The following is a 68,762-nucleotide window of genomic DNA, read 5'->3' on the forward strand; positions in this document are numbered from 1 at the left end:
AATTTTGAATGGACACAACTCTTCTATATGCATAGGCATTTAAAGGTGGGTTTGTTGTGAAATGTATATTTATTATTATATTATGATGAGGCATGAGTGGACACACCCCTTCCATATGTTTAGGCATTTAAGGACAAATTTACTAAACACAGACAAGATAAGTAAAGAGAAGAATCCAAGAATCATGTGTTGTGTTTCTTTTTTTTGTGTTTTTTTTTTTTTTTATCATCGACTGTCCGAGCTTATTTATGTACACCTCAACTAATCTCTTGATACTCTGAAATTGTCATCCGGGTAAAAACTCTTGTGGTCACCCCTATTAGTGCATGGGGGATTCGAATTCAGAAGTTTATAGAATTTGTTTACTCTTTTACCATCAAATCACCCCATAGTGGGGTACATGTGTTGTGTTTGGTATATTCATCGTTGTGTTTGGTATATTCATCATAAGCAAAGCTCACGTTCACACATAGAAGATGAAAATCTCGTATGATAATTATTCAGAAAATATGGCTTTTGTTTAGTACAAATAAATTAACCTTGTAATTATCTACTACTGGATTGGATTTTAGTTATATTTTAGTATGATAAGAAAATGCGGGTGCTGTCAAACTCCAGCGTATAGTTCAAGAGCATCATCACTGATGTTTTCGACAAAGTAGGAGAAGAAATCTGAAAACTTGAATGGTTGGTAGAGAAGAGGATGGTCATCGTCAACAAGTTCATCCGGAACTTGGATGGTTGCTCCTTCCTTTGGCATTGCAAACAGCCCGAATGAGTATCTCTCCCTGTTCTCACTTAACATCACCTTGTGTTTTGCTGCAATAAATCTTGCATTGCTCCAAGCCTAGCCACACCCACACCGTTAATGTTTTAATCAATCAAAATATATAATTTCATAATAATGTTCAAGTTTATTAACATGGACGTCTGCTCTTGCCTTAAGTCCGTCGCCGGCCATAACGACGAAAGCACCGTCGGGAATGATGAGGGTAATCCATTGTCCTTGAGTGTTAAGAAGCTCGAGGCCCTGCACTTCATTCTGACATAGAATAGTGAGAGTGTCTTTGTCGGTGTGAGGGACAAGACCCATGGCTGACTCATTGCTTGGAGGAACTTTGTACTTCATGATACGAAGGACGCTAGTGCTGTCCTCTACGTGAGAAATGTAGAGCTTTCCCATCCCAACGCTCTCGAAAATCATTTTCATGATAGTATTATTCATCTCTACCAACTTTGAGCTCATGGACTTGAGAGTCTCGCTATCATAACCAATTAAACAAGAAATAAAATTATGCAGATTGCCAATTCTAATTATAAGCTTCTATATATAGTGAATGAGAAAGAACGGAAGATTCATGCTATATCAAAGACTCTTATTTTAATTTTTTATATACTGAGAACTCCATGCTGCCAGGACATGTGCAGTTTGGATTATACCATTCATTTAATTCTAAAGTTAGCCGGTTCCATCTAAAACTCTATGTATGATAGTACCTTTTCTGGTTATTTTTATTTATGAGCTGGTCTGCAAGCAGGGGGAAATGTGGGAAACAAAAGGCTGGATAATAATTAAAGCCTCGTGGCATGAGAAAGTACCTTAGGAAGAAGATGAAATAATGAAAACTTTACGAAAATTATATCAAATATATATATATATATGAAGAATACAACAAATATGATAAGCATATAGATTGTTAGTTCTGCATTATTATAGAATGTCTATGTCATTATAAAAAAAAAAAAGGAATTATATATATATAATATGAAGAATACAACAAATATGATAAGCATAGATAGTTCTGCATTATTATAGAATATCTATGTCATTATAAAATGAAATAAAAAAGGAAATCCCCGTACGTGTATATCATTTGGCGATTACATACAAGAAAAACAAAGAAAATAAAGGGATAAATATCTGGAAGGAAACAGATTTTGTGATAAAGAAAACAGTTACTTTTAGCTTTGATTGCTTTAAGTTTGTGAGAATATATATGGTTGCAATAAATGGCTTGATACTAGACAATAAGGAAGTTAAAAGAAGAAGAATTCACCAGAAACTTGGGTTCCCCTCCGGCCACATGAGGTGGGTAAACTCTTGAGCCATTTTATCCCCAGCTTCGTTATCTAACCCAAAGGATTCATGCAAAGGAATAATTTTGCTCTTGCCCAAGTAGCTGCGGTAAGGCCTAGGATCCACGTACTTCTTCTTGGTCTCTTCTGGGAGATCAAATAAACTCATCATCCCCATGAACATATCTTCACGGAGTCCTTTGGAGATCTTGTCATAGAACGCAATAAAGCAACCATGGTTCTCCAAGGCCTCTCTAACTTCTGTACACAAAACTTTATATCTTTCTCCATCCAAGTCTAGAGCTTCACCAGACAGATTAATAGATGGTATTATTTGAGCTTCACTCCCCATCTTATTCTTTCCCTCTCTCCTGGTACAATTTTAGCTCTCCGGAGTTTCGTCAATTTATAGAATTAATCAAGAGAGCTAGCCCAGAATGTCCAAAATGTCGGTTTCACTTTGCAACAACTTATGTATTTATATATATACACACATTAATTAAAAAGCAGATTGAAACTCCGTTGAGGGATTAAGGGCCATTAATTATTAACTCGGTATTTCTGTTTTTGGGATCTTGACAGGCTTAATTTTTACCAGAAAGCGACGTCCTCAATCAGCTCCAAGATTAATTTATTAGCAGGCGCTCTGTCGATAAAAATCTTTAGTGTTCAGAAGTCTCAAAATAGTAATAGTAACGCAAGCTAAGGGCATTGATATCTCTCTGACAGAGTAGTTACAAAACGCTTTAGCCATCAATGCTCTTCGACCAGGCAAAGCTATTCCTTTTTTAAGGAATCTGAACAGAAACGTACCACAATAATAAAGAATGAGTTCTGTAATTACTTTCCTTGGGTCTGTTTGAAGGACTTAAACGAGACGCCAGGCTGCATATATGTTATATTCCAGCCCATCTGTTAAGGACACAAAACTATCTCCCCATAGATTTGAGACCCTTTACATTATGTCAAATATCTGTTTGAGTACCAAACATTGACTGCACAACATTAATGAATAAAATGGACATCTCATATAGATAAACCCAGTTAGATTTGTTGATCCTAGGCAAGTATAGTTTCTTTGTCAGATTGAGAAAGATTATGATCACAGTGGATGAATCTGTGCAGCATCAGTTTGCATTATAAGCACAAATTTAATTCAAGATGGGACATGCACCAACACTTGTTTAGATCGAAATGGCAAAGTCGGCAAGTCACAGGGTATAATTATTTATGCTGTACAACTCAATCCTTTTTAAGGGCTACTACACACAATTAATTGGTTCCTCAGTCGGTTCAACCACCATGTGATTATGATCCTCCCTACATTAATAATTATAGGCGATAGAACAAATTTTACTATTCACAATTGTTGAATATGGTAAATAGTTCTCTTAACTTTGATGGATTATAGTGAAAACCCAAAGATGTGAGAATAAAGAGAAGAGTAAGCTATCGATACTATTCATCTATGTATTTCTGCAGTTTTTTTGTACTCAATGAAATTATTCTATTTGAATGTTAGACGTAGTTCTTTGATAAGAGAAAAAACCAAGATAAATCATTGTGTTTTGTTATTATTTTATGATTTTCTTGTTTGGCTTTCAGATTCAACCACAATGAAAAACAAATAGATATTGCAAAGGAAATACATGCATGTATCTAAAATATGGATCGAAGCCGCAACTTCATCCACAATTTGGTTATGTAAACCAAAACTTTCTACACTTCAATGCTGAAGGGGAAGAAATATAAAAGGATTGAACGAAGCTTGTTACTGTGTATATGGTTTCTAAAAGATAAGACAGATTAATGCAGCTTGCAATTTACTTGATGACAGTCATTTCAAAGCATGGGTAACTTTGGTGGTCCAAGAAACAAAACGATTTGCTGTACAGAGTCTATATTACCCAGTTGATCTTTTGTCAGCATAATTAAGAAAGCATTTCTTATCAATCAGTTTTCAGATGTAAGTCCAAGAAAAGAACCCAACAATGCTTAGCTATCATATTGTCAATTATGTGGACCAAGAGTTTTTTGCAAAGATCAATATCACAAGTTGGCATTCTTGCTTTGTTAGTGTATCTGATTTATAATTCACGGGCACAAACTCAAGAGTTTTTGCGAGGAAAATATCATTTATAGGGTGGGGATAAGGATAACCCAATATTTAGACCTTTCCCCTCCCTAAACACTCTTAAAGTTGCCCAACAAACTAAACACGCAGACTCTTCAATAACAGTACAGAAAAATAAATAACTAAACGAACCAAAATAAAAAAGGGAAGAGATATCAGTGAAAATTTTGTGGTGGGAGAGGAAAAGATGTGTTTGAAATGCGATCTATTGACAAATGGGAAGGATATAGACATTTGAAAGTTAGGACAAATTCAGAAATGGAGGTACCTTCCTACTTGGCGACAGGTTAACTGGAGTCCAGACTCCAGAGGCCCAGCTGAAAGATTTCTCTGGAGAGGACATTCTTTGTTTGGAGTGATTTAGGAATATCATGATTTGATGGGAAACAAATTCATTGACCTATCAAATTGTATATCCATCTACATAAGCTTAGAAGGTCTTCAATTTCCGTTTGATGATAAAGTCTTCCATGTAGGATCCAGAATGGTCAACTGAAAATTGTCGAATGAACAGAATAACGAGGATAGTTTGCTCGTTCTGGAAACAATTATGCAGGGGCAATACGATTGTTATTTAAATGCTTCATCATCTTCAAATATTTACATCTTGGTTCATCAAATGGTGTGATTCGGATTTGGGTTAAATTCACAAGCATTCAGAGCACAGCTTCAGTTGTACTTGTATTAACCAAAATTTGTTTGGCAGCAGTAACTTCAGAAATAGAACATATTAAAAGCCAAAAGGAAAAAAAAAACCACAAACGTACATATTAAAATTCTTGGAACAAAGAAAAAAGATTCAGTGAATCAGAGGGAACTGACAGCACTTTCTGTCATTTGTATGCTAAAAACCACCAATTCTAGCTGTGTCTGGATAAAAAAAGGGAATACCAAACTTGACCTAGGCCTCAAAATCATTCACAGATGAGATGAATATCTCCAAGCAACCATATTGAAAAGCTAAAGGAACATGTTATTCCTTATAAGGAGTACAAAATATTACAAACAGGTAGTCCATATCTTCTGTCCAAGTATATAGTAAAATAACAGCAATACAACAGACGAGGTTAGTTGCTAGGGTTACAAGGAGCTGTCATCTGGTAGAGAACACAAAATGGGATCAGCCAACCAAATCAGGCACAACTACAAACATTTTGATTAAAAGTAACTAGTATTACATGAGAGGTTACTTGGATCACATCACTTCCACAACTTCACAAACTTGTCATGACTGGCTGAAGCTACTAATCCTGTTGCAGTTGATACAGCCAAGGCAGCAATCAGTCCTTCATGAGCTGAGAGTGTCATAGTCTTGTTCTCACTCATGTTCCAAAGTTCCAAAGACTGCAACAAATGTGCACAGTAGAATGTCAGAAAATATTCTTAAACCATCAATTATGATCATCAAATATCAATTTTCCATATATGACGATGATGCAACACACCAATGATTAAGTCCATGCACTACTTAAAAAAAAGCATTGAGAACTATTTGACAATCATACAGATTTATTTTGCCAACTTCCATAGCTAACTATAAACCCAAAACCGAGCTAAACAATTAATACAAGAAAAGTTACCTGGTAACAGCCAATCACCAGCAAGGAAGGATACGTAGGATGGAAGACGCAGGAGTGGAATTTGTTGCCATTACAACTCAACTCATGAACACAATCCCCTTCACTCCCTGACCCAAGTGTCCAGACTCTTACAGAGTCCTCGCTGACAGATGCTAGAAACTCACCAGAAGGATCCCAGCATACAGAATGGATTGGTTTAGTATGTCCCTATAATTACAAATCCACAATCAGCCATGCTCCCTTTCATATCATATTTGCACATACATTTTCTCTTAATTCACAACAAAATGATACAAACTTGATGCCACTTCTTTCAGTTATTTAAATTTACATGATTTTCTTTTCATTTTATTTTAAAAGAATCCATACAAAAAGGTTGTTGATACATTAGCTAGTACCCACTTTTTTGGTGCGAGAATTGTTTGTATATCCAGGACTCAATAAGGTTAGTACATTTCTAATCTAATGCAGCATTCACTTCAAATTTCAACTGACCAGTAATGAAAGCCGACAGGCTTGTGTTTCCACATCTAGGATAGATACAACATTCTCTGCAGCTGCAGCAAGATATCTTCCAAGATGAGGTTGAAATCTCATCTGAGCCGTACCACCCTAAAACCATACAAAAGTATTAATATTGACGAGACAAAGAACCACCTAAATACCACCCAAATCCAACTTATTTCAGTGTAATCATCAACCAATAGCAAACAAGATTCTACCTTGAAAACTCTCGCACAGCTACCATTGTTAATACTCCAGTACCGTATTTCACCATCCCCATCACAAGAGCAGATGAGATCCTCTTTATTGGGGTGGAAGTCCAGTGACATAACAGAAGCAGAATGCCCCATAAAAGTGCGAAGTGAATAGCCAGGCTGCAGAGAACATCATATACAAAGGCACAAAATAATTAATGAGTAAGCAACACTAACAAATTTGAAAACCAAAACGAGAAGACTAAAAGTAACATAAATACATATGCTCGACTTTTAATATGCTAGAAAACAAAACTATTCCAACTCCTGAATTACTTAATAAAAGTTAATATCAACAAAGACAAGCCTCCACATTCATATTTATAGCAATAACCTACATGGCATCTCACATCATAACCAAATTTAGTACAGATACATTTTTCAAAATATTATAAACAATAAAATGCAAAAATAACAAAATACATGCCCATAAATGAAAAAATTGACAAGTCAAGACAAATTAATTAGTTCACTAACATTGTCAGCATCCCAAACTCTAACGGTTTTGTCAAATGAAGATGTTGCAAGACGCGGCATGCTGGGACTGAAACGAACATCAGTAATCAGAGAAGAATGCTCTTCAAGGTTTGTTTTCAACTTTAAAGTATCAGTGTACCACAAGACAGCCTGCAAAACCAGCATTCAAGCATATCAGCATTCTCTTTTTTTCCTTTCTTCCTTTTTTTTTTTTTTAATAATTCTTTGGGGAGGGTTAACTTTATCAAGCAACCTAAGCCACATCTTTCTTTGATAGGTACAGCAGCCAAATATTTTTAAAATTAATTAGGTAAGTTAATTATTTGATATTAAGAAGCATTGATTCTCCCAGCAACATTTATTGCTCATACTATTCATTCACCCTTTTTTTAATTATTAGAGTAAATAACTTCATCATCTTGAAACTGACCTTCTTGTCATGGCCACCAGTAGCAAGCAGCTTGCCATCAGAAGAGAAGTGACAACAGACAACTTTGCTTGCGCTAGCTCTAACAGAATTTACTTCCTTAAATGAGAACCCTGAAGCCAAAAAGCATATGCTGCATGCTTAGTGTGAATCATAAGAAAAAATAGGCCAACCATGACAAAGAAATTTTCCATGTTAATTATTTTTCACTAGCATTATGATACTTACAGAGTCCTACATGATGTTAACACACATTATCAACAGACAAACTTAAAGGATTACAATATCAATGACTGTTTTCATATATTATAAATAATAAACAGAACATATATTAAAAAATCACAAATCGCTCAAAGGAATTATTTCAGGAGAACACAAATTTATTGTACGGAAGAAGCAACCACTTGAAACAGATAGCCTCAAAAAAGAGGATACAAAAGCAGAAAAGCCAATGAGGAAAAAGATCGCCAGGGAGGCATCTGGCTTGAGTACAAAAGAAAACCAGCCATGAGAAAAGTAAATGCAAGAAAAAGAAAATAACAATTAACATGGAAATCCACAAAAATTGTGAGCATTGGAATAACCACATATAAACAGTTGAGCTTTATTCAATAACTCCATCCCGCAAGAACTTGAGAAAAAGCAAACAACAAAACTGGTGACGGCAAGCTTCTGGAAGATTCCTCACAAACTATAACCAGTGCAAAAGGCATGCATTCACACACCTTGGCTGACATCCATACCACGGCCACCAGGATCTCTGGGGTCTTGATCATCGTGGGATAAAAAAGACTCAACATTATCATCAAGGGAACCATCCTCCACAAAACGGTCCACATCAGCCTGCAATTCAAGATCTTTATCATCCCACTGCCAAAATGGAATGCCAATGAGAATTATGCAATGAATCTGAAGGCCTTAAACCTCTAGAACAAGATAGGAAGTGCACTCACCAATTGGTTTGATGGTGATGTAAGTGTACCAGTACCTTCGGTGCCAAACATCATCAAAGGCTTTGAAGAACCACCATTATGTGGCAAAGCAGGCATTGAAATCACATCTCCAGGGGTGTGGGTTGACGGTGTTGAAGGTGCTGAACTTGGGGAGGGTCCTGCTGTATTAGCAGTCCCAGAGCTATTGGCAGGACCTGAAGATGATACCGGCTGTTTTCTCTTTCTCCCAGTCTGGTTTTTTGAAACCTTAAAATGCATTAAGAGAAGCCACGTTAGAAACCTGACCAAAGTTCTTAAAAGGCTCGGCAATGCTCACATATCACTCACTCCCTCTGAGTTTCTGATATATAACGAACTGACCCTTTTATTGACAATGGAAAAAACTGTTGTGAGGTATCAAATAATCCATCATTACCTAATATCTTTTCCAATTATTTGGTAGTTGAAACAGAATTTAAAATCTGACATACGTACTTATTAACATTCAAGGCCAGAAGAAAAAGATTTCACAAACTACTTGCAATCTCAAGGAATGGGGATAATAGAGTTTTAGATCAACATACACAAGAAATTACAGGGACGCTTTGTATTAGGCTCAGAAGAAAAATAATAGTGCATCAAGTTGCATATGTTTGCCAATCCTCAAAGAGAGAGGATGGGGGTAAATTACCCATAACACCATAATCATTAGTATTTGAAACCACAAAAAGCACGTGAAAGTAGCTGTACATAAACTTAAACGGAAAGTTAATAACATAAAAGTTGAATACATATAATTCAATAATGCACCAATAATATCTCAATAATCGGAAGCCAATTATTCAACTGGTCATACTTATAAAATCCCAAAAAGAATATAACTTTGCCGCCAACTGTGACTATAATAAATAACTTTTTTTTTAATGCAATGAACTTTAAGAAATTAAAGAAACTGAATAATTTGGCAATTATTAAGGGCACTCTAGATAAACAGATGACTAGACGTAAATACATTGGTAAAGCTAAGCTGGCTAACTGAAGAAACTANGTTGAATACATATAATTCAATAATGCACCAATAATATCTCAATAATCGGAAGCCAATTATTCAACTGGTCATACTTATAAAATCCCAAAAAGAATATAACTTTGCCGCCAACTGTGACTATAATAAATAACTTTTTTTTTAATGCAATGAACTTTAAGAAATTAAAGAAACTGAATAATTTGGCAATTATTAAGGGCACTCTAGATAAACAGATGACTAGACGTAAATACATTGGTAAAGCTAAGCTGGCTAACTGAAGAAAATACTACACTAATTCTTAATACAATTTAATAATTGTTGGAATAAGAAATGACAGACCTGATCATTTCCTCGATAGGAGTTTGAAATGCTACCATCAACAGTCACACTGCCAGTGGTCCCCATTTTATCTTGCTGATGAAGATTGTGATTAGAACTCTGTGATTGTTGATTTGAAAGAGCATGCTGCTGTGGATTACTGTTCTGTTGCTGTTGTTGTTGTTGTTGTTGCTGCTGCTGCTGTAACTGAGCCAATTTTAACTACACATAAACAAAACCCATTTGAATAAATTTGAAGGGACAAAATGGCATCTGAGGAAACATAATGCTACAAGATTAAGACCTTCATTAGCATATCAGTATCTCCACGAGGAAGAAGAGGGCCACCAGTTTGTAAAGGTGATCCAACATTTGGAACCACATCACCAACAGAATTTGAAAGACCCTCCTTTCCAAGGCCCATATTACGATTGTTCAAAATCATTCTGAGTCTTCTACTTTCATCACTAGCAGATGGTGATGTCAGACTTTGTTGTGCAAGCATAAGTTGTTGCTGGTGTTGTGGTGTCAACATCTGAAGTTGATGAAAAGGCTGAGGAGCCTGTATAAAGGGTTTTTGCTGCTGAAGAAGCCCAGAGCGTAGTTGTTCCAGACCCTAACAAAGGAGGTAAAATGTAAAAACTGACAATGAAAAATAAAAGCTACAATTTAACGCTGAGTATTTAAAAGCAGAAAATATTTTAGACCAAGAAAGAAAAATATATGAGTTTCTTAGGAAGACGAAAAATATGCTCCATCATAGAAATCTTACCGTGAGTGGCCATCCTTTTAAAGTTAAATTGTTACCACCTTGATTTGATCCTGAAACAAATATAAAGTTTCATGTTAGCCACAAGGATAGCTACAAAATTACAATTACCATAACAACACTATTAGTTAATTCCCAAAATCCTGCAAAAATGAAAGAAATGCAATAAAAGAACGATTGGTGATTTGAAGTCAAACTGTACTAAAAATATGATATCATAATCCAAAAGATTGATGGACGTTAATTAGAACATCGAACAGAGAAAGGGCTGAAGCAAAGCGTACCAGGAATGCCTATTAATGATCCTTCCGGACCTGCTGCTCTAGGATTCAATACTGGATTAATCTCACTCTTTATGTCCTAAATTCAGATAGAATTCAGAAAAGGGCATAAAAGAATAGCAAAAGAAAATAAGATTATTCGTATGCAAATAACTCACTTGTGTGGACCCTGGAAGTTGTTGATTCCGTGCTTGAACTTGTGGAGACATACCACCCGCTGTACCATGCAAAACTTGCCTGAAATCAAATAATATATTCTCTATGAGTTTAATGTCAGAGACAGAATAAATGTTCAGATGCTACACTAAATCCCTCAACAGTTATGCAGTTCATTAGGACATCACAGGGATAAATGTTTTTCCAACTTTGATCTACAGCCTTTGACCATCAAAATCAAATTTAGGATGATATCATTGCAACATAAAAAGAGGTTTACCACCCCAAATTCCTGCAACTGTATAAGGCATAATTTCTCTACTTCATACATCTTTCCTCTGATTTCAAGTACGAAATTCAAGTAAAAAAGTAAATCTTAATAGAGAAGCACCCTGAAGGCTGGCCAGTAGCCGCAGCTGACTTCAATATGGAAGCATGATTTGGATCCAGAAGCTGACCCATATTCTCACCAAATCTTTGCTGAAAAAGATTTCCCAAACGATCAACCACTATGCAAAATAAAAAGGCACAAAATGCATATAAAGGGAAAAAAATTTATAAGGGTGTGCCACCTTCATAGCAGCATCATCCAAAGAATCCCTTTGCAGTGGCAGTTTTAATCTTTCCTCATACATCTTTGTAGCCAAGGCATTTGCCGTTCCAGGGTTCTGTCGCATTAGAGGGTCATTTCCTACAAGCCCATTAGTAGTACCATTTAGGAGGTGGGCTCCATCCCTTCGCTGCGGCTGCTGTTGCGGCTGTTGCTGCTGAGGTTGCTGAGGCTGCTGCTGTTGCTGTTGCTGCTGTTGTTGTTGCTGTTGTTGCTGTTGCTGCTGTTGCTGCGCATGTCTCTGCAATAGGAGCTGTTGCATCTGCAATTGTTGTTGTTGCTGTTGCTGTTGCTGTTGTTGTTGTGGATGCTGTGGTTGTTGGGGTTGCTGTTGCTGTTGCTGATGTTGTTGTTGTTGTTGCTGCTGCTCTCGTGCCTTAATCAATTGTGTCTGCAATTCAATATTCCATAAGCTTCCATGAGATCCTTCAGATTATTTTATACATAAGAACTTCAAAAAAAAACCCTTCTTAGAAGTAGCTCCACAGGTTAGCCTTTAAAATATTTAAAGGTCAAAGGGGCTCTTATACCATCCAGTCCCCAGAAATGAACAAGTCAATTTTCCATGATGATAAGAAGCCCTAACATGAGCAAAATTAACCTCCTAGCGGTAGCCATCTATAAGAAGCAGGTATGATACAAGCATCCCAGTCAAAGTGTACATGGCCTTCAATACAAAGCTGAAGGCTCCAAAATCCCCAAGACAGGAGCTAGGTTATGCATAACAAGAACAAAAGATACAAATATTAAGTGGCTGCTCAAGGTTCCTCAAACATTTCTAAGGACAATCTGTTCAAAGGACTTCTAAAAATAAAAGATTAAAAAGCTAGACAAGGTCAGATGATGAGAACTCTTTCAACTGCTGCTTCATCATCAACTCATCTATTGACCCTGGGAACATACATGCCATAAAAGCAGGGAAAAGTGAGGAATTCTAACAAAAGGCCATAACTGAAGTAGTAAAAATGCAAAACCATATATGATTAGAAGTGTTAATCAAGGCTTCAAAGATTATTAATAGCCCCTCATGAATTGTTAATATTCTAGTCCAAGAGTATTCAAGACATGCATGCAGACACACTTCCAATTCACATATTAATACTATAGGATTATAGATAATTTATCAAACAAGAGTAGGGAAGAACCAAACGAGACTTTTTTCTCTGCTTGGTGAGAATTTTTCTGACACTTTCGTCATCAGTAGAGTAAATGCTGAGTTTTACTATTGTAAAAAAGAAAATATAGAACTTTGCACACTACAAAATCATGAATCTTTAGAAACACCTCAACCAGATTACTAATTTTAAAATTGTATGCGCTAAATAGCAAATTTTCAGGCAATTCAGAGGCATGAATAAAATTATAAAGAGCAAAGCCCAGAAAATAGCAATAAACAAGTTAGACTTACATCAGATATACATAGAAAACGAAGCAACAGTAGAATTAGAAAGCGACAATGCTGGTTGACAATATGACTAGGATATGACTACAAAACTACAGAGTTGGCAAGTATTTAGCCCACTATACAAATTACACAAACTTAAGATGATGATAAAGGAAAACTAGAAGCGGCAAAAGCATTCCAAAATAAACTCTAGCTTCGGGAATATTGCGCTTCCAACAAAAACTCAAATATAATTGAAACCAGTTAGTTGGAACAAACCTCGATGTAAGAGGCAGCAACCTCTGAATGCTTCTCATTAGTCCTAGCAATAAATATATCCCAAAAAACAGACCACCATTCAAAGAGAAAACCACCAGGCGCATCAATGGCTGAAAATCCATGCATAATGAACATGTCAATAAAATTACAAAAAATAAATAAATAAGAGGAAACAGGAGGGAAAGAGGCACTAGAACTAAAAGGGGCTTTTTCATTCTCTTAAGTTGTAATTTCTGCTTAATTTACCGACAGGATCAGAGGATACTTTCCCTTCAGCTTGAAAAGCCTGAGCAGAAGTCTTTAAATCCCTCTTCACTAAATAATCATGAATATACACATCTAACCTGTTGTTTCAAAATACAGCCAACATATTGCATTAGTGAACGAGTCATTACATTTGACGAAAATTTAATAAATATACCTCATAAAAAAGAATAAAATATAACTCAAAAATTTAAAATTTTATTTTAAAATAAAAATATTTTGATACAACAGTTTTTTATAAAAACAAATGAAAAGAAAAAAATAAAAAACGCATTTTGAGCTAGTGATATTCTCACAATAAATCTTAGAACCCCAAATGCTACCCAAAAAAACAAAAAACAAAAAAAAAAAGATCAGCAACATGGCCAGTAAATATCACCTAATTGAAGCCCCAAAAAGAATAAAACAAACTGGTAAACCCTAAAATAAACATGTCACGAAAAAGCTCCAAAGAACAGAACTTGAATCCAGAAATGATAAAAAGAAGCAAAAGCTCACATACCCAAAACCCAAATCAATAATTAAAAAAAAAACAATTTCAGACCCAAAAAAAGACTGAAACCCATATGAAAAAATGACAAATGAATAACTAAGTAGAAAAAAATACTCACATTTTATCCGCTTCCCAGTTGTTTTGAGACATATTGAATCAACCACACTTAACAAAAACAGTTAAAACAGTAATGTTAGATTCTAAGATACTGACTTTTGCAGCCTCTAAATTACAAGCCAGAAAAAAGCAGAAAAGAAAACAACTTTATCTTAATAGAAACAAAGAGAAGAAGAAGAAGAAGAGTGGTGGTCTTAGAGAGAGAAGAATCTATGTGAAGGAATAGAAGAAACAGAGCTCTCTAATTTTAGTAAATGAAATATTAACTGTAATAAATACAGAAAGAGAAAGATTTATTAGAGTCATACCTGCAAATCAAAAAAACGTATATTTGTTTGAGAGCTTTTTATGATTTCTTTTTAATTTTTTATTTTTCTGCAGCTTTGTTTTGGTGGATTGAGTTGCCGTTGCAGATATCACAATGGCTTTTCTGCGTTTAACTTACCGAAAAAGCCCTTCCCTTTGTCAAATTTTCAATCTTAGGACTGTCAACAAAGTACAACTTTATTTTCAGACTGATTAAATGACCTTGCGAGTGCTGAAAAATTACACTAATTAACCGTCTTTGTTGAGGGAAGATGAGGGAGTGATTTGTAAAATCAGCTAAACAGCAAACACTTATTGTCTTTCTTAATATAGGACTTCTACTTTCTTTATTTTCCAATGAGGGCTTTTAATTTGTAATAATTATATTTTTACCGCCTTTATATTCTTTATGTTACATTCATGACCTTCCCATAGCCTAACAAGTTATTATAATAATCACATTTGGTAATGGGTGGGTAGCCCAAGCTTGATTATCAACTTTCCTTTTTAAGAACACCTTTTTGTTATCTTGAGGAATCAGAAAACCTTATTCTCAAATATTCTATACTCTACCTTCTAATCAATATGAAACAATTTTTCTTCCCAAATATTCTATACTCTACCACTAATTAATGGGTAAATATAATTTTTATAAATCGACTATATGTTCTCGTATATAAAAATTTCGCTATTGATATTAATATTTTTTTTTTGGGTGAATATATTAATATTATTTGATTATTTTGTTGGTAAAATAGTATTTAATAATTAAAAATTAAAAAATATCATGATTTTGATGTAAAATAAAAATATTTAAATTTAGTTTGAAATTGCTTGCATGCCCTTTCATTATTTTGTTGTTTATATGTGGTCAAATCACCAAAAAAATGTAGGTTCATCATTTTGTCTTAAAGTACCAAAATGAAAATATAAAATAAAACGAAACGCTGCGTTTGCCGTATTGATGATTAAATATCTAAAATGACAAAAATTAAATCAGCAATTTAAAATAAACCACGATCAATAATAGTTAATTAATATTGTCAAAGCATAATATGACGAGATGAGTCAACTCGGTTCCATGAATTGTTTAGTTAATGAGTGGGTAGTTAGGTCTTTTAACGGACACTGAAACGTGTTGGGTCAATTCCAGAGAGTTCTTCATTCTCTAAAACTCAACGGTCTCAATTTCGGACCAATGGTTAATTACACTTTTTCAGTTTGATACTTTTATTGAAATAAAACAAAACACCACTGTCTGGACAATTTTACCCCTACCTTCTTCTCATGGGCACAACACGACGAGACAATTTTCCAAATTTAATAAATAATCTTGTTATTAATGAGCTAAAATTAAATTTATAATATGTACATAATTGGCGAATCTCCAATCTCCATTACCAAACCATTTATTGGGCCAATCCTAAATAATACCTATTTATTGTCACCATAATATCTATATTTTATTAAATACCATATAATAATCACAACTACCAACATTGCGTCATCTTTATATTATAGTTAACATTAACCAATTACCACCACTGCCATTTATTACGTCATTATCAGTATGACTATGGCACAATGTAATTAATGGGGTCGGATCTGGGTAATTATTGGACTACCAAAGATTGGGCTGTCATGGCCAATGGGCCCATTTAATTTCAGATAATTGGTTTAAATCCTATGGGCCAGACAGCGAAACCCAATAACTTTGCGATTCTATAGATCCATTTCAATGGGCCGTGGAAATATTTACTTGTGAAGGGTGAGTTCTTTTGCAGTTAAAAGATTAATCTTATACCCTTTTTTTTCTATGAAATAAACTAATCAATAAAAAAATTAAATTTTTTTATTTAACTTATTTTTAGAATTCTGACACAAATCAATAGAATAATGCTTGAATATATACTATAATAAAAACCATATAAAACCTTAAAAAAAAAAAAAAAAAAAAAACCTCCTTTTCAAGACTGAAAATCTTGTCTATAATTTCAAGGGGTTGGTATGGCGGTAAAAAAGATTTACTACTTTCATTAACTTCCTAGGTTCAAACTAACTTGAGGCTATCTTAGGCATGGCAATGCGGTGGAGCGGGGATCTCATTCACCGTACCCGTCCCCACCCTCAAAATCACTCCTCACGCCAACCCCATCCTTGTTACGGGGATGATAGGAATTTCCCTTCCCCACCACATAGGGGAATGTTGGAGGCCTGCCCCCACCCTGTTAATTTACATAAACATAAATTAATTTGAGCATTACCAAACACAATAATTAATTCTCGTCCACATAACAAACACTTAAATTAATCGCTTAAACATAATTAATTCTCGTTCACAAGACAAACATTTAAATTAATCGTTTAAACATAATTAATTTTACATAAATATAGGTTAGGGTTTGTTCTTGTTCAGTTGTTTAAGGTGAGGGAAATTGAGAAAATATGGGTTTATATAGATAGAATAATTGTGTAATTAGGTGAAATATAAGGATATTAGTGAAAAGTGTGTATATATATATAATTTTTAATTTTATATATTATATATGGGGCGAGACGGGGTAAGGGAAAGGCATCACCCACTCCTGCCCCATCCCCGGGGACGGGGATTAAAACGCCCCCACCCTTGCCCCAATCCCCAAAAAAACTGGGGCTTCCCCACCCCATATGGGGTAGTGTGGGACAGATCCCTGGAATTCCGGAGAACATTGTTATGCCTAAGTTACCTACTACATTTGTGGCTTATTTGAAATATTAGGCTTATAAAGTATTCAACAAACCCTAAAAATTAGTTAAAGTACTCGCAAGCTGACTCGGAGTTTTGGACACCCCAGTTATCAAAAAAAAAAAAAAAATTCTTGTCTATGTTCTTGATAAAATCTGAAATTATAGGCAAATATAATAGAAAATTCCTTATTGATTATGTTCAGTAAATAAACGTGGAGAAAAGACAGAAGGTGACCATACACCATTTAGGATTATTTTCTTATTCTGCAACGTAACATAGATTTGATAGATATTACATAGCAGAGGTATTCAGAATATATAGACGACAATATAGTATTTAAATTGTAGTTGTAGCACATTTTACAGAAACAAATTGCCCATTGTAAGGTCCTTATCTTCTCATTATAGTATTCCCAAGTCAGCCAGGCACAAAATGGAAAAGCTTAACAAATACAATGACATATCCAAACCAAGAATTTCAAACTTACGCCTTTATCAAAGTTCAGAGTCCTTAATTGTGGCCCATACACAATCTTAATGAAAGATATTAACAAAGAAGGAGAGATTGAAGAAGTCAAGAAATGTGGGCATCGTGAGGTCTCTCTCTCCCCATAAAAATTAAGCTGCTGTAAGTAAAAGCAACATGCCACTGAGATCAAAGTGGGCCAAAGGGATTCATGGTGGACCTTATTTCTAGTATTATCATCTCATCACTTACATCCAAAAACGACTACAATCCCCAAGAATTCAAAACAGTAAATCAAATTTTGTCTTCTGCAAACAGTTTTATAATATATTTTTATTTATTTAGATATTTATTATATATATATATATATTTTGCATGGGGGGGTATGGCATGCATGCACAACCATCAGTCTCTCTGATCACTACATTTGCATGCCATGTCATGCCAACCTATACTTGCATAGATAGTAGATACGCTCCCTGCATCGAACTCTGAATTCATCTTTTAAACATCACTAACCATATCTTCTTCGTGCATTACACGCTCCTCCGTGGAAGGACAGAATCCTCTATATCTGGATGAACCGTGTGAGGAAATGGGAGGTTAATAATGTTAAAGAGGTGGGAAGATTGGATTAAGGAGGATAAGGAGGTGGTGGACTGTGGAAGAAAAGAGATGAGAAGAGAGAAGTTAATTAAAAAGAAGAATAAAATGGAGAGAGGTTTTGATGATAAACCATGCAATCTGTTGGTCTCTGGAGGGAGAGAAAGAAAATGGTCAGAAGGAAAAGAGGTGACGTAAGTATAATCAGAACAAGTGTTCCGCGTGCGTGGAAGCGTGTGATGGAGATTTTCGAATTGAACGAAAGAAAGAACCAAATTTAACTCTCTCTTTGGTTTTTTTTATCTTCTCTTGCTCGTGCTCTTTGCATATTGTCATATGGCGGCAGAGAGAGAGACAGAAAAAGAAACATTAAAGAGTATATTATGTAATGTAATTGAAGGGGAAGAAGAGAGCTTTAGGTGCTTGCATCATCAATGGCAGTGAGTGAGAGAGGTGAAGAGATGTTGGAGGAGTAAGACTGATGCAGAGCTGTCATTTCGATTCTGAAAGCTTCGTACAATAGAGCCGTCAGAGCCCCATCATTGTCTCAATTATCAGCGTGAAAGAGAGAGACAAACAATACACTCCGAGTACTGACTACACTACATTTTCATTGAGCCTTTACACTCCATTTCATATCGATGCAAACAAAGTTCAGTGATTGATCCATCGATCGATTCACGTTTCAGATTCTACTTACTGCATGTACTTCTCTCCATCGATCTCTCTTTGGTTTTTTTTTTTTTTTCTTGAAGTAAATTTCAACTATCCTAAACAATCAATATTAGTTGGTAAATTAATGGACAGATGGACCTAATTAATTGGGTCGGAAATGAGAACTGGCCCAAACAATGACGTATGAAGCAAGTGAGTAGTAGTTTTCTTGTAACGGAAAGAGTAAAGGGGTAAATGGTTAAACTACTAAAAGTGGGTTCTTGAAAAGTTTACTAATTCACCAAGATTACAGAGATGTTTCCATTCTGGCAAAGGACAAAATCAAACTACTCTTTTTAACTTCAACAGTAAAGTGTTTGATGACGATCAATATTCATGGAGCTTACGCAAACACACATAACTTCTAAATTTTTCTGCTAACATTTGTCAAAAAACTGACGTGAAGAAAATATCATGGATCAACATCATCTGAAAATTGACCTCCATGGACCTGGGTTGTAAAGTAGTTATTTATAGTATGTTTCACCTGAGTACGAAGAGATTAAATTTTTTTCATGTATTAGATTTAGATGTTTAATATATCTTTAATAAGAAGAAAGAATATGAACAGATTAATAAGAGTGGGGAATATGAACAGAATATGAACAGATTATAATATATCTGCTGAAAATATGTAATGTAGAACGTTGACCTCTGATGAAATCTCGTTTTTAGGACCTCAATTGATGATGCTTTGATGAAAACCTGTCAGCACAGTGAGCAAGAAGGTGGTGGATACAGTACTGTACACACACTTGTTTGAAAAATTCTTTCAAAAACCACTACTCGTGCAGAACTAAAATCTGTGAACGAAAATTTTCATAGATTCTGCGGATGAGTTCATGGATTGATATTATATACTTTCTCTAGATTTTAATTAACATGCAGGAATATCTTTAAAATAATCAACAAAAATTTTATTTCTAAAAGTAAACGAGGGTGTGTTTGTTTTAGTATTTTTAAAATAGTAAGGGCTAGATGAGAATAACAAGCTAAGATTTCAAAATTAATAAAATACTCATAGGTTTGTTAATTTACTAAATACCCCTATAATAAAAACATTAAAAATTATAAAAACACTCTCACTCACCCATTAAATACCGACAACCGGCTACCACCGTCGAAGGGTGGTGGGAGTCGCCGTATCGGCTCACAACCAGCTGGATATGGTCGGTCATGCACCGAGATGGCCTTTTCCAGCAAGATCCACCATAGATCTGGTCGAAAAAAACAAGATCTAAGGTTAGATCTGGCCATTAATGACCAAACTTGGCTACATTTGGTAATCAACAACGGCCAAAGATATGGCTATCGTTGACGACTGGCTACGACTAAAAATCTGGCTGTCGTTGACGACTGGCTACGACCAAAGATTTGACTGTCATTGACGATTGGCTACGACCAAAGATCTGGCATTTTCCAGTCAGATCCATGGTAGATCTGGCCGAAAAAAGCTATATCGGCGTACTACAGGCCATATCCAGCTGGTAGTGCACCATTATACCAGATTCTTGCCACCTTTCGACGGTAGTGGTCGGAATCTGGCAAATGTGGGTGGTAGGGGTGTTTTTGTTAATTCTTAAACTTTTTGGGGGGGACGTTTAGTTAAATTAACAAACTTAGGGGATTTAAAAATAATTGAATAAAATATAATGATATTTTCTTAATAGGAAACAAATGTGTATTTTGAAAATGATAGGAATAGGATAGGGAAAAATAATGAAACAAATGGATAAGTGTTTTGGAAATATTAAAGTATGCTTAATTTAACTGGTTGGGTTAAGGAAATTTGTTCTCCTCGTTGAGTTTCTAGATTTGAACCTTGAGGCCATTTATTATATTGTGACTACGGTGGTTTGCTTTGCTCCCTTTATTGATCTTTTGGATTTGAACTTGGAACCACCTATTATATTGTGACTTAGAGCATCTTCAAGTGACTCTTTATATGATTCAAATTCTTTATTATAAAAAGCCTATCCATAAAAACAAGAGTTCAACCGACTTTTTATCTTTTAAATATAAATTAAAGAGTGAGTTTGACTCTCTACATCTAAAAAGTTAAATTTCACTCTCTATCCAATTTTTAATTAATAAACTACAAGTTTTCATGTATTTTATTTAATAATTCTCTTTATCATTAAGTCTCTTTCTTGAAAGTAAAGAGCATCTTTTATTGGATTTGAATAAAAAAATTATTCTTTATATTTAAAAATTAATAAAGATATTTTTTTTATATGAAACATACTCTTTGAAATAAATAATACTAAATTAATGAAGATGTTTTTTATTTATATAAAACATACTCTTTGAAATAAATAATTAAATTGAAGATGCTCTTAGCCCATCATTTATCCTTGTACGGTATTCAACGACCCCGCGCCTGGCCAAAACACCAAAAAAGGTGTATGTTTAACTTCTCATTTACTTGAATATCCTTTAACAATTGTTACTACAAATTATTTATTTTATATTTAAAAAAAAAAAAGAGGGAGGGAAGTCTAATATTTTTATTTTTATATAAGATCTGAAGATAAATTACAATACATTATGAAATTAATTTATACAAAGCTAAGAAACGTACATGATGACAAGAGGTGATGTAAAACCCCAGGCAAAATTGGCGCATATACAAGACAAGAACCAAGACTGAGAGTAAGAAAGGAAAAATAAAAGTCAGTCAGAACTTGATGGCTAGTAATTACCCAATCTAAAAAAAAAAAGAAAAAAAAAAACCTAGAAAATATCCCAAATTTTCTCTGTTTCTTTCTTAATCATGAAATTTGATTTTCTATGATTTTGCAAGTAGGATAACATGATGGGTATTTTTGTAGTCCTTGATTGTCCTCCATTGCTCTGCAATATCTTGAGCAATTTTAACAGCATCATAACTTGTTCCTTGAAGTCCTCTTCTTGTAAACCCAACTGTATATAATCCATTTTCTCCCTTCCATCCATCTGGAAATGGTGTTTTTGGCATCCCATCTTTTGTGAAAAAATCATTTCCCTGCATTTTACATAAAGAATTAATTGTCTAGTGCTTCAAAATTAAACAAAACAGAGAAAACTATAAAAAAATTCTCCATTTTGATGAGTTCTCTCTAGGAAGAGTTCAAAATAGAGAGTTTGTTCAAGCAAGCAAAATGGGTCATCAGAAAACACCAATATTTGATGAAAGCTACATAAAGAATTAATTTTTTCTTTGAATAATAATAAAAAAAAAAAGGGGGGGTATATACCAAAAAGCAGAATAACCCAAACAGACCCTAACTGATTTTATTCTTTTTTGCATGGAGAAAAGAAGGGATTTGTAGGTTTCTGGCTCTGTGTGCATGTGTCCAAGACAGAAAGTGATAGGTGATTCACAACATGATAGAACTAAAACTAAAAAAAGGTAACAACTCATGCTTACCTTGAGCCAGGAAGGCACATTACTTTTGTACCCTGTTGCTAAGATTACAGCATCAATCTCCTTTTCTTGTCCATCCGTGAATCTGGCTACATTTTTTGTTATCTCTTTCACACCTTCCATCACCTGGAAAGCTATCGACGTCAGCTAAAATATTGAAGCAAAGCTATTTCAAAAAGTTAATAAGCTTTGCCCTAAAAGGGATTGTTTTTGGTTAGTTGGTTACCTTAATTTTACCGGATTTTATCTGTGAGAGTGCTCCAACATCCAGCACCGGAGTCTTTCCGGTGAAGTTTTTGAGTTCAATTGGACCTGTTTTGGGACGCCGGAGACCCAATTGATCTGTGTTGCCTAAGGTGAGGTTTGCAATTAGCAGTAGTATCTTGTCTACTAACCTTAAAGGAAGCCATTTAAGAAGTGTCATGGCTATACCAAATGTTGAAAAACCAAACATTTCTCTGGGCAGAACATGTACCTGTACCAAACAAGTATGCAATAATTTAAGAAACACAGTTCCTTTATCATTTAATTTAAAAAGTGCAGTTGAGAATATGTCATTCTCAAAAGGAATAAAAAGACAACTGAAAAAGTGATACTTACAGTGTTTCTAACAACCATATGAGGAATTGCATTGTATCTACAAAGGTCTAAACTGACTTCCATGCCAGAATTACCACAACCAACAACCAAAACCCTCTGGTTTCTAAACTCAGAGCCAGACTTGTACTCGCTGGTGTGAACAACCGGGCCATTAAACTTCTCAATCCCAGCAATTTCAGGTGTCACAGGTTCAGCGTTTTCACCAGTGGCAATGATAAGCCATTTAGAAATGTACTCAAAATCCTGAGTTTGTACCTTCCAGAAACCACCGGAATGATCAAAAACAGCTTGCTGCACAGCTTGCTTGAACCGTGGTTGGATTGAGAAATGTGAAGCATAAGACTCAACGTAAGCAATGAACTGGTGCTTTGTTGGATATTTGGGAAAGTTTTCAGGAAAACCAAGAAGTGGTAACTCACAAAAGTGTTTTGGAAGATGGAGTTTAAGACGATCGTAGGTTTTGTGTTGCCATAAAGAAGCTATACAGTCACTTTGCTCAAGAATCAAAGAGGGTACACCTTGTTGAGAAAGGCAAGCAGAAACTGCTAAACCAGAAGGTCCTGCACCTACTATAATAGGCCCATGAACAAACACACACTTTGCTAGTTTATCTTCTTGATCTTTACAAGAACCCATGTAGTAAAATCCCAAGAAAGACTGAAAAAGATGATCAAAGAAAGTAAAAGTAGTGAAAAAGATAAAAAGAAAGAAGTTACTTTTCTTCTTAGCCCGTGTGTTGTTTTGGTTTCTTGGAGAAGATAATTTTAAAGAGAGAGAGAGAGAGAGAAGTGAAGAAAAGAAAGACTATATAATAAGTGAAGAAGGATAGTCAATGAGAAAGCGAATCAAGGCACAGAGCAAAGGCAGGGGCAGAGGCAGAGGCAGAGGCAGGCAGAGGCAAAAGCAGAAGCAGAAGTGTTGTATGAATATGGAGAGATTTAAATGCATAGAAAAGGAGAAGAGAGGTTTAAATGGCAGCGTGAAGGTAAAGGAAACGATTTGGTTTTGGTTATGCTTCTCAAGGCTTTGTTTCTTCCTTTCTCTGTTGCAGAGTTTTTGGGGGTGTAGTGTAGTAGGCAATGGCAAAGGAGGTGATATAAATACATTTATGTGACCTTTTACTTCCTTTAAAACCCACTTGCACTTCCTTCATCTCCTTTTACGCCCTATCCTTTTTTATTTGACTAAAACATCCTCCTCTTCTCTCCTATTCTCCCCCCATATTCTTCCTTCTAATTAACCATTGTTGTCTCTGTTTTTCCAGAGCTTTTCAATCTTCAAACTCAGATCCGTCCCTCAATTACTGACATTGATGATTCATCATTACATCTTCTTTATATTAGATACGATCTAAGGATTAAAATCTTTGCGATGATCATGCGTACGTGCAACGGACGCGCGTATACGGAGCGTGGGGATTTAAAAAAGCCTACTGAAATGCCACGTGTCCGCATAAAATAGTTGTTGCCTGGAAGGAAACAGACCGGCTACGTCCTCAGCCGTATGATCGTGGCCTTTGCTCCCTTATTGCCACGTGGCCTGCTCTCTTCATATTGATCATAATGATATTTTCTATAAGAAGAAGAACTTAGATAATTAAGATGGCCTGGCTATAATTTGCATGCGTGCTTGTAATTGTACATGTCGGCTGAGTTTTTTTTATCATGCCCGCCTTCGTGTAAACCATTATAAACTGCCATATCAGAATTACGAGATAAAATTTATGAGAAAAGGTTATATAAATATTACTAAATTATATGTTAGGAATTATTTCTTTTAAAATATACAGTCTCAACCAGTTTATTAAATAAATTAATGCCCCCGTTGAAACCCTGAATAAAAAATCTATTCCAGATAAGAGCAAGTATATATATATATTGGGTTGTTAAAGCATGAATACGCGATACCTTTGATCTCTTTATCTTGAGTCTTCACCTGTTGTCTTTTTAGATACCGAAAGGAAAGAAAATCGTGTGTCGGAAAGAAGGTAGAAGGAGGTGGGATTGTGGGAAGTGGGTAAATGTATTATGTATCGGCGTCACAAAAATTGATATATAAGATAGGCGTATCTGCTGGCTTTTTATGAGATAGCTTTCAAATTTTATCATCACTTCATTTATTTAATCTTTTAGGTTTAAAATATTTGAGTTGAAGTTGTCTTGAAATCACTTCTGATGGCGATTCATGAACCAAGTATATAATTTTTTATAGAATATACTCGAATAGAAGAGCAAAACTATGCAGCAGGCCGTGTGGTGGATAAATATAAAAGCGAAATCTTAAATTAAGTTATCTGAGAAGAATGAATGTACTGCTGCACACCTAGCTCTTCTTATTACTCTCTCTAACTTAATAAATTAATTTTTAGAGGTGGTTTGCTCGGTCCATGTGTTGCCAAATTCAATTGCTGAGGTTGGTAGGCTGCCCATATGCATATGCAAATGACGAAAAAGCAATCCAATGAACCTTTAATTGATCTCCTATCATATATTATAAAAATCAATCAGATGGATGTATATAGGTGTCCCAAAGGCTAATTAAAACCATACAACAAACACAAGTAGAGCTACATGGAGTCAATGTAGACACAAAGATCTTAACAACGTCAATCAAAGATTACGTTTCAGATATGGGGATCTAGTATCTACCCATTTTTCGCCTTCCTTGACCAAAATTTTCTATTCTTCAACGTACGCATATAGAAGAAATAGAAAAATAACGTAAAATGTTTTGTTTAAAGATCTAAAAAGGAAGGGAGAAGAAGCATTAAATAACTTAGGTTTGGTTGGTTAATATGCAAGTAGAAACTAGGGTTAAAATATGAAGCCAACTTTTGGACATATGCATTTAATTAGTTCAGCTGATAATGTTATGTGTGCATGCAGTAGCTATAGAGCTACAATATTAATTTTTTTCGAACCCCGACCTAAAGCACGTAGACCAAATTAATTATATAAATAAATTATTATTCCATTTGCCGCCCCTCTAGCTACTTTTTTTGTGACTTAATATATATATATATATTAAACTTTATTTGGATTATTTTACAAGCATGGTCCATCGAATTCGAATCTTCAGAATTGCACCAAAAGATGTGTTACCAACTTACCATGATATAATTAATTTTGATTCAATATATATTTTATTCAAAAGCAAATGTACTTTTGGTAGAATTTTCCACGACTATAATTTTCTTTTCACAATGCATGGGTGTGTAATGATGTTGGTAAATTAGTTACATTGTGATATCCAATTAAAAAAAAAAAGAACTATATATTATATTAGTATAATTATCATGATTCCAATATCCTCTCCCATATTGATTTTGGTAAAGTCATGTAAACTTATGTGAAAATTTTAGGATATTAATAATTAATTATTTTAATCTTTATGTTCGATCATGTTAGTTATGCAACTAATAAAGTTGTCGGGGACAAAACCCAAAATAATTCATAACAAGGGTTTACCGACAGAGATCACAATAAATTAGATGTCAATCAGCGTGATCAATTTACTAATTAAAAATTGTGTTATGATTTTACGTTTCACTTGTAAAAAAAAAAAAAATAGTAATATTTTTTTCAGTAAAAGGTGATTTATCAATTACCAATTAAAAATTATGTCGTTTACTGATTTAATGTTAATTTAATTGTAAAATCATTAGATTCCTGAATTAAGGAAATTTAATTGCATAATCATTTTAGTTTGTCCATCACATAATTTCAATCGAAACACAGTAAGTGGGTCCCCGGCTCCCCGCGTTGTGAATGTGGGCCATATCTGTAGATCTCGCACGAGTTAAAATTTTGACAGTCTTGAATACTGATTTACCGCGTCAGGTCTTTTAGACCCACCGGAGAAAAGATATACCATGGGGGCCCTGAGCCCATCTAAGCCCACCGTTTTGACACGTTACACTTATCATTAATCAAACATATTATATTATATTATATTTTATATGTACTCCAACTTTCTACTTTATAATTCAGATAACCATCCCAAGAAAATGGTAAACTAATAGAGTAAACGATTATACCCACCCAAGGTTTAGCAACTCAACCCGTTCCCACCCAGGGTTTTATGAATTCTAGACTCCCACCCCTAAATTATTAACAGTGTTAATTTTTTGGTTCTGACACAGTATATAGAGTATTATTATCATACTACCCTTAACAAATAAATTAATAAATTACTTTTAACCTCGAAATTAATAGAATTAGAAAAAATCATCATACTTTCAAATATTTTTCGATAACAACCCCTTTTTTTCCTTCAATTTTTATAGAAAAAACCGAAACCCTAAGTTGAGGTGGACGATGAGCGGCAAGCTAACAAGGTCAGATTGGTGGGGAGTTTTGGAGAGCAGACGCCAAAAAAATGATGGGTGGTGACAAGGGTTATTTTTTATGCTAGGATTGATCAGAAAAAGCTTGAGAAGTCGCAGAGCAAAAAGTGGTGGTGGTCGACGATTGACACAATAAATTGGTGAGGTGTCATAGGGGTTTTGATCTAAGGGATGATGGGAGGAAGATGGTGGTGTCGAGGAAGGCCAATAACGTCAGGTGTAGGCCAAAAATGGTTGTTGCGTGCAGTGGAGCTAGGTTGCAAGAATCGAGCCAAATCAAGGAAATGATAAGATGATGATTTGTGTCGATTTGGGTGAGAAGATCGATCGAAATCAATTCCAAATGGTTGATGGCGACGTCATTTTGTCGATTTTGAAATGAGAAAGGTTATTTTAAATTTTTTATATCAGATTTAATATTGTGGAAATGCAATTTACCCTTTTATAATTATAGTAAATGATTTTTTGTTTATTTAAATATGAAAATATGTAATTTATAAATCAGGAGTGAAAACTTACCATTTCTCCAAACCTTGGATAGGAATATGTCGTTTACTCTATATTAATTTGATTATTAATGAATCCTAAAACAATCATGATTGAAATCTTCAATTAATTATGATATCAAGTTCGTGAAATAATTCTTTCAAATATGTTAAACAGGGGAAATGATATTCAGTGTTAGGGATCTGATGTAGATATAAAAATAGTATATTATTATTAAAATAAATTGTGCGAATATAAATTGTGCAGTCTCTGGAGAAAGGAACAGGCAAAGGAGGGTACGGACTTATGATAGGCACAGTAAAGTATGCGTCATGGGCCGTGCGGACCCGGACGGAATAGGCTGATGTCACGTGACTCAAGCCCACCGTCAGTCAGTATTCTTTCTGCCACTCACGTGGTGCTGATTTCCTCCAACAGAATCTTAATATGTAATGCCTACGTAGGCCATGGCCATTCTGACTTTTGAAATGACCAAAACCGCCTTGAAACTATGACTCCTGATAACTGAAGTGACCTTTATAATTTTGTATGAGGATTAATGAACTTTGATTTGATGGTGGTGGCATTTTCGACCATAACTTGGACACGCGTCATCAACTCACTCCGTTTAGATTCCCAGTTATGGAAAGATTTGACTCCAGTTTAACCTTCAAATTTTTGGAGGGTTGTGATATACAGAAAGCTTGCAGATTTCTTAAATCAGGAGCGTTGAATCACCTAAAAAGAAGCATTACACGAATTACGAACCTAATCGGACGGCTGGGGATGCATCAGGCAGTTGTATTGACCGTTGTTTTCTATAAAAAGGCTGACAACCTTCGTTTGAATGTTAATTTAATGTGTTTGTTGTACTTGATTTCATTTTTTCGCCATTGCTGTTTTCCCCAAGGTGATGACAGCACAAGAATTTTGACCTTGGATTACGTCTAATTGCTCCAAATCACTTCTTCTTCTTGGGAAGATGAAAGCAATATTTTCATATTTTCTTCCTTTACAGATCCTGAGAGATTTTATAAGAGATTTACAGACCGGGGCGGGGCTGATATTGTCAAAATATATACTATTCAATGCAGACACATATTGGAAGACAAGAAATTGTAATGCAAAGTTTCGTTGATGCAATGATGATCGCGTGATTAGCATATGCGATAGTTGAAGGTTGAGGGCCTACCGTCTGATTCAAAGAATATATTGGAACAGGAAGAAATGAGTGAGTGTCAGGTTGGCAAAGGAAAGAATATACTTTGGTAACCAAATATTGATCACTGAAAAATTGTTGCTGGCTGGCTTCTGCGTTTTGAAGTGGGATATTTTTTTTTTTTTTATATTTATGGGAAGAATATGATTATGTCCCTACTGGGTACAGCTCTTCAAAATTAGTCCATTCTCATCATCAATTGCCTTCTTCTGGCAATCATTTAAACACGTGTTTGCGTTTCTTTTGTTAAACAAACTTAATGCTCTAAGAAAATCACTTTAAAGAATAGCACTTCTTACTTTACTGAGGCTTTTGTAGTATGGGCAACCCTAATAGTGTGTAAAATATTGGACATATCAAAGCAAACAAATGAAACCCTAGCTACCTTATGAAAACCTAAATGTATATCTATAGCTATAGCTTCTTGGTGCATGCTTTGAAAAATATAAGTACAATTATATATAGCTCCATGTTTCAAAGAAACAATCACGAGAAGTGATTTGAATTCCAACCCCAAATCCGCATGAAATCTATATACGTGGCCTCATCATCTGTTCTTCCTACTTACTGAAATCTTCCAGACACTGAGATGCAGATTCTTTTTCCTACCATTTGTATATTGCTCTGTCCCTTTTTACTCCAACTCAACCTTGTCCTTATGTATGTACAGTTCAACTTCTATATGACATACTTTATATAAGAATAATCTATTATAAAAAGTTTTAGTCCCAATTTGGACTAGGTATAAGTAAGAATAAAGTACTTCACATTGTAATAAGCTATGATTTTTCTAGGCGTCGTCTTAAAGAACTTGTCTCATATAGTAATAATTATTTGTATATTAAAAAAAATATATGTTATGTTACATTAAATGTTTAAAATGAAATAAAATATTTATCTAAAGATGTTTGGTACAATAATTTATGCTTTAGAGTTATTACCACATCTTTGAACTTACCGGTATGAGCTTCTTGACACGAAATTATGTCTATCTCTTTTATCAATATCTATACTTTAGATTTGACATGCTCTATTAATTAATTATTATTGTAGTGCATAATTTACCTTTGTACCACCTGCACTAAGGATAACTAAATCAAAAGAATAATTTTAACATGTCTTATCTGATGTTCAAATTATGTCGAAATGCAGGTCTTGTGAAAGTGTGGGACGTGAAACCTTTGGTTAATTGGAAGGAGATTACAAGTGTTTTGCAGCTTAAATCTGGAGGGCTACTTGTTATGGAGTGGGTAAAGCAATCATTATGCATCTAAGAACCAAAAAAATAAAAAAAGTTTTGAAGTTTCAAATGTTAATTAATTATTTACTTTGCAGCAACAAAAACTGCTTGCATGGCAGCTTGCCCATCCCTCTGGGACTGCGGGGGACTGCATTGACTGGATGAAGGAAACCCACTCAAAGCGTGTAAAGCTTGAGTCTAGTAATTCAGTTGATTGATGTAAGACCACACCACAAACATCCATCGGTTCTAGATGCCAAAGTTTATTACATTTGCAGCGAGATCCGATTGAAGTCATTTTACAGCAAGAAGATGTTATCTTCCTATGGGAGTAAAGGAGGAAATGAAATAGAAAGAATTAGGTTAATGTGTGAATTAATAGTCTTCTATAGATCCTCTAAATCTGTTTGAAATATAATTACTATTTGGTTTGGTTGTTGATAGTGAACAGAAGGCATATGAGAATTGGATGGTATTTGTAGTTTTGTATTACATGCTATTGACTTGTTGTGTTTGTATATGTGTATAACTATTAGTATTAGTGATTATGTATTTGTTTATTTTGGTTGATATTTATAGTTTTGTATTATATGTTATTGACTTATTGTGTTTGTTTATGTGTTATTTGTTTATTTTGATTTGTATTTGTTTATGTTCTAAATTGAATTAAATTTAGAGTAGTTGATTTTGGGGGTGTAAATGTAAAAAAATAAAATTACAGGAATTTTGGGGGTGTAACTGTCATAATTAAAAACTATTGGGAGTAAAGGAAAGTTAAAACCTGGAGAGAGAAAAAAGGGGCACCCGTGGGTCCATCCATACCCGCATAGGGTAGGGTACAGGCCCAATATTTTAGACCTATATAACTCGACCCGTATTGGGCCTGTACCTATAGGACCCGTACCTGTGATGACCCGACTCCAACTCGGCCCACCCACCCATTTTGCCAGGTCTAGTTGGTAGCTAGATACTTAATACCTGTTGTTGCTTTGCACAACTGGAGTCCATAACATTTAATATTTTTTGGGTCAACCACAACGTTAGCTGTTGTAGTAAATTTATCTAACTAAAGGGTAGTGTTACACCCTACCTAGCAATTTCACTAACAATCTGAGTCAAGATTAACAGAATATAGAGAGTTTATTCTAGCCTGGCTATGGAGCCCCATTTTCAAAGTCTCAACAAGTGCCTTTCTGTGAGCTCAAGCCCACTCTACTTATTTGGATCTCAATAACACACAGATCAGGCCTTTCTAAGCTCAATAACCAAGCCACCTCAAAATATATAAAACTGTTTAGTAAGGGCTCCATTTGTTCGTATATATCTACGGTTTGATTGTCCTTTATACGTTAAATATTGTATCATTCATTCTACAAGGCCATGGTTCGACCTAGTTAAGATGATTGATATGGAATCTTGATGAATTTGATTTAGAGGCATCACGGCATGGAACTTGTGGTCCTGAGAAAGAAGGTGAACTTTATAAGACTACTGTAATATTTCGAGATCATTAAACTAGATAATAATTAATTAATCGAAATAATTTACATTATTTAACAATTAAGTACCAAAAACTTCTGTTGGACTTTGGATGTGACCAAGATGTTACAGAAAGATGGTAATCAGAAAAATCTAACAGCGAATTAGTATTTGACATCCGGTTTCGAAAGTAACTCAGATCATCTCAATGAAATCTTTTTATTATTTAGTGAAAATTAATACATAGATCGCTTGATATCCAGTTACTGGCAAACTTTCTATGCAAGAAAAGCATAAAATTAAGTTAGAATTCAGTACAGATCCTGATGCACTTGCTGGCATGCACCTTGACAAATTTTGATTCATTTATCATTTCCTTGTTGCTTCTCCCATTCATGTTTCCTGCAGATGATATGCCAGCAACCAGAAAGCGTAACAACTGCAAATCCAGGGAAAAGAATCATGCAAACTCTGAAATAAAGTACTCGTCTGAGTTGTTTACAGGGATCATGACATTGAATTCTTGGTAATACTAGTATTGTAAGCAATCTTCTTTGTAGTTCATGGGACTCACACCAGTTATATATGGTCTTGTTGGGCAACAGTTCTCAAGTACTTGAGCCCCATTATGCACAAGGCTACCAAATTGAGTGTAGCGGCCAAGAGAGAGACGGTAAAAAGGAACCAGTGGTCTGAGCAGCTTAGAGATGTTGAGCCATTGCAAATTGCTGTCAGTATTACGCCCTGGAACACACAGTAGTAGTTTGCAAGCTGGAAAGCAATTGATTGAAGATGATGAAGACGACTTTCTTGCTCTCTGATAATGCTTTTCAGTTCTTCAAGCCTCTTTTCATTCTCTTCATGATCCATCTTGGTTCTTATGGGGTACAAGAAAGAGGGAAAGAATTTAGGAGAAATCTTGTATGGGAACCTAACTTATGATTATATTCTATATATATAAAAATATATTATTCATTTTATTAGATTAAAAAACGAAAATAATAATCCTTTCACATTGAAAATGTGTATCCTAAGTTTGATTAAGACAATATAGTCTTTCAAAATTCGGGTCCTCGCAATGATTAAAAATGTCTATACTGAAGTTTAACTAAGATAACATGATCTTTCAAATTCGAATCCTTATAATAGTAAAAGAGTAAGAGGAGGATTTAATATAATCTTTTGAGTTTGAGTTTTCATGACTATTGATAGGAGTAATCAATAAAGTTCTTATTTGATCAATAGTTTAAGAGTCTCCATATATTATCCTCATAATAAAAAAAAAATTAAAAAAAAAAAAAAAGGGGGTTGACTAAGACTGCTTCCTGTATGTTGTTGTGTGATGTGCACCGTACCATATCCGTGCAAGAAGACAATAGTAGCCAGAGAGCATTTAAGTGATAAATTTCCACATAGTTAATATTATTTTATTAAACATTTACTAAGACTTCTCTTGCCAAAAAAAAATTTATCAATAACACTACGGACACCGAAAAAGTTACATCAAAATTTTATATCGGTCTACGTGTAATACACATCTGAATATTTTTACAATTTTTTTCTAGTGGATAACCGTCCATCAAATTTGAACGACCATTCACTCACATGGACGTCCGTCCATATTATATGAATGGATGTCCATATACAAGGGACGGGCATCTCTATTTAAAGGATGCCCGTCCATAAATAAAATACAATAAAAAAATTTGTAAAACATTATGGATGACCGTTCATAGGTTGTGGACGGCCGTCCCTTAATTTTGGACGGGCGTCCACAAATACGGGATGCCCGTCCAAACTTAATTTGTTTTAAAAAATAAAATAAAAAATTTGGACGCCCGTCCATGAATTGTGGATGGGCGTCCCTTAAGTTTGGACGGGCGTCCATAACTAATGGACGCCCATCCATTATGTATGGACGGCAGTCCACACTAAAGGGACGGCCGTCCATTATTCTTTCTCTCTTTTTCTATTCTAGTTCATTCTTCTTTTTCTTGTTTTGTTTGAGTTTCATTGCTGAAACTATTTACATTTGCAGATTTTTAGGACTGTGTGTTAATGGCTTTGGGATCATTGGTGCAATTATTCATGGGGTTTCAGTTCGTGTTTTCTTTATATATTTCAGGAAGATGATCAATATTATTGGATTGGCTTATCTTGCCACCAGAATAGCTTCTCACAAAATTGTGAAGGTATCCAAAATTCTTCAAGAATATGTAAATTACTTCATCTTTAACTTTCTAACTTATTATTCAAGACAACCCCAGCTGGGTATTTTCCCTTTTCTATTCCATCTTTGAAAATTTAAAATTCATCCAATCTCTTCCATCTTTACTATCTCAACAACACTACTCCTTAACTCAGTCACAATGGCAACCCAAGAAGTGGAGAAGAAATCACAAGACACAGTTCTGGAAGAGTTTCATCAGCTGGCTGGGAAACTTAGGAAAGATGAAGAGGGAGCACACCTTCAGGTTCTACTCATAATAGTGGAGGACATGGGCCGCATGCTTCATCCAAGCTGCATGGCGCCCTTATTCCAATAGAAAGAAAATGGAACATTTACGAAAGGAAGAAGAAGAAGCAGATTTTTTTTTTTTTTTTTTAAAGTATGGATGAGCAAATGGACGTCGGTCTAAAAGTAATGGACAGCCGTCCATAACAGATGGACGGCCGTCCCCAATATTTATAAAATTTTTTTATTATATTTTATTTATGGACAGGCGTCCTTTAAATGGGGACGCCCGTCCTTTGTATATGGACGTCCGTCCATATAATATGGACGGGCGTCCATGTGAGTGAATGGCCGTCCAAATTTGATGGACGACCGTTCACTATAAAAAAATTATAAAAATATTCAGATGTGCATTACATATAGACCGGTATAATATTTCAGTGCAAAAATCCCAGTGTCCGTAACATTATTGAAAATTTATTATATAGTTTTGGGTTTTCTTTAATACTCATCAACAAAGTCAATGAATTACTAGTCATTAATCTTCTAGAACTGATTTAAATAATTGTGTGGAACCTTAAATGACGTTGGAGAGAAAACAGAGTCATACGTACACATATCTGTCAAATTTGGCTGCAATTACATAAAAAAAAATATCCCAAGTTGGAGAGGCACAAGTGCTTCGTCTCGAGTCTTGACCACTTCTTAACAATCGTTGGTATATATCTCTCTAAATTTCAAGATTTTTCTAACAAGAAATGCTTGTGTTCACATTTGCAGGTTAGGCACGTTGAATAAGCAGGTAAAAAATGAAGCAAAAAATACAACATACGGTCGAAAGTGAATTAAAGTGAGTTATATCTATGAAAAACGAAAGAGAGGTTATAAATCTACATGCCAATTGGTCGTTGATGCCCCAAAAAAGCTAAAAACAGTGATGAGTTTCTCTAATTATTCCACAAATCCTACAATAGTAATATACTCATGCTTGACCACCGTCTATGTTTATCAGATTTTACCTTTATAATTAGATAGGTTTCACTTAGCACATACGTTGTATTGTTGTACAAAAATATGAGTTTATATATATATATATATGTAAACTCAAACTATATATATATATAGTTTGAGTTAATAAATGGAAAGATATGTACTCATCAAATTTCTGACAGAAAGAGAAAATGTATTCACAGTAATTAATGATTGTTGATGCGTGATTTTGACATCAATGACTCGCACGTACAAAGTGCTAAGCTGATTTTAGAAATTACACGTGAATGATTATAATCAGATACAAAGACTGAATGATAAATGAGATATATGATTTTTAAATTGGTTCGGATGCTTAAAGCGAATCCTATGTCCATTGTTTCTTTTATATATGAGAGATTACAAGAGGTCACGTATAGCAAACATCGAACATAGGTACAATAACTGAGTATTCAGAAAAATAACAAGTCAGTCTCTTTTCTATATGTTATCTTTGTTATGAAAATAAAGATTATAATCAGAATGAGGGTTCAGTATCCTAAAAATAAGAGGGGGAGTCCTCTATTTATAGTAGAGGAATTCAAGGTAATGATTACAAATCTCCAAGTGGGCAGGTGTCATGTAAGTCCTTCCTTCCTCCCATTGGCTGATAACTTAAAAAATATCCTCAAATTATCTGGGGCTTGGACATGTGTATGGTCCTCAGCCACTCATAGACAAAACCTGAATATGCTAAGTTAGTGACAGCCATATTCTTTTTGTCATGGAGCAACGTGACAGCTCCCGGATGGCGCAAAACTTTCCTGAACTCTAATTGGTGCTTGCTGACATAAGCTAACGTCAGCCCTAATTTTTTAGGAATAACAGAAGCTAATGTCAGTTCTTAAGGTTCAAAGATTGAATCTTGAGAACTTCATGATTATGCTGCGACCTGACTTGTTTTGAGGAGTGTTTGCGTGAACTAGCAGTTGAGAACAACCACATTGTTGCAAACGACATGAGGCTGATAGTTTGACCCGACCAGTGAACTGAGTGTAGATTGTGACATGGGTCTCGAGAATTACACAAGTGACCTGACGTGATCATTCACAAAGGTCTAGCGACCTAATCCAAATTATGATTAGTGCTATGAAAATGTGTTTCGTACTCTACTTGTCATTCACGACCTAAAAACACTTAGGACATTTTGCTGTTGACAATTGAGAATCATTTTTCTCGGTGTTTGAATTTGACATGTGGAAAAAATGTCTTATTCGAACAACTTGCTCAAATGTTATCCATTGCGTTTGACAGCTGTTTTGGTCAATAAAATAAGTTTTATCTGACAGACGTGTCTTTGCGTAATAAGTATCAGCCATGAGCATTAAATGCAAGCCATGTTGAAATAACATTCCTTTTCGAAGCATTAAATGTGAATGATGACACATTTAATGTGGAGCAGATAATCACCCGACGTTTGGCAATTTCAATAAAGAGAAGCCCCGATTAATCTTCACGAAGCGTGAAGGTTACTCTTTGCACAGATCAGTGACACGTGGTCACAATCAATGGCTGGAAACATGCTCCCACCCCAAACGTCGCTTATAAAAGAAACCAAGCGTCGTCTTCCACCTTATAAAACCTGATGTAAATTTTCGCAAGTACACAAAATTGTGCAAGTAATAAAATATAAGAATATAGATGTCGAACCTAAGGGAATTACTATTATCAATTACCAAATTAAACTATCCTATTACTATTTGATTAATCCGAATTGTATTAAGGAAGACCTAAATTAAAAGAAAAAAAAAATTAATTGAAATTAAAAGAGAACTGAAAAGAGAACAACTAAATAAAACTTTGGGTTTGATGCAAGATGACTAGACCTAGGGCATAGATTTCACACCAACTCTTATTCATATGTATTGATCACTTATACTAACTTTATTAAGCCCTTCCTAAAGGTCAAACTCCCTAAATTTCCAGTAATTTTCTCTCGAACAATTATCAAACTAACTCCTAATTTCTAACCCGAATTATCTTTAATCAGATTTAAGCAATTGGAGATCATTACGCTCTATAGAGTTTACCAAAACCTCACAAGTTGCGGTAACCTATTTCTAGTATTCGTTCAACTTATGGTTTTACTACCATAGACCAACTAAGTATCATCTCTCGATCTCAACCTAGTCCATTAGTTCATTCAATTCTTGGGCCCTTAAGAATCAAAAGTATTAGGCATAATAATAAAACTTAGGAAGAAATCTTAATAAATCAACATAAATAACTCAACACATAATCAAGAGATTGGACTACATCTTAGCCTTAGAGAATAAATTTAGTTCATAATAAACATGAAAGAAACAATCATCTTTATTAAAATAATTAACATGAGTTTATAAGAAAGAAACAAGAAGAACTTCCCTATATTGTGAATCAAAGTTCCAGAAATTCTGACACTTTTCTTCACTACAGGTTTTGCTTCTCTTATTCTCCCTAAAGAATGCCCCAAAATAATGCTAAAGACTTTTATTTATATCCCACAAGGGTTAGGGTTTTATTTTCCTTAATTCTATTTAGTTTAGGAGTCTCAACCTTATTTTCCTAATAAAAAACGAAAGAAAAATTCCTAACTATGGTGACTGTGCCTCGACACTGTGCTGCGATGCGGTTGATTTTGGACAAAATGTACTACGGTACAGTGATAACTTCTTCTTCTTTAGTTCAAATCTTGCCTCATTCCTCAGCACTCCAGAGATGACAATTTTTGAGCATGATAACGATATAATATAGAGAAGTGGTAAACATATGAAATGTAGCCCTTTGAATAATATTTCTAACAGTCAAAGAATCGTCTTAATCTGAGGTCTATAGATCGAGTTATTGTCAAAACACCAAGGTATGCTCAAACTAGAGCGTAATCTAGAATCTCCTCTTTACTTCAAAGCTCCATAACTTCTTTGATTCAACTCCGATTCACAATCCGTTTGTTTATACTCATCATTCATTCCTTTGCTGACATGATTGTTCATCCGAGTATGAAATTTAGCACTAATAACCTAAAAAACACTCAAACACACCCATGATCTCATAAAAGACAATTATGAAAATATTAAACAACTTTATCAAATTAAGCCTAATTTCTCACAAATAATCCCCATAAACCACTAAGTAAATGTGTATTTTCAAGCTCTTATCAAAACCCAAAGCCCATTCCAAGTTTTTTCACAGAACTCAAACTTTTATAGAGAAAATAGCGTTTTTGCACTCAAAAGATTAGTTTATCCTCTTCCCAGTTGATGCGCCTCAACACTACAATAGAACATTCGTTCTCAATAATCAAGAGGTAAAGAAATTTTTTCTCTTTGTATCTTTTTCGTTCCTGTAAAAAAAACTTAGTTTTTACAGTAATGGTGGGTGTGAAGGTCTGGTACGCTTAGATGATGAACATTCTTGGATAGTGTTTGAAAAGAAACACTTTTAAGAGTCAAAACTTAGGGCACAGATCTTTAGAAAATCATTCGTAAGAATATTTAGGTTTTTTAGAGTTTTGGGTGGGTATGGAAGAGGAACCAGGGTTATTTTACTCTTCTGAGTTGTCGTACGAGGTAACTTATGCCGAGTTTGAGTCACCTCTACATGTCACCCCTTTATAGACTCTTAAAGTAATGGAAATCCCTGAGCCGAGAATAGCCAGAGAGGGAAGCTCATTGCCACCGAACACCTCGACAGGTCCTGGAAGCTCGCAACCACCGGGCACCTCGATGGGTTTCAGAAAGGTGATACTATCAACAGTTTCAAAAGAAGAAATCCAGCGAGCAATAGACCAGTACACGATCAACGTAAATGTGTTCCAACACAAGTCGCATACTGCTCAGGATCCTCCCTAGGGATTAGCCGTGATCTCGGAAGCGATCTTTAAATGTGGAGTGAGAATACCCCTTTACCCCCACATCAGGTCTATTCTCGACCACTTCCAGACAGTGTCATTCCAATTGATGCAAATGCATATATCATAGCGGTCACTATATATATTTCATTTGGCAAACACAACCTCGGCGAGCCAACAACAAAAGAACTCGGCTACGCCTATTACTTAAAGAAGAGTAAAGATAAAGATTTGTACTACCTCTCCAAGCAATCAACGATCAAGGGAGGAATATTTGTTTGCCCCAGCAACGTTGGGGCTTATGAAACCAAGTATTTATTGTTCATGTACGATGGAGTCTATAAATTTAAGGAGCCGAGTAGGTTTTCCTTCTAATTTTCAGATCACTCATCTTTTAACTTTACCTTTCCTTAATATATTAGGTTAACGAATTTTTTGCTTTCTGGCAGGAAAATAAAAGACCAGATTGTTGGTGCTAGCTGATCGTAGCCGCATCAATGCATTCGGTCGATTGCCTGACCAGAGTCATGACGCAGGGCTTCTCGTGACTATTGCCAACCTTTAGAAGTATGGGTTTTTCAGTCCTGACGCATCTTTGGATGATTCAACTCATAAGTATTTCTTTCACAAAAACTTTAAGTCTTTATTAACAAAATAAGACTTTCTTTGTTGACATGTCTTTATGCCATGCAACATCTATCTCACCGAAGGTCGTGAAGATGATGAAGAAGCCTGGGGGTTTCGCATTCCCTAGGATTAATCCAACTGAACTAGCTGGAGAGACCTTCAGTAATATCCTTGCAAGGGGGATACAAATTGGTGCCGAAAGGTAACAACCCATTGAGTGACACAAAGAAGCTCCCTGACCTACCGTTGCTCATCCGTCGAGGAAGAAAACCACGAGCCAGAAGTCAAAGAAGAGAAACACAATACCCACCGAAGAAGAAACCGAATCTAAGCTAGAAGGTTTCGAGATATTGCCAAATAGGCTACAACCCTATCAACTCTTCTTTGCGAGGAAGACATCGAGGGACGCTTTCGGGCCCTCGACTGCCCCTGGGAGCTCGCAAGGGAAAGAGGGAGCGACTACGACTACTGAAGGGGAAGCAAGCGAGCAATAGGTCGAAGAGGTCCCTTCTGCGATGAGACTTGACCCGTTTGTGTTGGATCTTCTAAGGCAACTATCAGACTATTTACGGTCGATGGTATAAACCCTTTTAGAATAATAACTTGCCACAACATTTGACAGGTACGTGGCCTCTCGACCTACCGAACTGGTGGCTACCGCACTTTAGAGAACTCTTTTATATAAGTCGATCTTTTAGCTTTTTAAGAAAAAATTATCTCTTTATTCTTTTCCATGCAGTCTTTGCTCGCCCTGAATGTGGCCCATAATAAGATGAAGGTCAACCATGCTGGCAAACTCCACGAGATGAAGGAGGAAATTGCCAAACTGAAGTAAGATCTTGCGGCTTCAGACGTAGAGGCAAAGACTGCCTGCATTCAGGTGAATGTGTGCATGACTGAAAGCAATTCTACTCTGCGAACTTCCAGAAGATTGAGCTTGAGAAGAAAGATAGCGACAATAAGGATCTCCAACAAATAATAGTGAGGCTCACTAAAGAGAAAAGGAGCTGCAAACGAGCTCTGAGTGCGAAAAAGCAGCAGAAAAGACTCGAGTTTAGTTATGGGAAGACTCAAAGAAAGAGAAGAGGGCGCTGCAAACAGGTCTTGAATGGGCTTATGAGCGAATCACTTCACTGATCGAGCAAATAAAGCAATAGAATCTCGAAATGGAGAGGAAGACTGCTCACTGGATGCTGCAAGCTCTTTATAACTTGCGATCGAACAATGCTAACATGGATATCTCTGACCTCCCCGAGGAATACCAAGTTGCTCTTGCTTTTATGATCGAGGCCGAATAACAGGAAGAACAAGAGCCTGCCTAAGAGGACGATCAACAAGAAGCATAATTCCTTGAAGATCAAGCGATTGACCTGGAGGTCGAAGATCAGCCAGACGACCCAAAGGTCGAAGTGGCTAAAGTCAGGGATCCTGATGATCAAGACTAGTGATCGTTCTCTCCTCTGCTCGAATAGAGTCTTTTGTTTTTATTCTTTTTTCTGATGTAGCTCCTGGTTGTCCCTTGTAAATACTTTTCAAATATATAAAATGAACTTTTGATTACTTATGATAACACTTGTATAACTTAAGTACTCAACATTATAAAACGTTATAAATAACAAGATTATTAAAAACTTGAGATTATGACACAAGTAATTCTTTAAGAAGAATTGGAATAATCTTATTCATAGTATTTACAATAATGAAAACTTTACAAGTAAAAAATAATTAAGCTATAAACGAGTTTGGAATTACTGATAATAAGGGCGAAGATGCTCAACATTCCAAACTCGTGACACTTTAAAACCATTAAGCCTTTTGAGGTAATGTGTTCTAGGTCGTATCACCTTAGTGACATGATATGGGTCTTCCCAGTTAGGTCCCAATACCCCCGCACTTGGTTCTCCTGTAACGAAAATGACTTCTTTTAATACCAGGTTACTAACCTGGAAGTCTCTTCTCTTGATTTTAGAGTCGAAGAATCTTTTTGCCTGCTGCTGGTAGGAAGCTATCCTTAACCGAGCCTTGTTGTGGTATTCTTCAACTAAGTCCAGACTTGCATGTAAGAGTGCTTCATTGTTTGTTCCATTGTAAGATTCTTTTTGAAGTAAACCAACTCTTACTTCCATTGGGACCATTACTTCGTAGCTATATGCTAGCGAGAAGAGTGTTTCCGAAGTAGAGGTTCTCTGAGTCATTCTATATGCCCATAGAACTTTTGGGAGATCATCGACCCAATTGCCTTTGGTTGCATGAAGCTTGACCTTCAATGTGTGCTTGATAGTCTTGTTGACAGCTTCAACTTGACCGTTAGCTTGCGATCTTGCTATTAAGGCAATTTTCTTATGAATTTCTAGCTTTTTGCAAAACTGCTTGAATTCTTCATTCTCGAATTGTTTTTCGTTATCAGAGATGAGTATATGAGGAATCCCATAGCGGCACACTATATTCTTGAAGACAAAGTCTTTGAGCTTCTTTGTAATGATCGCGGTCAAAGGCTCTGCTTCGATCTACTTAGTGAAATAATCCACTGCGACCACAATATATTTGAGGCCACCTTTACTAGTTGGCATGGGTTCGATAAGATCAATTCCCCATATAGAGAAACTGAATGGCCAATGACTGGTCATCGTTGTTAATTGGTGGGAAGGAGCTTGCGGGATGTTTGCGAATATTTGACACTTGTCACACTTCTTCACAAAGTTGAAGACATTTTCATAAAGTAGGGGCCAATAATATTCCTGACAAATAATTTTATTGGCGAAAGATTGTATGACAGTCTGATTATCACAGATCCCTTCATGTATCTCTCTCATGATATAGTCTACTTTATCATCCGTTACACATCGGATGAGGGGAGTGCTAAACCCTTGTTTATACAACTGATCTCTGATAAGAGTGTAACTAGCAACTCTAGTTCATAGAATTCTTGCCTTAATCTTGCTGTTACGAAGAACCAATCTCCGAGATATAGAATAATCGGAGTCATCCAAGAAATAGACTCAATTGTGGCTACGACCTGATCAAGTGAGCTGATGTTAGGATCTTCAATGTACTTGATTGGAATACTATCCGAAGCATCAAAGTCTAGCGATGAGGCTATCTTTGCCAAAGCATCCGCAATAGAATTACTATCTCTCGGGATTTGCCTGATCGTATAGTGCTTGAAAAGGCTCGAGTATGGCCTTGACTTTCTTCAAGTAACTGATCATATTCTCTTCTTTGACTACTCCCAGAATTTGATTGACAACCAACTGGGAGTCACTATTAATGTCAATCATATCTGACCCCATTTCGTTTGCTAGTCGCAAACTAGCAAACAACGCCTCATATTTGACTTTATTATTCATAGCTTTGAATCCAAACCTGAGGGCTCCATAAATATGAGTTCCCTCAGGACTGATGAGTAGAAGACCAGCTCCGGCTCTTCTTCTGTTCGAAGACCCATCAACGTAAAGACTCCAAGTTGACAAGTTCCGAACAGTTCCTTGGATAGCTTTGCTGGTTGGCTGTTCAGATTCCTAATTTGGCTGATGAGAGAACTCTGAAATAAAGTTATCAACAACCTATCCTTTAATTGCTATTTTCAGCTTGTAATGCAGATCGAATTGACTTAGTTTCATAGCTTGCTTAAGCAATTTACTCGAAGCGTTTGGCTTTTGAAGGACCTGCTTGAGTGGATAGTTGGTTAATACATGAATGGCGTAGACATGAAAGTAAGGTTGCAGCTTCCTAGAAGCAATCAACATGACATACGCTAATCGTTCCATCTTTGGATATTGAGTCTCAACGTCTAGCAGTCATTTGCTCATGTAATAAACTGGGCATTCAATTCTGCCCCTTCCCGAATGAGAGTTGCACTGACCGTATACTAAGAAACAGACAGGTAAAGAAATAAGATTTCATTGGGAAGGGGCTTGGATAGAAGATGTGGCTTTTCAAGATGCTCTTTTATGCTCTAAAAGGCTCGCTCACACTCTGGAGTCCACTCAAATCTCTTGTTGGCCTTGAGTATATTGAAGAACGGCAAACAACGATATAATTGCCAGTCATGGTGGGAGGCAACAGAGAGAAAGGCTCGGACGGTAACATGTTTGACGACTGGGGAGAAGGTTTCCTGATAATCGAAACCTTCTTGTCGGGTGAAACCTTTAGCAACAAGACATGCCTTGTACCTCTTAATGGACCCATCAGCCCGATGTTTGATTTTGTAGACTCATTTACAACCAATGGGTTTCCGGTGGGAAGGGTGAGAAACAAGGTCCAAAGTGTGATTACTGATGAAGGCATTGAGTTTAGCTTCCATTGCTTGACGCCAACAAGCATGTTGGATGGCATCAGAAAAGGTGGACAGCTCCCAATTAGTAGATATACTGGTCATACAAGATTTGTGCTCAGAAGACAAACAGTCAAAACTGACATAATCAGAGATAGGGTAAAAGATATCTTCCACATATGAACATATGTAGTCCGACGTCTAGACAAGAGGTCGAGTAACCTGAGAAGATCGTTGGAGGGGAATTGGATGGGGTGATGGTACCACATCCAAAGATGGAGAATCTTCCGGAGAGAGATGATTTGTGTTGGATTCTGTATGTCAACTGAGTGGAGATTGTGAATTGTCCGGAGGAGCAGGATCTGATTGATCAATAGGAATTGAAACTATGGTGAGAGGAGTGTCGAATGGTGGTAAATGATCTAGTGAGATGAGACGGGAAGTGTTGGAGGGAGACTCATTTTCAGAAATGGAAAAAACTTCCTCATGAAAAATAACATCTCTGTTGACAAAAAAATTGTTAGTTTGTGGATCATATAATCGATACCCTTTATGTAGCATGGGATAGCCCATGAAGATACATTTGGTGGCACGAGTAGCAAATTTGTCGTAGGGCCCTACAATAGTTGAGTAAAAAAGGCATCCAAAACCTCGTAAATGAGAGTTATCAGGTTTTTTTTTGAAAAACAATTCAAAGGAGTTTTACCTCCAAGAACCCGTGTAGGCATGCGATTAATGAGATAAGTAGCAGTGATCACACAATCGCCCCAAAAGGTGGCATGGATGTGGGCTTGGTGTTTGAGGGCTCGGGCCACTTCAAGGAGGTGACGATGTTTTCTTTCAACAATCCCATTTTGTTGAGGGGTATAAGTACAAGAGCTTTCATGGAGAATCCCATGGGAAAAAAAATAGATATGAACACTGTTTATTGAAAAAATTCGAAGGCATTGTTAGTCCTAACTCTTTGGACTTGTTTTTGGGATTGTGTGTGGACCATTGAGAGAAAATTTTTGATGTAGGTGAAGGCTTGGGTTTTTGTTTACATGAGGGAGATCCAAGTTCCTCGAGAGAAATCATCGACTATGGTGAGGAAGAACCTGAATCCATCATGATTGAGAGTAGAATAGCGGCCCCAGATATCAAGGTGAACAAGTGAAAAAAGTTCTTTTGTGGATGATGAGCTTGTGGGAAAACTTATCCTAGATTTTTTAGCAATAGGCAAATTTGGTAATTTTGCTGAGGGATAGAAGCACTATGACCTAATCGATTATGGAAAATAAGAGATTTATTATTAATATTGGCATTACAATAATTGTCATTATTTTTGGTATTGAAATCTCTAAGGAAAACATCAAAAAATGGCTCCCAGTAATAGAGCCCACGATGGGCCTTACCTAAGCACATCTATTTGCTAGTCAAAGGGTCCTGAAATGTACACACGTTAGGAAGGAATTGTAAGAACAATTGTTATCAGTGCAAAATTTGGACACTAATATGAGGTTAAATTGGAATGTGAGAACAAATAGGACATTTCTTAGTATGATGGAATCACTAAGTTTAACTATCCTTGTATGAGTGGCTGGGGTAATATTCCCATTTGGCAATTTAACATAAATGTGTGATGTGGATTGTGTGTGTGTCTGGAAATATTTAGGGTCGATATGATGTGATCACTAGGTCCTGAATCAATAATCTGTAAATCACGAGAAATCGAATTGCTAAAACAAAAAGAAGTACCTGCATAACTGGCGGAAGCATTATTGGTGGGAAGTTGGTTCAACATCTGGATTAGCTGACTGATCTGTTTAGGTTTGATCATGTTTGATGTAGCTTCATTTCCTGGGGCAGTAACATTATCAATTCTGTCTTTTGGATGACCATGAAGTTTCCAACACATATCCTGGTTATGATTTCTCCGTTTACAATAGTCATAGTACATTTTCTTACTTGATCAGAATGATCTTGAGCCGTTGGATCCATTTTGAAAATTCCCTAGAGATGGACCATTGGATGAGTGGATGGATTGGCTTTGATTTTGACGATTGACTTGGTTGACCAAAGGGGTGGATTTCTGGCCGTTGGATGGTTTGACTTGATCTGGGCCATTGGATTCTGGATATAAACGACCTATTTTTTTTCTTTTCCAAACCCTAGTAGCCCATCATTTCCCTTCACATTTCCTCCATTTTTAGCGACAAACATAGCAGAGTCCCCGCGATTGATTGAAGCCATTCATTAGCTTTTATCCTAAACGGCGAGTTGATACTTCCGGTGAAGGGATGGTGGTGATGTCTTGGCCAGCATCTGCGCCCTGAAAAGGAGAAAAGATTCGTTTAATCGAAGCAAGGAATGGATTAAACGACGACAATGGTGTGGTGACAATGTCAAGCTCATTCCACAGAGTTGATAGGCGATTGTAGTAGGTGATGAAGCTGTGATTTTGCTGCTTGAGTTCGGCGAGACTTTGCCAGAGAGTAAAAAGCTTGGCCAGATCCAGTTGGCCATAATTTCGTTCATATTTTGCCAGAATTCTTTAACAATCTCGATGGGTGGGAAGCCGATAGCTACCTCCTGGGTCAGGGAGTTGTTGATCCATGAGCGAACCAACATGTTGCACCTAGTCCAGTGCTTTTGGAGATCAGGCTCTGTCGGAAAAGCCACTGTTCCATCGAGAAATCCATCTTTGTCTTTTGTGATTAAAGCCCAACAGAAATAGTGAGCCCATGTCGCGTAATTTTCTGACCTAGTGAGTGGTTGTTTGATGAGAACCAGATCTAGTCCGTTAGCTAGAGAAGAAAAAAAAGGCATCGCTAGGCTCCAGCCAGCGTTGATTTGGTTGGATGATTTGGAATTGGTAGGGAAATAGGTTTGGGCTAGAACCTGTATACCCGAAAGGAGTTAGGCCAGTTTGAGGCCATGGGCCGGTGTGATGGAATTGATGGGTTGGGTTTGTGGGCCTGTTGGGTCATTTTGGTTGTTTGGGTCCATTTGTGCGTTTGGGTTGGGTTGAGTGTTGAGTGGGTTGGTTGAATCTAGGCCTGTAGTTGGTGTGATGGGTTCCATTTTTGGTTTGGCAAAGAAGAAGAACTAAATTAGATTTTTGTTTTTCTGGTGAGGCAACAACAATAGAGGAGATTGGACAAAGGAAAGATTGCTACACAACTTGCTTTGATACCATGTACCATGTTACAATCTGAAGAAGAAACGACAAAAGCAGTAGTTGGACTACCTAAGACTGTTGGGAAGAGACAATAGAGGCAAGAGTAGCAATAAGTTGTAGAGAATGCCCAAGAGAAATAAAGCAATGTAAATGGAGAATAATTTGTAGAAAAGTGTTTTTTTTTTTAATTATATTTTCATTGTATCAATGGTGCAATTTATACATAAAAAATGTAATCTGCAAGGAAACAAATAAATACAAATAACTACACAATCAACTTATAAATGGAAACAATATTTTGTTACTAATAATTTTGTGATCTTGATCACTCCAAATCTTGACGCTGATTCAGCATTTCATCATCCAGTTGTCAACAATAATAATAGAAGGATTAACTTTTACTGGTCTACAATCTAATTATATATTATCATACAACTAACATTCGATTAGTAGCGCAATTGATACTTACAAAGTTACAGTCTGGAGCCAATTTATGTTGGAAGTTGTCAAGTAAATGGTTTGCATCTGTAGATTGGACATATCAAAGCAAACAAACCAAACCTAGCTAGCTCAAGTCTCAACAAGTGCCTTCCAGTGAGCTCAACCCCAATCTACTTATTTGGGCCTTCAATCAAACAAACACCTATCTCAGAATATTTGGTAAGGGCTCTATTAATTTGTTCGTATGTATCTACGGTTTGGTAATTAATTAACCATAATAAGAATACTGTAAAACACACACACAGCTTCGAAGGATAGAACTTGGACTTACGGGATAATTTTCCAAAACATTGAGTGATCAAATTGACTGCAGTGATAATTTTTAATCGTAATTAGCAATTTAGGCCATTAAACAAGATGAAAAAAAAGAAATATTCCTTTCGCATTTAAGATATGTCAAAACTGCGAGGTAGTTCTTAAGAATTGTTGGCCAGTTACCTGTAGTAGTTCAGCATGTGTCGTAGTATACGAGTGATGTGAAACTAGTTTACCATTTGCTTTGTTGTCCATTTGGAGTAGGCTAAATGAAATTCCACATTTAATATAATTAATGCTTCTTAAATTTAGTTTTTCCAATTGTGTGAACCAAGATGTTGCGGGCATTGTAGCATATTTCACCAAAGACCACCCATGGGACGCCTTCTTGATCTTCTTCTTCTCTACCTTCTCCTTTTCCTCATCCACATCCTCAACCTTACCCTCCTCATCCTCATCATCAAAAATTTCCTACTCAGTGGTCTTCTCAATCCAGACAGAAATTGGATAAAGAATGAGCTCAGAGTGCTTCCCAATGAGATCCTTCAACCGGCGCTCCTCAAGGTACACAAGCTGGTCTTCCTTAAGGCGGAGGGTAGTCTTTGTACCACGGCCAAGAGGCTCACCAGTGGTGTCTCTGGGGAAAGTGAATGACCCACCAGCCTGGGATTCCCATACTTATTGCTACTTATCATTGTGCTTGGTGGTGACAATAATCTTCTCTGCCACCAAGTAAGCCGAGTAGAAACCAACACCAAATTGACCAATCAAACTGACATTAANAACAGGAAGAAATGAGTGAGTGTCAGGTTGGCAAAGGAAAGAATATACTTTGGTAACCAAATATTGATCACTGAAAAATTGTTGCTGGCTGGCTTCTGCGTTTTGAAGTGGGATATTTTTTTTTTTTTTATATTTATGGGAAGAATATGATTATGTCCCTACTGGGTACAGCTCTTCAAAATTAGTCCATTCTCATCATCAATTGCCTTCTTCTGGCAATCATTTAAACACGTGTTTGCGTTTCTTTTGTTAAACAAACTTAATGCTCTAAGAAAATCACTTTAAAGAATAGCACTTCTTACTTTACTGAGGCTTTTGTAGTATGGGCAACCCTAATAGTGTGTAAAATATTGGACATATCAAAGCAAACAAATGAAACCCTAGCTACCTTATGAAAACCTAAATGTATATCTATAGCTATAGCTTCTTGGTGCATGCTTTGAAAAATATAAATATAATTATATATAGCTCCATGTTTCAAAGAAACAATCACGAGAAGTGATTTGAATTCCAACGCCAAATCCACATGAAATCTATATACGTGGCCTCATCATCTGTTCTTCCAACTTACTGAAATCTTCCAGACACTGAGATGCAGATTCTTTTTCCCACCATTTGTATATTGCTCTGTCGCTTTTTACTCCAACTCAACCTTGTCCTTATGTATGTACAGTTCAACTTCAATATGACATTCTTTATATAAGAATATTCTTCATGTAATTATAAAAAAATTTAATCCCAATTTGGACTAGATATAAATAAGAATAAACTTCACATTGTAATAGGCTATAATTTTTTTAAACCTCGTCTTAAGGAACTTGTCTTACATAGTAATAATTATCTGTATATTGAAAAAAATATATGTTATGTTACATTAAATGTTTAAAATGAAATAAAATATTTATCTAAAGTTGTTTGGTATAGTGATTTATGCTTTAGAGTTATTATCACATCTTTCAACTTACCGGTATGTAATAAGTCGTTAGTACCAGCACCTTCTTGTTAAAACCAAAATATTTCGACGTTCTCAAACATGTTTAGAGCTTCTTGGCACGAAATTATGTCTATCTCTTTTATCAATGTCTATACTTTAGATTTGACATGCTCTATTAATTAATTATTAATGTAGTACATACTTTATCTCTATACCACTTGCACTAAGGATAACTAAATCAAAACAATAATTTTTGTAATTACACATCTATTAGGTAATAACTTGATAATGAATTATAGCAAACAAGCACGATGCTTGATATTGTACATGAAACAAAATTTCAACATGTCTTATCTGATGTTCAAATTATGTCGAAATGCAGGTCTTGAGAAAGTGTGGGACGTGAAACCTTTGGTTAATTGGAAGGAGATTATGAGTGTTTTGTAGCTTAAATCTGGGGGGCCACTTGTTAGGGAGTGGGTAAAGCAATCTTTATGCATCTAAGAACCAAAAAAATAAAAAAAGTTATGAAGTTTCAAATGTTAATTAATTATGAGGAATGCTATACTTACAAAGATACATACAAATAGGGGCATACAAAGATAAATCTAACCCTTGAAAGAAGGGAAAAAGAGAGAGAGAGAAAGACAATCATAAAGATTAAGGGTAGGATTTGTCTTTGTATGCCTCTCTTTGTATGCATCTCTATAAAGCTAGCATTTCTCATTAATTATTTACTATGCAGCAACAAAAATTGCTTGCATGACAGTTTGCCCATCCCTCTGGGACTGCGGAGGACTGCATTGACTGGATGAAGGAAACCCCCTCAAAGCGTGTAAAGCTTGAGTCTAGTAATTCAGTTGATTGATCTAAGACCACAAACATCCATCGGTTCTAGATGCCAAAGTTTATTACATTTGCAGCGAGATTGGATTAAAGTCATTTTACAGCAAGAAGATTTTATCGTCCTATGGGAGTAAAGGAGGAAATGAAATAGAAAGAATTAGGTTAATGTGTGAATTAATAGTCTTGTATAGATCCTCTAATTATTTGAAATATGATTACTATTTGATTTGGTTGTTGATAGTGAACAGAAGGCATGTGAGAAGCCTTGGTTGGTATTTCTAGTTTTGTATTATATGCTATTGACTTGTTGTGTTTGTATATGTGTATTATTATTAGTATTAGTGATTATGTATTTGTTTATTTTGGTTGATATTTATAGTTTTGTATTATATATTATTGACTTATTGTGTTTGTTTATGTGTTATTTGTATTTGTTTATATTCTAAATTGAATTAAATTTAGAGTAGTTGATTTTGGGGGTGTAAATGTAAAAAAATAAAATTGCAGGAATTTTGGGGGTGTAACTGTCATATTAAAAACTATTGGGGGTGAAACAGAAATTAAAACCTGGAGAGAGAAAAAAGGGGCATCTCTGGGTCCATCCGTACCCGCATAAGGTAGGGTACATGCCCAATATTTTAGACCCATATAACTCGACCCATATTGGGCCCGTACCTATGGGACCCGTACCTGTGATGACCCGACCCCAACCCGGCCCACCCACCCATTTTGCCAGGTCTAGTTGGTAGCTAGATACTTAATACCTGTTGTTGCTTTGCACAACTGGAGTCCATAACAATTAATATTTTTTGGGTCAACCACAACGTTAGCTGTTGTAGTATATTTATCTAACTAAAGGGTCGAGTTACACCCTACCTAGCAATTTCACTAACAATCTGAGTCAAGATTAACAGAATATAGAGAGTTTATTCTAGCCTGGCTATGGAGCCCCATTTTCAAAGTCTCAACAAGTGCCTTTCTGTGAGCTCAAGCCCACTCTACTTATTTGGATCTCAATAACACACAGATCAGGCCTTTCTAAGCTCAATAACCAAGCCACCTCAAAATATATAAAACTGTTTAGTAAGGGCTCCATTTGTTCGTATATATCTACGGTTTGATTGTCCTTTATACGTTAAATATTGTATCATTCATTCTACAAGGCCATGGTTCGACCTAGTTAAGATGATTGATATGGAATCTTGATGAATTTGATTTAGAGGCATCACGGCATGGAACTTGTGGTCCTGAGAAAGAAGGTGAACTTTATAAGACTACTGTAATATTTCGAGATCATTAAACTAGATAATAATTAATTAATCGAAATAATTTACATTATTTAACAATTAAGTACCAAAAACTTCTGTTGGACTTTGGATGTGACCAAGATGTTACAGAAAGATGGTAATCAGAAAAATCTAACAGCGAATTAGTATTTGACATCCGGTTTCGAAAGTAACTCAGATCATCTCAATGAAATCTTTTTATTATTTAGTGAAAATTAATACATAGATCGCTTGATATCCAGTTACTGGCAAACTTTCTATGCAAGAAAAGCATAAAATTAAGTTAGAATTCAGTACAGATCCTGATGCACTTGCTGGCATGCACCTTGACAAATTTTGATTCATTTATCATTTCCTTGTTGCTTCTCCCATTCATGTTTCCTGCAGATGATATGCCAGCAACCAGAAAGCGTAACAACTGCAAATCCAGGGAAAAGAATCATGCAAACTCTGAAATAAAGTACTCGTCTGAGTTGTTTACAGGGATCATGACATTGAATTCTTGGTAATACTAGTATTGTAAGCAATCTTCTTTGTGGTTCATGGGACTCACACCAGTTATATATGGTCTTGTTGGGCAACAGTTCTCAAGTGTTTGAGCCCCATTATGCACAAGGCTACCAAATTGAGTGTAGCGGCCAAGAGAGAGACGGTAAAAAGGAACCAGCGGTCTGAGCAGCTTAGAGATGTTGAGCCATCGCAAATTGCTGTCAGTATTACGCCCTGGAACACAAAATAGTAGTTTGCAAGCTGGAAAGCAATTGATTGAAGATGATGAAGACGACTTTCTTGCTCTCTGATAATGCTTTTCAGTTCTTCAAGCCTCTTTTCATTCTCTTCATGATCCATCTTGGTTCTTATGGGGTACAAGAAAGAGGGAAAGAATTTAGGAGAAAGCTTGTATGGGAACCTAACTTATGATTATATTCTATATATATATAAAAATATTTAGAAGAAAAAACAATATTATTCATTTTATTAGATTAAAAAAGGAAAATAATAATCCTTTCACATTGAAAATGTCTACCCAAGTTTGACTAAGACAATATAGTCTCTTAAATTCGAGTCGTTTTAACTAAGATAATATGGTCTCTCAAGTTCGAGTCTCTATAATAGTAAAAGAGTAAGAGGATGATTTAATATGATCTTTTGAGTTTGAATTCCCATAACTATTGATAGGAGTAATCAATATAGTTCTTATTCGACCAATAATTTCAACAGATTACCTTATCATTAAAAAAAAAAAAAAAAAAAAAAGGTTGACTAAGACTGCTTCCTGTATGTTGTTGTGTGATGTGCACCATATCCGTGCAAGATTGGCAAACCATTTGATCATTGTCAGTTGGCAAGAAGACAGTAGTAGCCAGAGAGCATTTAAGTGATAAATTTCCACATTTAATATAGTTAATATTATTTGATTAAACATTTACTAAGACTTCTCTTGCCAAAAAAAAAATTATTATATAGTTTTGGGTTTTCTTTAATACTCGTCAACAAAGTCAATGAATTACTAGTCATTAATCTTCTAGAACTGATTTAAATAATTGTGTGGAACCTTAAATGACGTTGGAGAGAAATCAGAGTCATACGTACGCATATCTGTCAAATTTGGTTGCAATTACATAAAAAAAATATCCCAAGTTGGAGAGGCACAAGTGCTTCGTCTCGAGTCTTGACCACTTCTTAACAATCGTTGGTATATATCTCTCTAAATTTCAAGATTTTTCTAACAAGAAATGCTTGTGTTCACATTTGCAGGTTAGGCACGTTGAATAAGCAGGTAAAAAATGAAGCAAAAAATACAACATACGGTCGAAAGTGAATTAAAGTGAGTTATATCTATGAAAAACGAAAGAGAGGTTATAAATCTACATGCCAATTGGTCGTTGATGCCCCAAAAAAGCTAAAAACAGTGATGAGTTTCTCTAATTATTCCACAAATCCTACAATAGTAATATACTCATGCTTGACCACCGTCTATGTTTATCAGATTTTACCTTTATAATTAGATAGGTTTCACTTAGCACATACGTTGTATTGTTGTACAAAAATATGAGTTTATATATATATATATATGTAAACTCAAACTATATATATATATAGTTTGAGTTAATAAATGGAAAGATATGTACTCATCAAATTTCTGACAGAAAGAGAAAATGTATTCACAGTAATTAATGATTGTTGATGCGTGATTTTGACATCAATGACTCGCACGTACAAAGTGCTAAGCTGATTTTAGAAATTACACGTGAATGATTATAATCAGATACAAAGACTGAATGATAAATGAGATATATGATTTTTAAATTGGTTCGGATGCTTAAAGCGAATCCTATGTCCATTGTTTCTTTTATATATGAGAGATTACAAGAGGTCACGTATAGCAAACATCGAACATAGGTACAATAACTGAGTATTCAGAAAAATAACAAGTCAGTCTCTTTTCTATATGTTATCTTTGTTATGAAAATAAAGATTATAATCAGAATGAGGGTTCAGTATCCTAAAAATAAGAGGGGGAGTCCTCTATTTATAGTAGAGGAATTCAAGGTAATGATTACAAATCTCCAAGTGGGCAGGTGTCATGTAAGTCCTTCCTTCCTCCCATTGGCTGATAACTTAAAAAATATCCTCAAATTATCTGGGGCTTGGACATGTGTATGGTCCTCAGCCACTCATAGACAAAACCTGAATATGCTAAGTTAGTGACAGCCATATTCTTTTTGTCATGGAGCAACGTGACAGCTCCCGGATGGCGCAAAACTTTCCTGAACTCTAATTGGTGCTTGCTGACATAAGCTAACGTCAGCCCTAATTTTTTAGGAATAACAGAAGCTAATGTCAGTTCTTAAGGTTCAAAGATTGAATCTTGAGAACTTCATGATTATGCTGCGACCTGACTTGTTTTGAGGAGTGTTTGCGTGAACTAGCAGTTGAGAACAACCACATTGTTGCAAACGACATGAGGCTGATAGTTTGACCCGACCAGTGAACTGAGTGTAGATTGTGACATGGGTCTCGAGAATTACACAAGTGACCTGACGTGATCATTCACAAAGGTCTAGCGACCTAATCCAAATTATGATTAGTGCTATGAAAATGTGTTTCGTACTCTACTTGTCATTCACGACCNTATATATATATATATATATATATCTCTATGTGTGTGTGTGTGTTTCTATATGTATAGTTTTGTGTGTGTGTGTGTGTTTCTATATGTATAGTTTGAGTTAATAAATGGAAAGATATATACTCATCAAATTTCCGATAGAAAGAGAAAATGTATTCACAATAATTAATGATTGTTGATGCGTGATTTTGACACCAACGACTTGCACGTACAAAGTGCTAAGCTGGTTTTAGAAATTACACGTGAATGATTATAATCAGATACAAAGATTGAATAATAAATGAGAGATATGATTTTTAAAGTGGTTCGGATGCTTAAAGCGAATCCTACATCCACTGTTTCTTTTATATATGAGAGATTACAAGAGGTCACATATAGCAAACAACAAACATATATAGGTACAATAACTGAGTATTTAGAGAGAATATCAAGTCAGTCTTTTTCCCATATATTATCTTTGTTATGAAAATAAAGATTATAATCAGAGTGAGGGTTCAGTATCCTGAAAATGAGAGGGGGAGTTCTCTATTTATAGTAGAGGAATTCAAAGTAATGATTACTAATCTCCAAGTGGGCAGGTGTCGTGCAAGTCCTTCATTGCCTCCCATTGGCTGATAACTTAGAAAATATCCTCAAATTATCTAGGGCTTGGACAGGTGTGTGGTCCTCAGCCACTCATAGACAAAACTTGAATATGCTAAGTTGGTGACAACAATATTCTTTTTGTCATGGAGCAATGTGGTAGCTCCCGGATGGCGCAAAGCCTTTTTTAACTTTGATTGGTGCTTGCTGACATAAGCTAACGTCAGCCCTGATTTTTTAGGCATAACAGAAGCTAACGTCAGTTCTTAAGGTTCAAAGATTGAATCTTGAGAACTTCATAATTATGCCGTCACCTGACTTATTTCGAGGAGTATTTGCGTGAACTAGCAGTTGAGAATAGTCACATTGTTGCAAACGACATGAGGCTGATAGTTTGACCCGACCAGCGAATTGAGTGTAGATCGTGACATGGGTCTCGAGAACTACACAAACGACCTGACGTGATCATTCACAAAGGTCTAGCGACCTAATCCAGATCATGATCAGTGCTATGAAAATGTGTTTCGTACTCTACCTGTCATTCACGACCTAAAAACACTTAGAACATTTTGCTGTCGACAATTGAGAATCATTTTACTTGGTGTTCAAATTTGACATGTGGAAAAAATGTCTTATTTGAACGACCTTCTCAAATGTTATCCATTGCGTTTGACAGTTGTTTTGGTCAATAAAATAAGTTTTATTTGACAAACGTGTCTCTGCGTAATAAGTGCTAGCCATGAGCATTAAATGCAAGCCATACTAAAATAACATTCCCTTTTGAAGCATTAAATGCAGATGATGACGCATTTAATGTGGATGAGATAATCACCGCGGCGTTTGGCAATTTCAATAAAGAGAAACACCGATTGATCTTCACGAAGCGTGAAGGTTACTTTTCGCATAGATTAGTGACACGTGGTCACAATCAATGGTTGGAAACACGCTCTTGCCCAAACATCGCTTATAAAAGAAACCAAGCGTCGTCTTCCACCTTATAAAACCTAATGTAAATTTTTGCAAGTGCACGAAATTGTGCAAGTAATAAAGTGTAAGAATATGGATGTCGAACCTAAGGGAATTACTATTATCAATTACTAAATTAAACTATCATATTACTATTTGATTAATCTAAATTGTATCAAGGAAAACCTAAATTTAAAAAAAAAAAAAAAAATTGAAATAAAAGAGAACTGAAAAGAGAACAACTAAATAAAACTTTGGGTTTAATGCAAGATGACTAGACCTAAGACATAGATTTCACACAAACTCTTATTCATATGTATTGATCGCTTATGCTAATTTTATTAAGCCCTTCCTAAAGGTCAAACTCCCTAAATTTTTAATAATTTTCTCACGAACAATTATCAAACTAACTCCTAATTATTAACCCGAATTATCTTTAATCGGATTTAAGCAATTTGAGATCATTACGCTCTATGGAGTTTATCAAAACCTCACAAGTCACAGTAACCTATCTCTAGTGTTCGCTTAACCTATAGTTTTACTACCATAGACCAACTAAGTATCATCTCTCGATCTCAACTTAGTCCATAATTCATTCAATTCTTGGTCCCTTAAGAATCAAAAGCATTAGACTTAGGAAGAAATCTTAATAATTCAACATAAATAACTCAACACATAATCAAGAGATTGGGCTACATCTTAGCCCTAGAGAATAAATTTAGTTTATAATAAACATGAAAGAAACAATCATCTTTATTAAAATAATCAACATGAGTTTATAAGAAAGAAACAAGAAGAATTTCCCTATATTGTGAATCAAAGCTCTAGAAATTCTGACACTTTTCTTCACTACAAGTTTTCCTTCTCTTATTCTCCCCAAAGAATGCCCCAAAATAATGCTAAAAAACTTCTATTTATATCCCACAAGGGTTAGGGTTTTATTTTCCTTAATTCTACTCAGTTTAGGACTCTCAACCCTATTTTCCTAATAAAAAACGAAAGAAAAATTCCTAACTGTGGTGACTGTGCCTTGACACTGTGTTACGGCGCGGTTGATTTTGGACAAAGTGTGCTATGGCACAGTGATAACTTCTTCTTCTTTAGTTTAAATCTTGCCTCATTCCTCAACAGTCCAGAGATGGCAATTTTTGAGCACAATAACGATATAATATAGAGAAGTGGTAAACATATGAAATGTAGCCCTTTGAATAATATTTCTAACAGTCAAAGAAACATCTTAATCTGAGGTCTACAGATCGAGTTATTTTCAAAACACTGAGGTGTGCTCAAATTGGAGCGTAATCTAGAATCTCCTCTTTACTTCAAAGCTCCATAGCTTCTTCGATTCAACTCTGATTCACGATCCGTTTGTTTATACTCATCACTCATTCTGTTGCTGACATGATTATTCATCCGAGCATGAAATTTAGTACTAATAACCTAAAAAACACTCAAACACACCCATGATCCCATAAAAGACAATTATTAAAATATTAAGCAACTTTACCAAATTAAGCCTAATTTCTCATAAATAATCCCCACAAACCACCAAGTAAATGTGTATTTTCAAGCTCTTATCAAAACCCAAAGCCCATTCCAAGTTTTTTCACAGAACTCAACTTTTAGAGAGAAAAATAATGTTTTTGCACTCAAAAGATTAGTTCATCCTCTTCCCGGTTGATGCGCACTCAACACTACAACAGAGCATTCGTTCCCAGCAATCAAGAGGTAAAAAAATTTCTTCTCATTGTCTCTTTTTCATTCATGTCAAAAAACTTAGTTTTTACAGTAATGATGGGTGTGAAGGTCTGGTACGCTTAGATGATGAACATTCTTGGGTAGTGTTTGAAAATAAACACTTTTAAGAGTCAAAACTTAGGGCACAGATCTTTAGAAAATCAATCGTAAGAATTTTTAGGGTTTTTAGAGTTTTGGGTGGCTATGGAAGAGGAACCAGGGTTATTTTACTCTTTTGAGTCGTCGTACGAGGTAACTTATGCGGAGTTTGAGTCACCTCTACATGTCGCCCCTTTACAGACTCTAAGAGCAATGGAAATCCCCGAGGCGAGAACAGCCAGAGAGGGAAGCTCCCAGCCACCGAGCACCTCGATGGGTCTTGGAAGCTCGCAACCACTAGGTGCCTCGGTGGGTCTCGGAAAGGTGATATGATCAACAGTTTCAAAAGAAGAAATCCAGCGAGCAATATACTAGTACACGATCAATGTAAATGTGTTCCAACAAAAGTCGCACACTACTCAGGATCCTCCCGGATTGGTCGTAATCTCGGAAGCAATCTTTAAATGTGGAGTAAGGATACCCCTTCACCCCTACATTAGGTTGATTCTCGACCAATTCCAAATAGTGCCATTCTAGCTAACACAAATGCATATATCATATCGGTCGCTATCTATATTTCATTTGGCAAACACAACCTTGGCGAGCCAATAGCAGAGGAACTCGGCTACCCTTATTACTTAAAGAAGAGTAAAGACAAAGATTCGTACTACCTCTCCAAGCAATCAACAATCAACAATCAAGGGAGGAATATTTGGTCTCCCCAGCAATGTTGGGGCTTATGAAACCAAGTATTTTTTCTTCGAGTACGATGGAGTCTTTAAATTTAAGAAGCCGAGTAGGTTTTCCTTCTAATTTTCAGATCGCTCATCTTTTAACTTTAACCTTTCCTTAATATATTAGGTTAACAAATCTTTTGCTTTCTTGTAGGAAAATAAACGACTAGATTGTCGGTGCTAGTTGATCGTAGTCGCATCAAAGCATTTGGTCGATTGCTTGACCAGAGTCATGTGCAGTGCTGCTCGTGACTACTGCCAACCTTTGAAAGTATGGGTTTTTCAGTCCTGACGCATCTTTAGACGATTTAGGTCATAAGTATTTCTTACACAGAAAAACTTTAAGTCTTTATTAACAAAAGAAGACTTTCTTTGCAAACGTGTCTTTATGCCTTGCAATAACTATGTCACCGAAGGTCGCGAAGATAATGAAGAAGCCTGGGGGTTTTGCATTCCCTAGGATTAATCCAACTGAACCAGCTGGAGAGACCTTTAGGGATATCCTTGCAAGAGGGATACAAATTGGTGTCGAAAGGTAACAACCCATTGAGCGACGTAAAGAAGCTCCCTGGCCTACCGTCGCTCGTCCGCCAAGGAAGAAAACCACGGGCCAAAAGTCAAAGAAGAGAAAGACAATACCCACCGAAGAGGAAACTGAATTTGAGTTAGAAGGTTTTGGGATATTGCCAAATAGGCTACAACCCTATCAACTCTTCTTTGTAAGGAAGACCTTGAGGGACACTCTTAGGCCCTCGACTACCCCTAGGAGCTCGCAACAGAAAGAGGGAGTGACTACGACTGCGCAAAGGGAAACAAACGAGCAACAAGTCGAAGGGGTCCCTTCCGCGATAAGACTTGACCCGTTTGTGTTGGATATTCTAAGGCAATTACCAGACTATTTACGGTCGGTGGTATACACCCTTTTAGAATGCCAACTTGTCACAACATTTGACAGGTATGTGGCCTCTCGACCTACCGACCTGGTGGCTACCGCACTTTAGAGAACTCTTTTATGTGAGTCGATCTTTTAGCTTTTTAAGAAAAAAAACTAACTCTTTATTCTTTTCCATGCAGTCTTTGCTCGCCCTAAATATGACCCACAATAAGATGAAGATCAACTCTGCTAGCAAACTCCACGAGATGAAGAAGGAAATTGCCAAACTGAAGCATGATCTTGTGGCTTCAGATGCTGAGGCAAAGATTGCGTACATTCAGATGAATCTGTGCATGACTGAAAGCAATTCTGCTTTGTGAGCAACAAATTTCAAGAAGATCGAGCTCGAGAAGAAAGATAGCAACAATAAGGAGCTCCAATGAACAATAGCGTGGCTCACTAAAGAGTTGGGCTAAAGAGAAAAGAAGATATAAACGAGCTCTGAGCGTGAAAAAGCAGCAGAAAAGACTTGAGCTGAGTTATGAGAAGACTTAAAGAAAGAGAAGAGGGCACTGTAGACAGATCTTGAACAGGCTTATGGGCGAATCACTTTGCTGATCAAGCAAATAAAGCAACAGAACCTCAAAATGGATAGGAAGGCTACTCACTGGACTCTGCAAGCTATTTATAGCTTGTGACCAAACAATCCTAACATGGATATCTCTGACCTCCCTAAGGAATACCTAGTTGCTCTTGCTTCTATGATCGATGCCGAATAGCAAGAAGAACAAGAGCCTATCTAAGAGGACGATCAGCAAGAAGAAAAAATCCTTGAAGATCAAGAGATTGACCTGGAGGTTGAAGATCACAGACGACCCATAGGTCGAAGTGGCTGAAGTCAAGGATCCTGATGATCAAGACCAGTGATCATTCTCTCCTCTGCTCGAATAGAGTCTTTTGTTTTTATTCTTTTTTTTTTTTATGTAACTGCTGGTCGTCCTTTTGTAAATACTTTTCAAATATATAAAAGGAACTTTTGATTACTTATGATAGCACTTTTATAACTTAAGTACTCAATAAAACAAATATAGCATAACTGATCATAGAACTTGTAAAACGTTATAAATGACAAGATTATTCAAAACTTGAGATTATGACACAAGTAATTCTTTGAGAAGAATTGGAATAATCTTATTCATAGTATTTGCAATAATGAAAACTTGACAAGTAAAAAATGATTAAGCCATAAACGAGTGTGGAATTACTGATAATAAGGGCGAAGATGCTCAGCATTCCAAGCTTGCGACACTTCAGAACCATTAAGCCTTTTGAGATAATACGTTTTAGGTTGTATCACCTTAACGACACGATATGGGCCTTCCTAGTTAGGTCCCAATACCTTCGCACTTGGTTCTCCTGTACCGAGAATGACTTCTTTTAATACCAAGTTACCAACCTGGAAGTCTTTTCTCCTGACTTTAGAGTCGAAGAATCTTTTTGCCTACTGCTCGTAGGAAACAATCCTTAACCGAGCTTTATTGCGGTGTTCTTCAACTAAGTCTAGACTTGCATGTAAGAGTGCTTCATTGTCTGTTCCATTGTAGGACTCTCTTTGAAGCGAACCAGCTCCTACTTCCATTGGGACCATTGCTTCGCAGCCATATGCTAGTGAGAAGGGTGTTTCCGAAGTAGAGGTTCTCGGAGCCGTTTTATATGCCCATAGAACTTTTGGGAGATCATTGGCCCAATTGCCCTTGGTTGCACCAAGCTTGGTCTTCAATGTGTGCTTGATAGTCTTGTTGACAACTTCAACTTGACCGTTAGCCTACGATCTTGCTACTGAGGCAAGTTTCTTATGAATTTCCAGCTTTTTACAAAACTGCTTGAATTCTTTATTCTTGAACTATTTTTCGTTATAAAAAATGAGTGTATGAGGAATCCCATAGCGGCACACTATATTCTTGAAGGCAAAGTCTTTGAGCTTCTTTGTAATGATCGCGGTCAAATGCTCTGCTTTGATCTACTTAGTAAAATAATCCACTACGACCACATTTGATGCCACCTTTACCAGTTGGCATAGGTCCGATGATGTCAATTCCCCACATAGAGAATGGTCAATGACTGGTCATCGTTGTTAATTGGTGGGAAGGAGCTCGCGGGATATTCACGAATTTCTGGCATTTATCACACTTCTTCACAAAGTTGAAGACATCTTCATAAAGTAGGGGCCAATAATATTCCTGGCAAATAATTTTATTGACGAAAGATTGTGCAACAGTCTGATTACCACAAATCCCTTCATGTATCTCTCTCATGATATAGTCTACTTCATCATCCGTTACACATCTGAGGAGGGGAGTGCTAAACCCTTGTTTATACAACTGATCTCCGATAAGAGTGTAATGAGCAACTCTAGTTCATAGAAGTCTTGCCTCAGTCTTGCTGTTACAAAGAACCAATCTCTGAGATACTAAATAATCAAAGTCATCCAGGAAACAGACTAAGTTGTGGCTATGATCTGATCAAGTGAGCTGATTCTGAGAACTTCAATGTACTTGATTGGAATACTATCTGAAGCATCGAAGTCTACTGATGAGGCTATTTTTGCCAGAGCATTCGTATTAGAATTACTATCTCTCGGGATTCGCCTAATCGTATAGTGCTTGAAAGGGCTCGAATGCAGCCTTGGCTTTCTTCAAGTAACTGATCATATTCTTTTTTTTGGCTTGATACTCTCCCAGAATCTGATTGACAACCAGCTGGAAGTCGCTATTAATGTCGATCATATCTGACCCAATTTCTCTTACTAGTCGCAGACTAGCAAACAACACCTCATATTTGATCTTATTATTCATAGCTTTGAATCCAAACCTAAGGGCTCCATAAATACGAGTTCCTTCAGGACTGATGAGGAGAAGACTAGCTCTGACTCTTCTCCTATTCGAAGACCCATCAATGTAAAAACTCCAGGTTGACAAGTTTCGAATAGTTTCTAGGATAGCTTCGCTGGCTGGCTGTTAGGATTCCCAATCTGGCTGATGAGAGAACTCTGAAATAAAGTTAGCAACAACCTACCCTTTAATTTCTGTTTTCAGCCTGTAATGCAAATCGAATTGACTCAGTTCCATAGCTTACTTAAGCAACTTACCTGAAGCCTTTGGCTTCTAAAGGACTTGTCTGAGTGGGTAGTTAGTTAATACATGAATGGTGTGGGCATGAAAATAAGGTCATAGCTTCCTAGAAGCGATTAGCATGACGTACGCTAATCATTCCATCTTTGGATACTAAGTTTCAGCGTCCATCAGTCGTTTGCTCATGTAATAAACTGGCCACTGAATTCTGCCCTCTTCCCGAATGAGAGCTATGCTGACCGCATACTGAGAAACAGACAGGTAGAGAAAAAAAATTTCCTTGGGAAAGGGCTTAGATAGAAGAGGTAAATTTTTGAGATGCTCTTTTATGCTCTAGAAGGCTCGCTCACACTCTAGAGTCCACTCAAATCTCTTGTTGGCCCTAAGTATATTGAAGAACAACAAACAATGATCTGTTGCTCTCGATATGAAGCGACTGAGAGCTGTTATTCTCCCATTCAAGCTTTGAACTCACTTTCAATTGGCGGGACTTAACATATCTAGGAGAGTTTGGATCTTCTCAGGGTTGACTTCAATTCTCCAATGGTTAACCATATACCCCATGAATTTCCCCGAGGATACTTCGAATGAACACTTAAGAGGATTAAGTTTCATTTTATACCTTCGGAGTATATCGAACATTTTCCCGATGTTAGCTATGTGATTTGAAGTGACATGCGACTCGACTAGCATGTCATCAACATAGATGATTTCCCGATATGCTCAGAAAACATATAGTTAACTAGACACTGGTAGGTCGCCCTAGCATTTTTCAAACTGAAGGGCATAACTTTATAGCAATATAGTCCTTGATCTGTAATAAACGAGGTATGCTCCTCGTCGGGCATGTACATCGGGATCTGATTATAGCCCGAGTAGGCATCCATGAAGCTTAACAGCTCATGATCGGAAGTGGCATCAACGAGCTGATCGATTCTGGGCAAATAGAAACTGTTATTTAGACAAGCTTTGTTGAGATCCATGAAATCAACACAAGTTCGCCATTTGCCGTTGGGTTTCTTCACCAAAACAGGATTAGCAGCGCAACTCGGGTAATGAGCCTCCTGAATGAACCCGATTGAGAGAAGCTTATCCAAGTCAACATTAAAAGCAACATAACACTTTAGGTCTATGACTCTTCTTTTCTGGCGAACTAGCTTGACCTCACTATTGAAATTGAGTGCATGACATATTACATTTGAGCTGATCTCGATCATGCCAACATGAGTCCATGCAAAAACATCTTTATTTTGTTTGAGGAAGCTCGTTAGATCAATAGCGAGATAAAAGCTGAGATTGCTTCCGATTCCCAACACAAGAGTCGACTCATTCTGGTCGATTGATACCTCAGATAGAGTCTTAACAGGCCCACTGTGGGAATACTCTTCTTGAACACGAGGATCTATGCTGTTTTCTATTGGACCTGGCTATGGTTCAATCTTGCTGATCGCCATAGCCTGTTTGGGAACGCCCACTGGCTTCCTTTTCCTTTTGTATGCCATCTGCACTACTTTTACAGAGCAATTGTGAGATTCATCCTGAGACCCTTTGACCTCCCCACACCCTGTTGAGTGAGAAATTTCATCTTCAGATGATAGATGGAGGTGACAACTTTGAAGTTCTAGAGTAGAGGTCATCTCAATATGCCATTGAAAGCGGACGGACAATCTACCACTAGAAATTCTGTCATCTTGGTCACTTCATGGGTCTCACCCAAAGTGACAAGAAGTGTAATCGTTCCCTTAGGAATCAGATGATCCACTGTAAAACCATAGAAAAGGATAAAAACAGGCTTCAAATCTGCCTCTTCTAATTGCATTTCCTTGAATGCTCACTGAAATATGATGTTCACGGTGCTCCCATTATCCACCAACATTCTATGGACTCCGCACCGACTTATTTCAAATGCGATGACGGGTGCATCCTTATGAGGGTAATGTAATCGTACCGCGTCTTTCTCTGAGAAAGTAATCTCCTCCTCTCTAAACATCTTAGCAGGTCGTTGCACCATGTTTAACACACTCACGGGGTAATGGCAAACTTCCCGTGCATACTTCTCCTGAGCACCTCAAGAATTCCCCGTGAGGTGCAAACCTTTAAATATAATTCCGATGAAATGGAGGCCTTTGAAACCATGACGCTTTTTCCCATTATCCACGTGATCCTTCTCTCGAATAGGAGTCAGATCATCAACATACTCCTTGAAGTGTCCATTTTTAATGAGGTCTTCAATAGTCAGCTTAGGAGCTTGGCATTCATCGGTATGGTGCCCATTGTCCCGATGATAACGACAATATTTCTTGTTATTTCTTATTGAAGGGGGATTTTTCATGGGCTTTGGCTCTCTGAGTAGATTAGCTTTTTTTGATTTATCTAGAATAGCTGATATCAATGCGTTCAATGAAGTATACTGATTCTTGTTGCGATCGCGATGAGGGACTTGGACATAAGATTTCTTAGGCTCAAACTGCTGTTTCTTTCCCTTTCTCTGATCGTCATTAGCTTATTTGCGATTATGCCTTCTACTACTCTCTCCCCGATTTTCCTCCCTTCGACTGAGAGTGTTGGTTGAAGGACTAGGGTCGTGGTGATTCAAAGCAACCACTGAATTTTCAATTCTGAAATATTTCTTAACGAGATTGTAGAAACGGGCGAGGGAAATATCATCCTCGAATCGTAGTTTCTTCCACAGGTCAGTTTGCGGGTGAACTCCCGCAATAATAAGAGTTCGAATTGAATATTTGGGTGTATTAGCCACCTTGTTCAGCTCTCTGTGGAACTTGTTGATATAGGGTTGGAGGGATCACTTCCTCTCCTGTCGTTTGTTGCTCAGATAGCTTAATGACATTGAGAACTTCCTATTAGTTTGGAAGTGTCTAGAAAATAATGAACTCATTTGCTGCCATGAGTTGATAGATCCTAGCGGAAGCGATCTAAACCAATGCTTAGTATGGGCAGTTAGAGTCATTGCTAAGCAGCGATATTTTGCCAAGTTGGAAACTTAGTGAAACTCCATGAGGTCGTTAAACTCATAGAGATGATTCTGCGGATCAAAATTCCTATTGAATGCTCACATATTGGGCATTCTAAATCTTGACGGAAGAAGAGCAGTCAAAACTATTGGAAAAAGGGAGACGCCTCAGCGACATGCCCTCGCTCATTTTGTTGAGCTCTAAGATGATTAAGAGGTCGTTGCAACTCTTTAATCTGAGGAAGCGAAGCCACCTGAGGATCACTTTCTGCAATGTGGGTTCGCTCTCCATGATTGCGATTGAGGAAAGATCGCAGTTCAGGCTCTTTCTCGCCTTGGCCAAAACCTCTGGTATACATTGACACATGTTGGCTAAAGCCATGTGAAGGCACTGAATGGCTTAGGGACTTATCCCGACCTCTACAATGGTTGGAACTGACCTGTGTTCGGTGGGTATTTCCCTCGCGGTTATGGTCGAAACTATCATTCTGACAATAGTGGTAATCTCTATGCCATGCACTCTTGTGGGGGTGCCCATGCGAAGTGGTGTGAGATGGCTCATGATGTGACATACCGTCAAGTCACAAAGCCACATGTATTCTACCTGCCTCACGATCGGTATTCATTGACCCCTTGGAGCCTTTTGGCCCATTGTTAGCCTCCTTCTTTCCTTTATTTTTACGCGCTGTAGTGCACATGGTATGAACTTTGCCTGTTTCCACGCTTTAGCACGACCTACAGGCCTTTTTGGAGGTGGTACTGCCTTGTCAGAATTGGGTGGTATGACCTGATCCAAACGATCTAACCTTCGATTAACCGTTTGGAGAGTATTGTTGAATCTCTCCAGGTAATTGATCACAGCTAGATCGAGCTAAGAGGTTGAGGGAATGTCCGCCGCAATACCTTGGGGGATTGGAGGTACTTCAAGAGAAGTAACATCCTGTACCCGGGGGATTTCCTCGTTGTTGGTACTAGTTCGCTCGGTTTCAAGACTATGAGCCATTTGTTCACAAGTAGAACTAATTGATCAGAAATTCTGAATGAAGAGCAGATATAAAACCGGCCCTCCTTCTAGTGCCAAACTATTGATACGTGATTTTGATATCAACGACTTGCACGTGCAAAGTGCTAAACTGGTCTTAGAAATTACATGTGAATGATTATAATCGGATACAAAGACTGAATAATAAATGAGTGATATGATTTTTAAAATGGTTCAGATGCTTGAAGTGAATCCTACATCCACTATTTCTTTTATATATGAGAGATTACAAGAGGTCGTGTATAGTGAACATGAGTATTTAGAGAGAATATCAAAATAATTTCTTTTGCGTAGGTTATCTTTACTCTGAAAATAAAGAATACAATCAGAGTGAGGGTTCGGAATCAGAATCTTGAAAATGAGAGTGGGAGTCTTTTATTTATATTAGAGGAATTCAAGGTAATGATTACAAATTTGAAGTAGATAGGTGTCATGCAAGTCCTTCCTTGTCTCTCATCGGTTAATAACTTAGAAAATATCCTCAAATTATCTGGGGCTTGGACAGGTGTGTGGTCCTCCGCTACTCATAGACAAAACCTGAATCTGCTAAGTTGGTGACAACCATATTCTTTCTGTCATGGAGCAACATGACAGCTCCTAGACAACGTAAAGCTTTCCTGAACTCTGATTGATGCTTACTGACATAAGCTAACATCACCCCTGATTTTTTAGGCACAACAATGATTTAGAATAAACGACATGTATAGTACTATTGTAATACATATTTACAATATAGGCATGTATGTGATAAACAAAGTAGTCAGTTTTTCAGGCGATATCTTCCTCTTGGCCTCCATGGTCATCGCTTCCAATCAGAAAGCGCAAGCCCCTAATCAGACAACCAATAAGCCTGATGACCATAATAATAGAAATAAAAATTTAGTATCATCCAAGAAGAAAATTTTATGCAAATGATTGTAATTAAGTACCTAATCCTTTGAAGGTGATCGATGGTCTATGTTGCTCTAATCCCTCTAACAGCAACTTCTCCATCTTTACCAATCCTAAAGGAGATTTGAAAAAAAAATCAATGAACACTTGGGGAGTTAGAATCTTGTTGAAGCAATCACCATCAACAAAAATTCTAATAACAGTTGGCCTTGTAGCTTCTTTGGCCCGTCAATGGAACATGGTAGCACCAATCTTCTTCTTCTGATCAAAAGGGTCTGGTTGGATTGTGTATGAATAAACGCCATCAGGGGCAAACCGGCGGCTCTCTTTCAGTTGTATGACACGGTTGGTCTTGTTCACTAGCACAAACACTCTGCCCAACAGTTGAGTCATCGTGCTCCGATCACTAATACAAGTAAGCAAGTGTTGATGGATTTGGGTGGCTTTGCTGCTTTAACGATGTGACCATTAACTAGTTCTTGTTATATTGACATTTTCAAGTATGACTTCATGTTTGCTTGCTCAACAAAAAATGTTTGTTAATTAAAGATAGTCGAGAGAGGATCAAATAATGATTTAACAGTGTGAGCTGATGATGAGTTCATCTTCCAGAACATGTATTATTATCACATGCATGCAATTTTTTTTCTTGTCTGTCAAAAACATATATTTGAATAATAATGCTAAAGATATGAAGTTGGGATTTCAACTTTATATCCCAAGTGATGAAGCTACTTGTATGTCAGCATTACTTTGATTATAAGATAATGAAATAAGTGAATAACTTTCTTATGTTTAATCTAGTATTGACATGTAAATTACCACATCATTCCTAACTTTGTATATGTAACATTATTGATATTTAAATATTTTACTCAGAGCATGAGATAAATAATTAAATATCATTTTTCATGTTTGATTCATTACTGCTTCCCCTAGATTCATCATATT

At 36.4% G+C, this 68,762-nt stretch overlaps 3 protein-coding genes across 6 annotated transcripts; all 3 read right to left on the reverse strand.

Annotated features, from left to right (window-relative positions):
• Positions 1 to 607: 607 nt before the first annotated feature.
• On the reverse strand, positions 608 to 2,428 carry LOC116133010 (probable inactive 2-oxoglutarate-dependent dioxygenase AOP2). Its single transcript, XM_031418686.1, has 3 exons — positions 2,058 to 2,428; positions 941 to 1,262; positions 608 to 847 (listed from the first exon to the last, which is right to left on the reverse strand). Exons 1-3 carry the CDS (start codon positions 2,426 to 2,428, stop codon positions 608 to 610), a joined length of 933 nt encoding a protein of 310 aa, XP_031274546.1.
• Positions 2,429 to 5,135: 2,707 nt separating this feature from the next.
• Positions 5,136 to 14,527, reverse strand: LOC116133053 (transcriptional corepressor LEUNIG). 4 transcript variants are annotated; one of them, XM_031418715.1, is made up of 19 exons: positions 14,391 to 14,527; positions 14,084 to 14,130; positions 13,455 to 13,552; positions 13,209 to 13,318; positions 11,508 to 11,936; positions 11,327 to 11,415; positions 10,938 to 11,016; positions 10,783 to 10,849; positions 10,502 to 10,551; positions 10,034 to 10,345; positions 9,751 to 9,951; positions 8,406 to 8,651; positions 8,178 to 8,322; positions 7,456 to 7,565; positions 7,026 to 7,175; positions 6,513 to 6,668; positions 6,286 to 6,402; positions 5,791 to 5,997; positions 5,136 to 5,554 (listed from the first exon to the last, which is right to left on the reverse strand). In XM_031418715.1, the coding sequence occupies exons 2-19, from the start codon at positions 14,113 to 14,115 to the stop codon at positions 5,411 to 5,413; spliced, it is 2,742 nt and encodes a 913-aa protein (XP_031274575.1). In that variant the 5' UTR covers positions 14,116 to 14,130; positions 14,391 to 14,527; the 3' UTR covers positions 5,136 to 5,410. The 4 variants fall into 4 exon arrangements, with proteins under 4 accessions (XP_031274575.1, XP_031274576.1, XP_031274577.1 ...); XM_031418716.1 differs by having other exon boundaries at positions 8,406 to 8,636; positions 10,783 to 10,858; XM_031418717.1 differs by having other exon boundaries at positions 8,178 to 8,295; positions 10,783 to 10,858.
• A 7,078-nt stretch (positions 14,528 to 21,605) lies between these two features.
• On the reverse strand, positions 21,606 to 23,928 carry LOC116133055 (probable indole-3-pyruvate monooxygenase YUCCA4). Its single transcript, XM_031418719.1, has 4 exons — positions 22,905 to 23,928; positions 22,531 to 22,779; positions 22,308 to 22,430; positions 21,606 to 21,902 (listed from the first exon to the last, which is right to left on the reverse strand). The coding sequence occupies exons 1-4, from the start codon at positions 23,538 to 23,540 to the stop codon at positions 21,687 to 21,689; spliced, it is 1,224 nt and encodes a 407-aa protein (XP_031274579.1). The 5' UTR covers positions 23,541 to 23,928; the 3' UTR covers positions 21,606 to 21,686.
• Positions 23,929 to 68,762: the final 44,834 nt, after the last annotated feature.

The sequence above is a fragment of the Pistacia vera genome, unplaced genomic scaffold (genome assembly GCF_008641045.1).
Source record: "Pistacia vera cultivar Batoury unplaced genomic scaffold, PisVer_v2 Contig265, whole genome shotgun sequence".
Lineage (NCBI taxonomy): Eukaryota > Viridiplantae > Streptophyta > Magnoliopsida > Sapindales > Anacardiaceae > Pistacia > Pistacia vera.

Coding starts and splice junctions, on each gene's coding strand:
- LOC116133010 (XM_031418686.1), bottom strand. CDS start 2,428: ATGGGGAGTGAAGCTCAAATAATACCATCTATTAATCTGTCTGGTGAA. Junction 1,263..2,057: donor GAGGGGAACCCAAGTTTCTG/GTGAATTCTTCT, acceptor TGGTTATGATAG/CGAGACTCTCAAGTCCATGA. Junction 848..940: donor TGGCCGGCGACGGACTTAAG/GCAAGAGCAGAC, acceptor GGGTGTGGCTAG/GCTTGGAGCAATGCAAGATT.
- LOC116133053 (XM_031418714.1), bottom strand. CDS start 14,115: ATGTCTCAAAACAACTGGGAAGCGGATAAAAT. Junction 8,652..9,750: donor CCTATCGAGGAAATGATCAG/GTCTGTCATTTC, acceptor ATGCATTTTAAG/GTTTCAAAAAACCAGACTGG. Junction 5,998..6,285: donor CCTGTCGGCTTTCATTACTG/GTCAGTTGAAAT, acceptor TTGTAATTATAG/GGACATACTAAACCAATCCA.
- LOC116133055 (XM_031418719.1), bottom strand. CDS start 23,540: ATGGGTTCTTGTAAAGATCAAGAAGATAAACTAGCAAAGTGTGTGTTT. Junction 22,780..22,904: donor ATATGGTTGTTAGAAACACT/GTAAGTATCACT, acceptor TGTTTGGTACAG/GTACATGTTCTGCCCAGAGA. Junction 22,431..22,530: donor TAAAATCCGGTAAAATTAAG/GTAACCAACTAA, acceptor ATAGCTTTCCAG/GTGATGGAAGGTGTGAAAGA.